We start from the raw sequence: 72,089 nt of genomic DNA, 5'->3' as shown, positions 1-72,089 counted from the left end.
CTTTTATGAAAATGTTCGAGAATCTAACTATGGTTACAAAGTTAGCATCGTATTCTCGGAAATATGAGAGCATACAAGGCAAATTATTCTTGTCATATTGTGTTTGGTTTCTGATAAAGGCTTGTTGCGAGGTGCGTTTGTCAGTAACAAACTCTGTTGACGACAATGTTAGGAAACAAATATCTCTGTTGACAATATTGTTAGGCGTTGCTCGAATATTGATTCCCTGGCCATGAATTCTAATGATGATAATCTTCTAGCGATCCTCCATACGCCAGAAATTCTGACGGGGAAATTCCAGGGATTCGAACGGGAATGTTTCAAGCATTCCAATGAAAATCTTCTAGAGATTTCGATTGGAATTCTCCAGGAATGCCGAGAGGAATGGTCCAGGAGTTTCGACGTGAATGTTCCAGAGATTTTGTTGGCAATGTTCTATGGATGTAGAAGCAAATCGTCGCAGGATTCCTAAGCAATTTGTCGAGGGATCCCGAAGCAAATCGTTAAGGGACTCCGAATCACTCCTCCAGGGATTCCGAAACCCGAGCAACACACAAGTTGCACATAGTTCACAATAACTTATATCTAACCAGGTTCAGTAACAATTAGGTTGCTGCAGCCAGTTTCACTTGTTTTGCTTTTGACTTGTGCTGCTTGGGAATGAATTCTCCAGTGATTCCGGAGGAGATCCTCCGGGCATGTTGAAACAAATCCTCCATGGATTATAAAAGGTCTCCTCCATTCCTCAACGATATCGAAGGGCTAAATTAATCTGCATTCCGGTTGGAATTCTTCGATGGTTCTTAAAGAAATTCTTCAGAGATTTTAATGAGAATTTTTCTTGGATGGGTGCCATTTTCGGATTCTGATGGGATTTTTTCTCAGAAATGAGAAACAAGCTCATTTGTCTTCCACTCACTTCATTATGATAGGATGAATATGGAAGAATACTCTTTTGTCTTCAAACTTTTTCAGTAATTCATTATGCTATATGTTTAACATTGATATCACTGCTAACTAAATTTTCAAATCATAGAAGCTAATTTACGTTATTACGTCTTCATTTACGCTGACGATATACTACTGGCTGTCGACACCCGGGCGCAATTCGCCATAAGCGCCGTCACCCGTTGATAGGACTTAGCATGACCGCCAGAAAACTCCTACGCAGTCATGTCTGTCGATGAAGGTATTAACTGTCAAGACTGTGCATCAGGTTGGGGGAACTCGGCGACTCCATCAACGGACAGTGGCCTCACTTTTCTGTCTCAGTACCACTCCGTTAAAGTCAACTGCCTTATCAAGGTCAATTTAACGCTTTCAAAACCTTACATGACCGGTAGCAGAAGTCGTCGTCGTGCAACCTCTTGTCCTGTCCTGTCCTGTCACCGATCTTCAACAACTCCGTTTGGGCCGTCTCCGGCCCTTACCTTCCACACCTGCTGAGTCTGCCCTCGTCGAGGCAGGGATCTTGCTCGTTGAAGAGTCTACAACACCTGAGTAGGGGACTATTGTGATCATACAAGGCGCAATGTGTCGGAATATAGAGTAGAGCTTGGTTGCGAAGCATACGACGTGGAGCGTGGAAATTCACTTGTTGTAGCAGTAGTACACAGTCAATTCTATTTGTCAAAAGATCAAAACAAAGCATTATCTGTAGAAGAACTCGTCTGGTGGTGTTCCGGAGCTAAAGAAGCCAAAGACGATTGTAGCTTTTCATTGTGGCATTGGTTCCGGATGTAGCTGCTGGTGGTGCTCCGACTGTTACGACTGTTAGAAATATGGAATTACCGCACTTGTACGAAACCTTAATACCGATGTGCTTTGCTACAGGTGTGGGCCAAATCCTAAAGTAGTATTTTGTTCAACAAAATTTCGTAGACTTGTCGTTTCACTCCACCCGCCCACTGTGGATGCCACTTTTTCGACTAATGGAGGATTAGAAGACTTTGGCCCACACATTTACTGAAGCACATAGCCTTAATACCGACCAATATCAATCAGATTGATTTGAAATAAAATTGACAAATCCCTTTAATTTAATAAATCTCATACTTAATTTTTTATCGGGAAATTTTAAGAATAATTAAGAGTAAAATATACCCATTTCGGCCAACCATCAATTTGAATAATTTTTTTTTGTCTTCGATAGTACAGAACAGACTACTAGATGAATGGAAACTTATAATTAAAACAATAGAATATAACAAAATTAACACAATATAGGGGAACGTTTTGGCACTTCATCCCATAGCTCCTATTTCCATCCCATCAAAAACAAAGCAATGAAAAGGAATTCGGTTTGTTTCTTATTTTTGTGATTTTTTTCAGCAGTAATGACGCGTGTTAGCAAAAGAAGCAACGGGATTGGTGCTGTATTTCTTTGTTTTGTGATGAGATGAATATATGTTCAGTGAGATGTAAAATGGAACAGTTCCCCTATGATCAATCAGAATAAACAAAAGCATTGCAGCAGAATAGCACGTTTGTTCAGCTTTCATTTGTTTAAATGTCCTATTCGGCCAAATGACCTATTCTGCCAATTGTCCTATTCGGTCGAAAGTCTTATTAGGCCAAATGTCCTAATCGAGCTAATGTCCTATACGGCCAAATGTCCTATTCGGCCAAATGTCCTATTCGGCCAAATGTCCTATTCGGCCAAATGTCCTATTCGGCCATATGTCCTATTCGGCCAAATGTCCTATTCGGTCAAATGTCTTATTCGGTCAAATGACCTATTCAGCCAAATATCCTATTCGGCCTAATGTCCTTTTTGGCCAAATGTCCTTTTCGGTCAAATGTCCTATTCGACCAAATGTTCTATTCGACCGAATGTCCTATTCGACCAAATGCCCTATTCAGCCAAATGTCCTATTCGGCCAAATGACGTATTCGGCCAAATGTCCTATTCGGCCAAATGTCCTATTCGGCCGAATGTCCTATTCGACCAAATGTCCTATTCGGCCATATGGTTGAATACAAATGTCCTATTCGGTCGAAAGTCTTATTCGGCCAAATGTCTTCCCAAGCAGCACAAATTGTTTCACTACTGAACATTTCACTGTGTTGCAACTATTCGGAAGAAAATAATCTTTGCGTATGTGCCATCAAATATAACTCTCTTGCAATCTAAAAAGTGCAAGAGGTGGTGCCTACGGAAACATCCTTCGATTGCAGTAAAATTGCAATAATGTTGTAAAATACTACAGCGGAAAAAAGTAAAATAAAAATATAAAACTGGATTCGATTTATGGATCTTGTGATTGATAGTCCTTCACTCTACCAGAGCACCATTCAACACTTCGAAGGGACTGCATGCTGACTCACCATGAAAACCATACGATTATGAAATTTTGTATTCGGGTTTCATGTTACTTGATTGCACAATCACAGGAAAAAATGTGAGTTGCCAAAACGTTGAACGATGCTAAATTGAACATGAAGACACATTCAACTTATCTGCAACTTAATTTAAACAAACAATTAAATTTTGAAAGACGCATTGAAGTTACGTGGTAAAAAATATGCAACTTAATGATTTTATTTCGTGTTTGCAACATGAAGTGCAGTATTCTTGGTTGAAACAGGTTCGTCTCATGTAGAAACTCCAATATTCGCTTCTCACTGTCGGCATCGTTCCGTAGTATAGCCCCAAGATTGGACTGGTCGATTCCATGTTTTGTCCGTGAATAAAAGTATGGGAAACAACAATGGTGCTGAAAAAGAAAAATAAAAGTGATGCAAACAATTAATGAAAAAGTGAACAAAGACTGAAAAAGTGCTACCTTGAGTGATAAAGGAAAGGACGAAATAATTCAAAGTGAACTTAAAAAAGAAACAACGTGAAGAAGAAATCGAGTAATAGTGTAACTAAAAACAGCGTTCAGGAGAAATACAACGAGAGCAGCCTATGGAGAAACAAGCGGAACCAATGATGCAACTAACAGATAAGCAATACCATACCCATATACATGTATAAATTATTTTTTTATGATAACATTTGCGTTTGACACGAATTCACTGTAATAGTGTAAAGTGTCTTAAATAAAATTTAAAAAAAAAAAAAGTATTCTTGGTTTGTTTGTTTCCAAATGTCAAACACGTACTGCACTGCAATTTTACATCTTGATGCAACTTTTTCGTGCTTTGATGTGTTTCCAATGCCTTTAATGAAACTGAATAGAAACAAGGTGCTTTTTGGAAGATGTTGCGAGTGCTACTTGGGTTATTCGGCCAAATGTCCTAATCGGGATAATGTCCTATTCGGCCAAATATTCTATTTGACCAAAATGTAATATTCGGCCAAATGTCCTATTTGGCCAGATGCACACTTAAATCGAGAATTTCAGCTCGGTAATATTTTTTACCGATTTCATACGGTAAAAAAAGATTTTTACTGAGTGCTCAGTTGATTTTGGTGAATTTACTGAGTTTTGCAATACTTCTTGCCGATCTCTCAGTAATTTAAAATTAAATACTGAGTTTCGGTAATATTTATTACCGATCAACTCAGTTGTAAGAAAATATTCGGTACTTGTCAAAAAATAAACCGATAACTCAGTAAAAATCAACGCGCTTTGCTGAATATCCGGTATAGTAGATACCGAGCACTCAGTTCCGAACCACGTGCCGCTTGACATGACGCCATATTTTTTTGCAAAAAGTTCTGCAGTCCGTTCTGCATACATGTGTTTTGTATTCAGTGCGTTATTAGTGCTACTGGTACGAATTTGGTTTCGGTTTCAGGCGGTTTCAGGTAAGTTCATAAAGCCTGTATGACCCATCAGGAAACTTTTACCCTTTTACCAGTTTGCAAATTTGGTTTGATATTAACTTATATTCATAAAGTTCCAGACAATGACCCGAATGACCAACAATCGTACCCACAGTTTTTGCAGACGCTGCTTCGATCGCTGGATTGAACCGTTCAAAACAATAAATTGTAATTGAATTAATATTGTGTATTCAATGGATGTATTAAATAATAAATAAAATCAAAAATTCTCAATGCGGGTTTTTTTTTAATTTACTAACTTACATTCTTTTTATTACTAATATTACCGAAGTCCGCATTACTTTTTGCAGAATCCCTCAGTATTTTTTTTTACCGAGCGCTCAGTTATTTTGTACAGAACAACTCGGTTATAATTGACATTTCACCACCGGGCATGCAGAACCGGGACCTCGGTAAGTCTTCAAACTTTTTACTGAGGTAACTGCCGAGAGCTCAGCTGTTGAGAAATCGGTAATTTGATAACCGAGCTCGGTAAATAGAATTAAGTGTGTGGGTTTCGGCCAAACGACCCTTCCTCCTGTATAGAGCATACACATATACGTTCTATGGATTGCAATGCCACTACGAAGTCGTGAAGCAAAGCTAATTGTGAGCGATTAAACGAGAGAATTGGTCGCTAAATTTTCAAGTCGTCCACGTACAGCACTTATCTGATTCGATCAGTTAACCCAAATCATTTATGAATAGCACAAACAGCAGAGGCCCGATGAGGAACCCCATATCATAGGGAATACTAAATTGCGCTGACTCATAGCCATGAACTTTACAAATGCAAACCGAGAAGTTGAGTATGGTCGCAGCCAGGCAATTATCCAGTCCTGAAGAGCCATTTTCCGCAGCTTCGCCAGCATGAGGTCAAGGTCATGTGGAACTTTATCGAAAACCGTTGCTTCCATAGTTCGATGAATTCTCCGCTAGACAAGGATCGGTGAAAAATAATTTACCGTCGTTCGTCATTGCCCCTGAAAAATATGCTTGGTGTCTACAAGCAAATCATCCTCCCTGTGATCGAATACGGCACGCCCCGGTCTGGAAAAGCTGCGCCAAAACTTATCATCTGAAACTCCAATGAGTACAAAACAAGTTCCTGAGGATGATCCTCAACACTCCTCCCAGGACATAAACTTTTAAGATTCAACGTCTGACTGGTTATCAAAACTACACGAGCGCTATACTGCCGCTAACCGCAAGTCGAGCACATCTGTATATGGAGGCCCATATACAGATGTGCTCGACTTGCAGTTAGCAGCAGTATAGTAATGATACGGTGCGCATTTTCAGAACAACCAGCGATTAGGGCACGCGTTCCAATCTAGGTTATGGTAGTTAGGTTATCAAATTTCAAAACTTAAACAAGCAAAAACAGATAAAGGGCCTAACACTTAAAATGTTAAAAAATACTATAAAAATACAATCAATTTGAATAAAAAAATTTAAGTCAAGTCAAGGAAACGTTAAACAAATCGTCGTAGTAGAATCAATAGTTGAAGCGCATTGTGTCGTGATTTAATTTGTACCCTATATACAAGCTCTATGATATTGAGATTAAATGAAAGATGACTTGTTTATGCGCCACTCAATGTTGGCTCGTTGGTACGTCAAGTGACGAACCCTTCCAATTTCCCAAAGCACTCACACCTAATTGCAGTATCTTTGTTTTAACTCTCCATAATCGCTTCCTTCTAACAACGAGGCATACTTCTCGCCCTAGCTAGGCTGCCCAACGAAAGTGATAGTTAATTTTATTTTCTTTGTTATTGCTGTGTAGACCGCCAGCAGCATGGCTTGGCGGTTGCGGTGCATCGACTCGACATGGTTCCACGACAAATATTGCCCTAGGTAAGTTACAATCACCTGTCCTCGATCAGTGTTTATTAGGCCCGGTAACAATCGGTCGGCGAATCGGATCGAATGCAGCTGTGGTTAATGAGATAAATGAGTAGGTGATGATCACGTTTTCAGTAGATTGAACTTTATTATCTGCACTTACCAATGGTCGTATACCGGTGTTACACAACTAATGAAGGACGAAATTTGAAAGCAGGTTTATACAAATACTGAATGGAATGATCATTGTAAAAAGTTTTAATAAGGTTTTATACATCAATATGGCATCAAAAACTATGTTGCAAGCATTTTGCATTATCAGGGTATGAATCCAAAGGAGAATGCAAAAATCACTCACTTTACATCACCAAATCATAAACTCCTATGAACCAATATAAACCATTTTTTTGTATATGCTTCTATATGCCTCCTATCAGTTATTGTTTGTAACCCGTTAAAGAGTATGCCCAAGCAACCAAAAGTTTGGATAACAGTACATTTCTGGCTTAATCAGCGAGAGATCCTGAATAGAATTCTATTCAGCCCACATTTTAAGTAATTAACCGAACTATCAAGTTCACATTAAGTTATTTTCAAGCTTCTAAAGTGGACATCAAAGTTCACAAAAAGTTCGGTGAGAGTCCTGTATAACATGCTATTCAGCTAGACAATGAACTTAAAGTGTACTTTACAAAATAAAATAAAAACCACAAGGCGATGTACTGTAAGAACTATTTTCATTTTTTTTTTCAATGATTGTTCGCTAGAACGTAGATGCTGTTCTTATTTAGGATGCGAGACTCCACGTGACGATGCGCCTACCACAAGTATTGAACTCCAGTCCTCCTCTTATAATCCGGGATGCGTACCACTGCTCCATATGACCGACATGTAAAGAGGCTAGTTTTTTTTATCTTTATTAAAGAGATTTTCAGCCCTAGGCTGGCTCATCTCTTATAAAAAGTTTATGTGGACCTGATTGGCGGCTTCGAGCAGTTTGACGTTTCATTTTGTTTTGTTTTTGTAGCAGTGTGCCTTTGCTCAAGTTCGTAAAGGTATTATTCGGAACTTTTTTGTACTTGTGAAGTGAAAAAGATATTTTGTGATTTTTTGTGCTAAGAAGTTGGGTTTGTGCTATCGAATAACTTGATATTATAAAAAACATGAACTTGATATTAGAAATTCGAAACAAGTTCCAAAGTATCGTGGTGTAAACTTTTTAGTTCTGAATAATATTGATTTTTCAAGCTGATTAGAAGTTCGGTTAGTACTTAAACCGAACTTCTTGTTAGAAGTTCAGAACAATAATTTAAGTTGCATGACGTGAATTTTAAAGTTCAGATGAAATGGAATAAGCAACTTTTTTTTAACTTTCAAGTTCATTAATAGTAATAATTGAGAATTAAGCTCGGTTTATGAACAATGGAACTATATTCGATCTAAATGTGAACTTCTTAGTTCAATCCTCAAGTCTAATCTGAACTTTTGGTTGCTTGGGTATTTAATTGTTCAAAAACACATCAGTTTTAACCCGAACTTCTGTATTGCGGGAACAGAGAAAAGTTCTATTTTTGCGGAGCAAAGAAGAAGAAGAAGACTTAGTGTCGGAAACTTCAAATGACATGCACTGTGCGAAAAATGTTGATGTTACTTGATATCAAGAATATTCGAGAAGTCTAAAATGTTTCAAAATCGCAAAAAACGTTCCGAAATGCCTTGGAAGTATCATAAAACTTATTTAAAAAGTATCATAAAACTTATTTAAAAGCGGCACGTAACACTCGTTTAAAATTATATACCTAGTTTCTTTGATTTCAATAATCATCACCGAAAAAACCAACCAGCATTAATTTTTCGTGCATCAAGTTTTTTTGATTTTTTTTGCTAATTATCTAATACATGCATTCATCTCTTAGACTAGGTGTTCCGTGTTTTCTTAACACTATCATCCTTATATGCTTTGTTACTTTTTAGTTATTACTAATACATTTCAATTACCTCTGGCTGTTAGGATTTTTCCTCTGGTTGAATTGAACCATGTAGGAATTACAATGTTTTTAACTTAAACTAAACCTAACCTAATTTATACTAAGGGTTCAAGGAGCTAATCGTTGCAATAGAAGATTATTGGAATAAATTGGATAAATTGGAAATTATTTTGTTGGACATTTGTTGCAATGTCTCAATATTAGAAATTCTATGAAGTTCATTGGTACTATATCACGGAGGCAACTTCAGAATCATTTTCAAAATTTTATTTCCAATTCTCTGAAGTGCCTTCTTTCTGGTATTGCAGCAACTAGCCCATATTGGCACAGCATTCAACATGGCTGGTCTAAAAATTTGTTTGTAAATCAAAAGTTTGTTCTTGAGACAAAGTTTTGATTTTCTGTTTATAAGTGAATATAGACATCTTCTTCTTCTTCTCTTATATATAAAAATCAATCTATGTATGTATGTTCGCTAACTACTTCTGAACCACTTGGCCGAATTCAACCAAATTTGGTACACACGTTCTCTATCCTCAGGGGAAGTTGACAAAGGGGGTGGGAGGGTCATTTAGAAAAGGGGGAGGGGTTTTGTTTAGAAAACGAACAATTATGTGTAACTTGCATCTCCTAGGACCGATTTCAATCAAATTTTGTACACATATTCAATATAAGGAGACAACCATATGAGAGTGTAATCTTTGAAAGGGGAGGGTCTGGAGGGAGGGGTATGGTTCAGAAAACGGGTAATTCAGAGTAAATTCTGAACCCCTGCAACCGATTTCAACCAAATTTGATACAAACATTCTCTACCCTAAACAAAAGATAACAAAGCGGTGGGGCGGTCATTGTAAAAAAAGGGAGGGTATGGGGGAGGGTTGTCTTTATAAAACGAGCAATTCAGTGTAACTCCCAACCCCAGTACCCATATCAACCAAATTTTGTACACATATTCACTAAGAGTAGTCGATCATATGGAAGTGTAATTTGGGAAAGAGGGGAGGGGCTGGGGGAGGGTATTGTTCAGAAAACAAGCAATTCAGTGTATCTTTTGAATCCCTGGACCGATTTCATCCAAATTTGGTACACATTCTCTATCCTAAGGAGAAAATAACAAAGGGTGGTATGATCATTGGGAAAAAGGGAGGGTAAGGGGAAGGGTTGTATTTAGAAAAGAGCAATTCAGTGTAACACCCTAACTCCCAGGACCGATTTCAACCAAAATTGGTGTACACATTTTCTATCCCAAGGAGAAGATAACAAAGGAGGTGGGAGGGTCATTGGGGAAAAAGGGAAGTTATGGGGAAGGTTGTCTTTAAAAAAATGAGCAATTCAGTGTAACTCCAGGATAAATTACAACCAGATTTGGTACACTTATTCTCTATTTTTGGAAGATGTTTATTGAAAAGGTAGAAGGGCCAAACAAATATATAAAAATAGATTGATACAAAGGAACAATTCTATGAGCGGTAGATCTACCTCTGTGGGTTTTGTGCTACAGCATTGGACATTTTAATTGAATAATTTACTTTTCAGTCCCTAGCAAAGCCGAATACATATAGCTATTAGCTATCTATATATCTCGGATACTTATTCAACGTATGTGACGTATGTGATTTTGTAAACAAAAATTTAAACGTTGATTTCTGCAATCTGATAGCACTCCCACGCAAACAATCGCCACATACAGGTAGGGGGAGGTTTCGGCTACATGTTCGTTGTGTTGGTTTGCGTAGGAGTGCCATCATATTTGACAAATCGACGTATGCATCTTTGTTTACAAAATCACATACGTCCTTTTGAATAAGTACCCGAGATATATAAAACTCAATGTTTGTATGTTTGTGTGTATGCTCCAGCCTAACTTCTGAACCCATTATTGTATTGTTTAGTTATCGATCAATTTAACCATTTATCGAAATTATGGTTGCCCAGTGACAAGCAATGATTAATGTGTTTCCTTCTGGATGGTGAATGTGATCCCTTCTTTAAAATAGACGTTTGCCCGGAATAAGGCATCGGTGGATGTTTTTCCTTCTTTAGAAATAAACGTTTGCCCGGAATATGGCGATTATGGGTTTGCTCCCTTCTTCAAAATCAGTCAATGTTTTCAAATGAAATCTGCCTTCTTCTGATCAAATGATGAAGTATCGATAAGAAAACGCAATTATCCTGTTGACCAATTGGTTTATTCATTTTCCGATTGTGAAAAAAAAGTCTGCGAATCAAACTGGCAATTCCGAGCAAGGCCGGGTACATAAAGCTAGTTTAATATATTTGTTACATTTGGCTTGAATATGCAGGCAGCAGGGACTATGTCCAAGGGCTTGACGATCCCTCCCCAGGCCATCTGCGAGTTGTGGGGCTTACCTAGGATGTGGTGGAGTTTGACAGTGGGCCCTGTTAAATTCCTATAAAAAGCTGCATGTATCCGCAAGTAGGCCCCACCAAAGCGACCGTGTGCCGCTCAAAGCGCACAAGCCCAAGTCCTGGTGTTAGGTGGGACGCTAAACAGCCCTGGCACGACGGCCCTCCGACGAGACAGGAGGTTTGCGCAGGCCCAATAAGCCGCCTGGAAAACCAATAATTACGAACAATATAAGAGGTAATTCGACTCGATATAATCAGCAAAGACCTAGGCGACGAATACAGGATCACGATTGGAAGCTTTGAACATGGAACTGCAAGTCGCTAGGTTTCGCAGGTTGCGACAGGATGATCTACGATGAACTACATCCCCGCTACTTCGACGTCGTGGCGCTGCAGGAGATTTGCTGGACATGAGCATGAGCAGAGCATGAGCAGGATAACCGTACAATTCGTAGTTGCTACTCCGTGATTGACTAGAACTTGCGAAATTGCACAGGGAACCAATTGAATGGAGCTTGGGTTTAGTTATCATTCTCAATGTGCAAATTTCGGAAATTCAATGCATTTTACTAAGTCAATTACGGCGCCGGCCACGTCCTTACGGTCATCAAGGGAAGGAAGGATTATTAGTTCAACTCTCGTTGCTACTAGAGACCGAGTATACCTCTGCATCTCCACGATAGTCTTAGGATAGGATATTGTGTTAGTATGAAGGGATATATTATCTGGATTCACTTTGGTAAGTGATGCGATCTATGGGATAGGAATATATGAATGAGAATTAGAAGTACTAGAGTAATGAGAAAGTATTAAAGTGAATTCTAATGGGATTCATTTTTTACAATTAGAATTTGAATGCTATTGGATTCTGATACCACGCACACGTCTACCACACCATCGCTACCCGCACATTAACCTCACACATTCTTACTTGTATGAGGCCTGCACGAGCATAAAGCGACCGTATATAGCATTCGTATGCGGTATAAATGAATACCAATCTATTTTTACATTTTATTTACTGCTACTAAGTAACAGGCAGCTTTTTATAACAATTCTATATTTAGAATCATACTTGCTAGCAATGAGAATTTGATTTGCAAAGAGATTGAGTTATATGATTAACGAAATTATCTAATAGGAAATTGGAAAGGGCCAGGGATCAAACCCTTAATCTCCTGCTTATGATGCAGAAGCAGTGATACAAGGCCACAAACCACCCTACTGCAGGAGATTTGCTGGACAGGACAGAAAGTGTGGAAAAGCGGGCATCGAGCGGCTACCTTCTACCAAAGCTGTGGCACCACCAACGAGCTGGGAACCGGCTTCATAGTGCTGGGTAAGATGCGCCAACGCGTGATTGGGTGGCAGCCAATCAACGCAAGGATGTGCAAGCTGAGGATTAAAGGCCGTTTCTTCAACTATAGCATCATCAACGTGCACTGCCCACACGAAGGGAGATCCGACGACGAGAAAGAGTTCTACGCACAGCTGGAGCAGGTATACGATGGATGCCCACTGCGGGATGTCAAAATCGTCATCGGTGACATGAACGCACAGGGAGGAAATGTATAGACCGGTCATCGGACCGGATAGTCTGCACACCGTATCGAATGACAACGGCCAACGATGCATAAACTTCGCAGCCTCCCGCGGAATGGTAGTCCGAAGCACCTTCTTTCCCCGCAGAAATATCCACAAGGCCACATGGAGATCACCTAACCAAGAAACGGAAAACCAAATCGACCACGTTTTAATCGACGGTAAATTCTTCTCCGACATCACGAACGTCCGCACTTACTGCAGTGCGAATATTGAATCCGACCACTACCTCGTTGCAGTATGCCTGCACTAAAAACTCTCGACGGTGTACAACACGTGTCGAGGTCGCGGCTTAACATTGGGCGGCTACAAGACGGTAGACTAGCTCAAGAATACGTGAGCAGCTGGAAGTGGCACTCCCAACGGAAGAGCAGTCTCTTGAAGATGGCTGGAGAGATTTTTGATCCGCCATTGGTAGCACCGCAACCGCTGCACTCGGCACGGTGCCCCCGGATCAGAGTAACGACTGGTTTGAAGGTGAATGTGAGCAGTTAGTAGAAGAGAAGAATGCAGCATGGACGAGATTTCTGCAACACCGCACGAGGGTGAACGAGGCACGATATTAACAGGCGCGGAACAGACAAAACTCGATTTTCCGGAGAAAAAAGCGTCAGCAGGAAGATCAAGACCGTGAAGAGACGAACCAACTGTATCGCGCTAATAACACACGAAAGTTCTATGAGAAGTTGAACCCTTCACGTAAGGGCCACGTGCCACAGCCTGATATGTGTAAGGACATAAACGGGAACCTTCTTACGAACGAGCGTGAGGTGATTCAAAGGTGGCGGCAGCACTACGAAGAGCACCTGAATGGCGATGTGGCAGACGAAGATGGCGGTATGGTGATGGACCTGGGGGCACGCACGCAGGACATAATTCTACTGGCTCCGGATCTCCAGGAAATCAAGGAGGAGATTGGCCGGCTGAAGAACAACAAAGCCCCTAAGGTTGACTAACTACCAGAAGAGCTAAATAGCTGGTGGTGAGGCACTGGCTAGAGCGCTGGATCATTACCAAGATTTGAGAGGAGGAAGTTTTGCCGCAGGAGTGGATGGAAGGTGTCGTGTGTCCCATCTACAAAAAGCGCGATAAGCTGGATTGTAGCAACTATCGCGCAATCACATTGCTGAACGCCGCCTACAAGGTACTCTCTCAAATTTTATGCCGTCGACTAGCACCAATTGCAAGGGAGTTCGTGGGGCAGTACCAGGCGGGTTTTATGGGCGAACGCTCCACCACGGACCAGGTGTTCGCCATTCGCCAAGTACTGCAGAAATGCCGCGAATACAACGTGCCCACACATCATCTATTCATTGATTTTAAAGCCGCATATGATACAATCGATCGGGACCAGCTATGGCAGCTAATGCACGAAAACGGATTTCCGGATAAACTGACACGGTTGATCAAAGCGACGATGGATCGGGTGATGTGCGTAGTTCGAGTTTCAGGGGCATTCTCGAGTCCCTTCGAAACCCGCAGAGGGTTACGGCAAGGTGATGGTCTTTCGTGTCTGCTATTCAACATCGCTTTGGAAGATTAAAATACGTAGAGCAGGGATTAACACGAGTGGTACAATTTTCAATAAGTCCGTCCAGCTATTTGGCTTCGCCGACGACATAGATATTATGGCACGTAACTTTGAGAAGATGGAGGAAGCCTACATCAGACTGAAGAGGGAAGCCAAGCCGATCAGATTAGTCATCAACACGTCGAAGACGAAGTACATGATAGGAAGAGGTTCAAGAGAAGACAATGTGAGCCACCCACCGCGAGTTTGCATCGGTGGTGACGAAATCGAGGTGGCTGAAGAATTCGTGTACTTGGGCTCACTGGTGACTGCCGAAAATGATACCAGCAGAGAAATTTTGAGACGCATAGTGGGTTGAAATCGTACATACTTTGGACTACATACTTTGGAGACGCTCCGATCGAATAGAGTTCGCCGCCGTACCAAACTGACTATATACTATATACGCTTATTAGACTGGTAGTTCTCTACGGACACGAGACTTGGACGATGCTCGTGGAGGACCAACGCGCACTCAGAGTTTTCGAAAGGAAAGTGTTGCGTACCATCTATGGTGGGGTGCAGATGGCGGACGGTACGTTGAGGAGGCGAATGAACCACGAGATGCATCAGCTGCTGGGAGAACTTTCCATCGTTTACACCGCGAAATTCTGACGACTGCGATGGGCCGGGCACGTAGCCAGAATGTCGGACAGTAACCCGGTGAAAATGGTTCTGGACAACGATCCGACGGGCACAAGAAGGCGAGGTGCGCAGCGGGCAAGGTGAAGCGATCAGGTGGAAGATGACTTGCGGACCCTCCGTAGACTGTGTGGTTGGCGACATGTAGCCATGGACCGAACCGAATGGAGAAGACTCTTATATACCGCACAGGACACTTCGGCCTTAGTATGAATAAATAATTATAATCGGTTCGAAGTATCTTCAGGAAAAAAAAATCTTCAGGAATGCGATGAATGGTGTGTTTAAACATCCTACGGGCGTTTTTTTTTTTCCAAGTTCGTTTATTTGGTAGGCTCAGGCGTGTATAACACTTTACGGAGCCATGGTTCTTTGTGATATATACAATCAATATCATTTTATTATACAGTTAATAAGAGAGGGGAAGGAGCCAGCGTACTCGTGGTGACTCGAGGTTAGTTAACAATGTTTAGGGATGGACGGGGCTTAGGATTTGGGATAAGGAAATTTCAGCTTCTCATCCGGGCATTTGGCGTCAGTGACGATGTGGCGTGTCGTCATGCTCGAGGAATGGTTCGACTGGGAGCATCTTCCGGATGGCAAGAGCTATGGAGCTCTACGGAACAAAAAGGCAGAGACTAAACAAAAAAAAACTTTGAAGAAAGAAGAAAAAAACAAAATATTAAATTTTGATGTCAGAAGCACAAAGAAAACTATAAATGGCCTGCATATAGACAACATCACGATCTCCCAAAACACCTCGAATCTTCCTGAAGGGTTGTTTACCTTAAGCCACGAGTATATTCAATAGTTGCCCTCTGGAGGCGTCATTTTCCGAGCAGGACCAAACTACGTGATCGATGTCATCATAACCGGCTCCGCACCTACATAAGTTGCTATCGACAAGGTTTATTCTGTACAGATGTGCGTTTAGTGAATAGTGATTAGACATAAGTCTCGACATCACGCGAATGAAGCCTCGACTTAAGTCCTCACCTCTGAACCACGCTCGCCCAGAAACTTTTGGAACTATAGAAAATAGCCACCGTCCAAGTTCGTTGTGTGTCCAATTTTTTTTGCCAACTTTGAAGAGTACTCTGACGGACTAATGGGAAAAACTCGTTGCTCGAGAATTGTCTATCATAAACCTCACCTTCCTGTGCGCCCACCTTTGCCAGCGAGTCTGCCTTCTCATTGCCGTAGATTGAGCAGTGAGATGGGACCCAAACAAAGGTAATCTTGAATGATCTTTCGACCAAAACACGCATCTGCTCTCTTATGTTTGAAAGAAAGTAAGATGCGTGCTTAACAGGTTTCATCGACCGGAGTGCCTCGATAGAACTAAGACTATCCGAGAAGATGAAATAATGGTCTACTGGCTGATTGGAAATTATCCCCAAAGCGAAGTTAATTGCTGCCAGCTCAGCAACATAAACCGAACACGGTTCCTGAAGTTTTTGGAAGGTGGTTGAAGTTACATTGAAAACACCGAAGCCAGTGGATCCGTTGATGCGAGAAACATCAGTGAAATATCTGTTGTTGCAATTGACATGTTCATATTTTTCAGAAAAAGTGAGGGAATAGATGTTTGTCGAAGATGATCTGGTATTCCTTGAATAGCATGTTTCATGGACAGATCGTATACAATTGAGGAACTGTCGTTGGTGAAGTGAACTCGAGGGGATTATAACACGGAAGACAAAGATCTGACGATATGTAGTTGAGATAAACTCTCAGGAATCTTGAACGACAAGTTAGTTCAAGCATATTATCGAAGTTATCTAGAACAAGTGTGTTACTTGTTCCACATTTGATGAGTATTCTAAGTGAGAGCTCCCAGTAACGGTGCTTTAAAGGAGTGACTCCAGCAAGCACCTCCAGGCTCATGTTATGCGTTGAATGCATACAGCCAAGGGCAATACGCAAACAACGATACTGAATTCGTTCCAATTTGATCAGGTGGCAATCAGCTGCTGAGAGGAAGCAGAAGGAGCCATACTCTAAAACAGAGAGAATAGTCGTTCTATAGAGTTTGATGAGGTCTTCCGGGTGAGCACCCCACCATGTTCCGGAGATAGAACGTAGAAAATGGATCCTTTTCCGGCATTTTTGTATCAAATACTCAATGTGGAGCTTCCAGGTACATTTGGAATCAAACACGACCCCAAGGTATTTGGAAGATAAAGATTGGTTGATGTCATCATTCAACAGCTTGAGTTTCAGTTGAGCAGGATACCGCTTCTTAGTAAACACAACCAATTGAGTTTTTTGCGGTGAAAACTCGATCCCTAAATGTCTGGCCCAAACAGTCAGATTATCTAGGGTACTTTGCAATGGTCCTTGCAAGACAGCTGCACATGGACCTCTTAGAGAGACCACGGCATCATCTGCAAGTTGTCTGAGCGTGCATTGTCCTTCCAAACAATTGTCAATATCTTTAACATAGAAATTATAAAGCAAGGGACTTAAACACGAACCTTGGGGAAGGCCCATGTAGCTATTTCTGGAAGTTGTCAGAGTGCCGAGTGTGAAGTTCATTTGTTTTTCTGACAACAAATTGTACAAGAAATTATTCAAAATAACGGGTAATCCACTACTGTGCAGATTGCCTGACAGTACTTCTATGGAAACTGAATCAAAAGCGCCCTTAATGTCCAAGAATACTGAAGCCAATTGCTCCTTGTGCGCAAAGGCCAGTTGTATATCTGAAGAAAGCAACGCTAGACAATCGTTTGTTCCTTTCCCTTTTCTAAATCCAAACTGAGTATTTGAAAGCAATGCATTTTCTTCGACCCAATGGTCGACTCTTGAAAGGATCATTTTCTCCAATAATTTTCTCATGCATGATAGCATGGCAACCGGTCGGTATGAATTGTGATTAGACGCTGGTTTCCCAGGCTTTTGAATAGCTATTACTTTGACCTGTCGCCATTCAGGTGGCACAATGTTGTACTCCATGAAACAGTTGTACAGGTCAAGTAATCGTCCTTTTGCGATATCTGGGAGGTTTTTAAGAAGATTGAATTTGATGTTATCGCATCCCGGAGCAGAGTTATTCGATGAAAGAAGAGACATAGAAAGTTCCAGCATTGAGAATGGTCCACCCAAAGAACCGGGATCAGTGACTGATTCTCGAAATAGCGGTTCTGCTGGTACGGAATCTGGACAGACCTTTTTTGCGAAGTTGAATATCCATCGATTGGAGTATTCTTCACTCTCGTTGGTGGAAATGCGGTTCCGCATGTTGCGGGCCGTTTTCCAAAGTGTTGTCATTGAGGTTTCTCGCGATAGTCCCTCGACAAAACGTCGCCAGTAGCTACGTTTTTTTGCCTTGAGAAGATTTTTGAGCTTTCTTTCGAGCCTCAAATACTCTTCAAAAAGCTCGGACCTTCCGTGTTTACGAAAGGCCTTGAAGGCATCAGATTTCTCAGAATACAACTTAGTACATTCATCATCCCATCCAGGAGTGGCTGGTCTTCTTATGACAGATGTACTTGGAACGCGTCGTTTCTGAGCTTCTAGTGCGCTTTTTTGAATCAACTCAGTAAGGAATCGATATTCATCCAAAGGTGGAAGAGTATCAGTTGATTCAATACCAATTTTACCGCCGATGCAAATTTTGGCCAGTCAATGTTTTCGTGAGGTCGAAAGGAACATTTACTGGCTCAGATTGTTGATAGCTACTTTTAATTGTGGTAACTATCGGCATATGATCACTACCATGGGGATCTTGAATTACCTTCCACGTGCAATCTAATGATAGTGAATTTGAACATAAAGACAGATCAATACGGCTTTGTTGACCATTTGGTCCTATTCGAGTTACTTCACCAGTGTTCAAAATATTCAAATTGAAATCGTCACACAAATCATAGAAAATAGGCGCTCTATAATCGTCATACGTTTCGCCCCATCCAATACCATGTGCGTTCATATCACCCAATATCAATACTGGAGATGATAGAAGGAGACTGCGCTCCAAAAATGTCGACGATTAATAGAGGCATTTGGAGGAATATACACTGAAGCTATGCAAAGGTCTTTATTCTTCACATTTACTTGGCATGCGACGATTTCTAAGCCGGGAACAGTCGGAATGGGAATTCTGTAGAAGGAGTAGCATTTTTGATCCCCAAAAGAACGCCACCATAATGATCATCCCGATCTTGGCGAATAATGTTAAAATCGTGGAAGTTGATTTCATCTTCAGAAGAAAGCCATGTTTCACAGAGTGCAAATATGTCGCAATCGGAATTGCGAATCAAAAACTGGAACACGTCTAATTTATTTTCAGACTGTGACAGTTCCACTGCAGCACAGTGATTGTATCTTCGGTGTTGGCCGTATTATCCATCGAAAGATACAATTTCTGCAAGAAGGGGCCATGAAACAGTCAATTGCTTCAGATAACTTTCAACTGTTGGAATAAAGAGGTCAATGATTGGCCTCAATGAATTCGGAATATTGAACAAGTTCAAAAACGGTCCACAAGGTCCTTAAAGGAGATCAATCCTCGCTTGGACGGAATACTTTTTCTAGAAGTGTGAATTGGTTTTTTCTTTCGTTGATTCTCCTAGCCGGGTGTTTCTTCGAAACATCGGATTTTAGCAATGGCGGAATGCCTTACTGCAACTAGGATCAAAAGAAGCAGTAGGGACAGGTTGCTTCGGGATTTTAAATAAACCCCATTACCTTCAGATTTTGCCAAGCTTTTATGGATGATTTTTGTTCTCTTGCGGCGCGATCCCGGGAAGACGGTTGCTTCCTCTTTTCGGGCACGTGTACCTCCGCAGGATCATCCATATCGGCTGCGTCAGAGTCCAATTCATCAATGGATATGGAATCATAATAATCACTCACACGAACGATGGCTGAAATAGCAGTCGATGCAGTGGCTGTGGCGGATGTGTCTTGCGACTTAACCATTTCCGCATACGACTGCTTGGAGCGCTGTACCAACGAGCGCTTCACTATTTTGGTGCACTTTTTATACACCAGGCATTCCTGCAAACCATGGGGAGGATTCAAACCACAATAAGCACATTTTGTTGCTTGTTGCTGGCAGAACTCCTCCCGATGTCTTTCTGAGCATTTGCCACAACGTGGTTTGTTGTCACAAAACTCGGCAGTGTGACCAAGTTGTTTGCAGTTGGTACAATTAAATACCCTTGGCACAAAAAGACGCACCGGAAACAACATATTTTCTATATCTACATACTTTGGAAGCATCGAACCGGCGAATGTCACCCGAAGCGAGCCCGACTTGGAATAAACCTTTTGCCATCTACCGTGGCTGCTGAATGCAATTCCTTGCAGTCCAGAATATCCACGGTAGATTGCAGTACGTTCTTTAGGCGACCTTTCCCTGCAAGCACATCCTTGCAAGTCAAGCTCGCTGCGTTGATTACGCCTTCTATCTCGACCTCCCGCGAGGGCACATAAACTAAATATTCAACATTGTACGCCCTGTCGCCAGCAATTTCATTCGCCACCTGGTATGTAGGTGCGGTGATGCGTAGTTTGTTCCTGTTGATTTGGCTGAATTCAAGCTTCGTAAAACGACGCGTCAAATCTCGTTTTATGCCCAGAAAATCTAGGCTCTTCACTTTCTGCCGAAAGTAAACAACCCAAGGCCCAGGCGAAGCCGCATGGTACAATCGTGTGCGCCCTGCATCTTTTGGAGGCCCATTGCCTTCCACAGTCTCTGTCTCCATTCTCACCCCGCAAGGTGGAAGGATGATTTTGCTTATGTTAACTTAAGACTAATAGCTAATCAGAAAAAAAACTTAAAAAAACTAATTTTATTTATTCTATCAGTCCCACTCCGAATCAAGCAGATGGGAGAACAATAAAAACGTTTCTACTTATCTGCCCCTGCTGCTGTAGGTAGCAGCAGTAACAATAGCCTGCTTCACTGGCGTCGCCAGAAGCAGCTACTTCACTCGCCGACAGCGATCGCCTTGGATCCGTAGGTAGGCACCACACAATAGACTCGCACTACCGAACACAATCCGCGATGAGACACAGCACACACGTCTGGCTCGTTCGAACTATCGGCACGGAATCATCCTACGGGCGTTAACATCGTTGGGTTTGCGGACAATGTAGTGGTCTCGATAGCGGGGAAATCACGAGAAGAAGTCAGAACCTCGAAGGCGATAGATACGGCAGAAATTGGATAGGGAAGAAAATGCTGGCGAAAGGCAATCACAAGACGGAGATGGTGCTGATCAACAACCGTAAGGCAGTTCACAAATGGAAAGACATCTGGGAATGTGGAATAAGATACCTGGAAGAGATAATTGATGACCAGCTGAACTTCAACAGGCACGTCGATTACACGTGTGGAAGGGTATTGTCGTAACTTTCCCTTGCTTAACCTGGGCGTCTTTACAAACTTATGCTACCGGTATCGCAGAAGATTTTAGCTTTTATCTAGAATCTTGCCAAACAACGATAAGCCAGAAGCACCGAAAGAGGCTGCTAAATGGTGTTTCTACTTTGATTCTAAGCTGCAGGACCCAGCGGGTAACGATAGGGAACTAGACACTTCTGAACAGTAACAGGTTGATGAGTTCGGCAGTTTCGAGTACGTTTCGGATCATTGGAGGACACATCAAATACGACTAAGAGGATCGAAAAAAAAGTATGGTGGAAGCCACTTCCACGTATCCGGAGTCCCACCAGACAACGGATGCATCTAGAAGTACCTGCACAGTTTTGGTAAAGTTAACCACAAACAAATCAAAATCACTTTTATTTTTTTCATGAAGTGATATGTATTCATTATAATAAAGAACATTTCAATTTCAGAATTTTATTTTTCGATTCGATCTCATATAAATAGTATTACAATGAGTAGTAGTATACATAAAAAGAGTGTATTCGATGCACACAGTCCTATCACTAGAATTATTATTCCATATATAATTCTGTTAGACGTCTAAAACTCTCATAAACTTTTTCGTTCAAATATTAACCTAACCTAACAATGGTTACATCAAATTTATAATGGCAATATCCAACTCTTGTCCGCGTGGCCATGATTTTGTGATTCGTGCCACAGACAAACCACACTACCCATTCCTCTAACATTTTCCAGTGCCGTACCCACTCTCACTATAGAACCTTTCTATAAATGCATTTCGCTCGCACGCTACCGTTCCATTTAAAACGTATATTAGAAAAGAAAACAGAAGTCTTTGGAAAATTTTCAGCGTTCGAAACTAATCTCGGGAAATAAATACTGCTTACGGTTGCCACGGATGGCGGCTGTGCTTGACGACAGACTCGGTTGGTGCCGATGCCGCGTAATCGTACGATTCGTTGGACTCCCCCGAGCTGTGATGATGATGTAGATGCTGTAGGTGTTTGGTGTTGTCGTCGTGGGAGCTCGTTGGTATGTAGTTGATGCTGCTAGGCGTTGCCGGTAGGTATGTGTTGGACGGCTTCGCTGGAAGGTAGGAGTTACTGGGGCTGGATGGTAAGGGGGGGAGGTAAGTTTTCGAGGGTTGTTCGAAAGTTACTTTATTCTGGGCTTTCGGTGGAAGGTACTGGAGACTGGGCGCAAGGTAGTTGTTGTGGATTGAAGTGGATGTTGGAGCTTGAGTATGGGAGTAATCTGGTGAGTCATTGGTAGATCCTAGGTAGGTTGATGGTTTGAACGGTTTCTGTGGCTGGACGGACGTGTGTAAGGGGGATAGCACTTGCACAGGAGTCTGAACGGTTAATGGTTTGATGGAGGAGATGTATTTGTTTCCGGAGTACAAATCAGGGATCGCCGAGTTGTACGATGAGGCGTAGTGTCGCAGTCCTTTGAGTCCAGCAGCATATGATGGTTCTGGTTGCTGGAGAGCTCCATAGCCGTGGGAGTAGTACGAGTTCACTGGAGCTGGCCCTAGTGGTGCTCCGAAGGAGTGCGATGGTATTTCATGAATCTTAATCATAGTCGGTTTATATTGAGAAAATGAGTCAAAACCATGAGATGTATCCCAGCCGTGACCAGACGGAATGGCTTTGATTGAGATAGCAGGAGTTGGCGAGTGTAAAGCCTTAAGTAGGTCCGAAAGTTCTTTCGATCCGATGCTATATTTCACTGAGTTTTCTGCAAACGAGTTGAATCCGTGATTCGCTGGAGAAAAGTAAGCCGGTTGGGTTGGGGGGAATTTGAATGGCGCCGTAAAGTATTTTTGGCCTGTGTATTGTGGAAGACTGAATGAAGGCTGCGCCACATTGTAGTTGAAGCCTGTATGACCAGAGTTGAAGTAGTCCGAGGGTCCATATCCAGCAGGTGCTTCACGTTTGCCATGAGGGATTTTCGATTGCGGTTTCGATGGCAATGACTGCGTACTTGATTTAGGTGATGTTTCTTTAGAAGCAAAAACTTCTACCGAAAGCAAAACGATGGTTGTTAGCTTTAAAAACTGTGAAATTGAAAGAAAGAAATATATGTAAAAAAAATATTCTAATGAAAATAAAGTACGCTAGAACAGGCAATATGAAATTTTCGTAAAAAAAAATATTAAACTACTCATTGATAATTGAACTGTTCTGGACATGTTAAGCATTATAGAATGCGAACATGTACTTGTGTATACTATAAATATTGAAGTATGTTTTGTCTAAAAAAGAAAAAAAAAATCTGCCAACTTATGTATATAGTTTCTAGAGGTATCGCCGTAAATTTGTATTGAGTTTTTTCGATAAAAAGGTTTTGCATGATCTGCGACCAAACATGGTATCTGTATTCTAGACTATTTAAAAAAAATCCCTTATGAATCTTCGATGAAAACAACTGTTAAACACAAAAATTAGCAAAATTGCTTATACGTCACACTAATGCGATATTAGACATACCTCGAGTTGATCTAGTCTAATGGGAGTAGATTTTTCTTTAGTATGATCTGCTGATGATGACCGAACGTATTAGTAGGTCGAAATGTCCGGTAGTTACTTAGTTTAATTAATGTTCTCCGAAAAAATCCGATGAAAATAATCTCACACCTCGAGTTGGCACCAAATGTATCATGTATAGAACGCTCATAAGACCGATAGTTCTCTACGAACATGAAACTTGGGCCGAAAAATGCTCGAAAAAGTTTTACAAGCACTCGGAGTATTTTAGAGACCGTCTTTGACGCTGTGCACGGTGTGTGGCGGCGAAGGATGAACCACAAGGTTTGTTGATGAACACCTGCAGTCATTGAGTGTTCTCCACTGATACATACCATGTTTCGCTAGCGTACAATTGCGCAGAATTCACGGTAGAATTAGAAATTGGGATTTTGGCAGGTTCAGGCAGCCCTTGCTTTCTTGATCCGTGTGCCTATGTCGATCTTAGGACCGCCGTCTGACGCCATTTGGCTTCCAAGATATTGAAATCCTTCAACATTCGCAACTGATTGCTCTGGAAGGGGTTGCCGTATTTACATCCAACGATTTGGTTTTGTTGACGTTCATGACTAAACCTGCCAAAGATGAGCCCTCGGCAAGGTCGTTGATCTACTCTGGATATCAGAGCGCCTTGAGCGAAGTGCAACGTCGCAATTTGAAGTCCTTTGGTGCTTATGGTTATGGGCTGCCATAGCAGCCATGGTTTGGTTGGGTCAATTACAGAATCTCGTCGATTACGATGAAGAACAGTGAGTGATAGAATACATCCTTGCCTCATACCAGCTACGACCAGGATAGGGTCCGACAAGACCCCATTGTGCAGTACTTTACACGTGAAGACCTCGTACTGTGCTTCGATGAGGCCGATGATTTTCTCAGGAATCCCCTTGCGTCTCAGGGCGCCTCACATATTCTCGTGATTGAGACGGTCGATGAGTACCAAGTTAAGGGACTCTTGGAATTCGTTGACCTGCTCCAGAATGATATGGAGCGTGACAATATGGTCCACACAGGATCTTCCGGCACAGAAACCGGCCTACTGTCGCCGAAGAGTCGCATGGATCTTCTTCTGAATCTGGGCTAGGATTACTTTGCATAGAACTTTGAGAACGATCAACAGCAACATAATGCCTCGTTAGTTACCGCATACAGTCAGGTTACTCTTTTTGGGCACCTTCACTAAGATACCAGTCGACCGAGAAAGTTGCGGTGTCCCAGATATTATAAAATAAACGATGCAGTAGTTGAGCGGATGTCATGGGGTCAACTTTGGAGATGGATAATTTGACCAAGCGTTTCGCTATCCACCCCGCAAGGGTAAAACATCATAGTAAACAAGCTAGGGGAATACTACAGGTTTGCTAACCTATCGGAAAAGGAAGAAAATCAAAATCAAGTGACCGGAATTTGGACCAGAAGGTAATCAATTTTAGAAAACGAAGCATTCTCATGCCGATTTGTGACTAGGAGAGAAATGCTTGGATAAATGTTGGAAGAGTCGATTCCACAGGGACATATCCGCTTCGCAGCTTAGTGTTCATTTTAGCACTTCAACAGTTATTAACTGTGAGGTTTCTAAGCCAAGTTACCATTTTTGCTTTTGTATATCATGAGGCATGCACGATGATACTTGTATGCCCAGGGAAGTCCAGACAATTTCCAACCCGAAAATGTCATAGACCGGACTGGGAATCGAGTCCAGCCACCTTCAGCATGGTCTTGATTTGTAGCCGCACACCTTACCGCACGGCTAAGGAAGGCTCCCCAAAAAAACTTCTACTTGTTAATGGAAAACTGTAATTGGAGACAAATTAGGCACCAGCATTCATTTTATTCAAAACGAAGACGTTGTGTAACTCTTGCTTGTCAAATATAATAACCATTGATTCGATGTAGGTAAAAGGATTCAACGAGAATTCGTTCGAGCTAATCATCAGAAAGCCAAAGATCAAGCTATATCTGGCAAAAGCACGAATGTCGCAAAATAGGATTCTCTTCAACGACTACCCCTCTTTCAAATAAAAGCGACAAGCAGAGGATTTCTGCACGGCTTATTACCTCAGAATGTAAGTTCTCATCGTTTTCCGTCGTTCTGAGATAATAAATAACTCAGAAATCCCCTGCTTGTCACTGATAATATCAACTTTTAACCCTTTTGAGACGGTCATACATGCCCAGCGTTTTAGGTTAGCTGTGTAAAATCACATAAGAGAGCTAGGTACCCACTTTTTTCAGCAAAATTGTTCATTAGGATGTTGGCTTTCCAGGAAAAATATCGGAGGTCAAGTTTGACAATAGACTGAAGACTCAGCTGTCCGAAACCTTTGCATGCAAATGAATCTCAAATATTTTTATCAATTAATCTGAACGTTGAGCCAGTTTACGAATAGGATTACCATATTTTGAAGATTGAAGATTGAGCGCGAACATAACGCACGCAAAAAAAGACCTAGAGTAGCTGAAAATCCCCTGATAAAGGCAACGGAGCATACAGCAGTTGACGCAAAGCAGACACCAAAGAGAGGAAGTTCACTTCCATCTGACCCAATTCCTGTCAGACCTGGGCTGCTTCCGGCAGTACCTCTGCAGGCTTGGGCACGCGGAGAGCCCCGTCTGCCCTGACTGCCCAGATGTTGATGAAACTGCAGAGCACATACTGTTCGTATGTCCTCGTTTCGGCATCGAAAGAAGAGCTATGCTAGACGATTGCGGTCGGGACACAACCCCGGATACCATTATCCAGAGTATATGCCAAGCGGTGGAGAAGTGGAACGCAGTTTCGCAACCGTAGTCGCCACCACGAAAAAAGGGAAGGGGGGTCGTTGCGTAGAACTGTTGGTACCTATCGACACCTCGAGGCATGGCAGAGGAGAGTAGAGTGAGCATCCAAGTCAGCCTCACGTAGTATGTTAAGGGTGAGCACCCAAGTCAGCCTCGCATGGTATGTCAAGGGCGAACACCCAAGTCAGCCTCGCATGACATGTCAGAAGTGAGAACCTAAGTAAGTCCAACATGGTGTGTCAGAGCGTGTGTCAGGAGGAGTCACAGGGTGTGCTAGAATGAGCACCCAAATAAGTCTCAAATCAGGTGGTAGGGTGAACATCCAAGTTAGTCCCAGTCAGACTCACAACCCCACTCCCTGAATGATAATTTCAGGTGACTGTTTGCAGATTTGCCTGCATCCTTCTTGAAAAAAATACACCAAAGAGTTTCTGAAATACTTGCACGGAAATATGAGACAGGAACTCGCCCGGGGAGCAGGAAGTCCAGAAGCAGCGGAACGTGCAAGATTGTGTCGGCGTGCAGGGCAGTGAAATGGTGAAGCAGACTGACAAACGCCAGTTGATATAATTTGATGGAGGCGCTATCAAAGCTGGAAATCATACTGGGCAACACGCTGTACGGAATGCGGATATCTGACTTCCTGTGTAGTTTCCTTAAGAGCTACTTTCAGAACCAGATTTTGGTTTACAATACAAATTCAGGGCAGATCAGCGTTACGGCCGGTGATCCACAAGGATCCATGGTAGGCCCAACGCTGTTGAACGTACAACGGGGTGCTACCGCTGAAGCTATCCAAAGGCGTAAAGATTTATGGATTTGCGAATGATGTTGTCCTCACGATAACCGGTGTGTCGATGGAAGTGGTGGACATGCTGGTGGTGGAGACGACCGACGCAGTTGAAATCTGGATGAACGGAGTCAAACTCCAGTTGGCTGACCACAGAACAGAAGTGGTGCTGGTCAGCTATTACAAAATGACCCAGCAGATCACCGTCGGAAAGGATGCAGCTTTCTCTCGGAAAGCATGACATACCGTCGCTGCAGACCCAAACACATCTAAAAGCGATGATCGATGGCCGGTTGAATTTCAACACCCATATTGACTATTCCTGTGAAAAGGAAGGTGGCCCCAATGTGTTGACGTGGGTAAAAAAGGAGTATGGAGAGGCGAAGTTCGCCTCACACAGTTCTTGTCCAGACACGGTTGTTTCTGCTAATATCTACACTGGTGTGGCCATGCTTTGTCGCCCTTCTGCCCTTCAAATATCAACGTATAGGAGACTCCATAGAACGTGGTGCTCGATTTTGTCCGAGGTCTGCGGAATTACGTGGAATAATGCTTGCCCTAAGGGCAGAGCGAATGTTCATGTGGGAGACACGTGAATTCGTAAAGAAAAGTCGTGATGCAAATACTGTCGGAGCTGTAGCGTAGATGGAGAAGGGATCAGCGAAAAAACGTCGATTTGGGGAGTATCCAGCCCAGTAAGCAGTGTTAGGCTTTTGGTCGTCAGGACGCCGGTGAACCGGAAGACTTATGCCAACCGGAATCGTCGGACAACCCGAAGATGAAGTTGGCGCAATGCGCGAAAGCATCCCTTGCGATAGCCGCTGGTAGTCAGTGCGGAAAATTCCTTCACCGGAACTGGTGGACCACCCTCAAAGCCGGAGGGAGTCAGGAGGATTCGAGTGAGGAAGCTTATTGTACGACCGCCGCAGTGTTGTTAAAAACTCAAAATCTCAAAACTCATGGATGATTCAAATCAAGCGTGAGTTGAAACGCACCCAACTCAGCACCTAAAAACTCATGGATGAGTTGAATCATCCATTTGTATCATCGCAGTGTTTCTTTTGTTCCCATTCGTTAAAAACAGTGAAATGACGCTTGTCGCATAAAATATTAGACACTCTTTTATGTATAAGCAATAAATTTCCCCAAATTGATTTCAAATGCGTTTTTGAGCCAAAATGATTTTTTAGCAAATGAGTGAAATGATGCGTCTTAGCATGAAAAATTCAAGCGTGATGCATTCCTTTAAAATCGCAGACGATTTCATTCGCACGGGAGCGCTCGTTGATTGAGATTTATGAGTGATTTTACCAACACTGCCGCCGATGGCCGAAGTTTTAGAAAAAGTGCATGTGTATAGCGGTTTTACCAAAACAGTCGAATTAGTGCAGGAAACGATACTCATGTCTAATGAGAAGTTAAAGTCGCTCGAAGTTTCTCCTATCCAGCTCGTTTCGTTGTCAACAAATGGAAACGAGCGGGTGGGAAATATGTAACTTCAAACGACTTCAAGCTGCTCATTAGGCACTCATTACATCACGGCACATATATTCTAAATCAAAAGACCTTATAGCGAGAAGAAATTTAAGGACCGAATAAAATATGCTTACGCATAGTCCTATCTTCCGCTTCAAGGGATTTGTTTACAATGTTGAAATCATTTTCAAGATACCTCAACTTTCTCCGACATTTGAGGTTTTTATAATCGAAGAATGTTCTTCTGAGTTCTCTTGTTCTGTGAGCAATTTTGCGCTTCATCACCGAACTCCATAGTTCTGTACTCTATGGGATTATTAAAAATATAAACAATCTTTTGAATTTGAATGTTTACCTCATTATCTATCAGATTTTCGGAATTTGTCTCTATGCCAAAGTTGTTTTAAATAAATAAAGTTTTTCTAGACGTCCAAAGTTTGTTATGATAAAAACAATCGAAACTGAAATATAATATTCTCTTCATAATCTCTGGTTTTGACATATTGCTAGGGCAATCATGGGAATGATATGTTTGGAGTTCTTGTGCAGCTCGGGTTCATTCTGGCCACATCGGTCATATTCCGTGGGGCCTCCAGAATGACAATTTCCTAAATGAAGTCAAATTAGGTTGTGTGACACCTCAAACTTTATTATTTCACAAAACAATGATGTGAATAATGTTTTAGGGGGTTCCTGGGCTATTTGGGTTCAAACTGGTCACATTGACCACAATCCAAAAGACACAGAGTCAAAGCACGTCTTGTAATACCTCAATCTTCATGATTTCACAATGCAATGCCGAGAAAAATATTTTTAGGGTTCCTGGGGTACTTGGGTTCAATCCGGTACAAAAGTGGTACAATCCGGACCGGACGGTTTGGCCATTTCCTAAATTGAGTCAAAACAGATCATGTCATATGATAATATTCTATGGGTTCCTGGGCCACTTGGGTTCAACCCGGTCACATCGGTCATCGGTTTTAATTTTTGAAAACCCTTAAAACAGACGGCAGGAAAGGTTAAAATTGAATCAAAATATGTTATGGAATGTAATATGTAATCTCAAACTTCATAATCTCAAAAAAAAAATCACTTATCGTAAGACGAGTTAGTACTATTCCTTCTAATTCCACCACTTGATTGTATCTTTACAGTTACGTATTTTGTCCTCAACAGTCAGGCAGTCTTCAGTGTCTCGTACTTGACTTGAGTCAAGTCAAGTATCAGACACTGGAGACGGCCTTACTGTTGTGATTGAAATCCGTTTTGTCAAGGTACAATCAAGTGGTGGAATTAAATGGATAGTATTATCTCGCCTTATGACAAGTGAAGACATTCCACTAAAAGCTCAAAATAATTTTCTTAACAAAAAATGTTGGAAAATATTCTTAGGCTCCCTGTGCCTTTTGGATCTTTTTTACAACATAATGTAGACTACATTAAAAAATTATAACTATGTACTATTGTAACTACTACCACATAACATATGTGTAACTCAGGTAGCAAAAGTTGTACCCTTATAACACTTTTTATTTGTTATACGGAACATCAGAAACGTCAGAAGATAGTATAACAGTATTTGATCTAACAAGGGTCACGCGACTTATATTGTATATCTGAATACGATTCGCGTTGGAATTATACAAAAGATTTTTCCTAGTGGCGTTGGGTGTTTAGGAGCTGAAATTGTTTTTTTATAATTAATTGGAGATTGGGGTAAACAATATTAAAGTAGAAAAGAAAGGAGTTTATTGTATGTAAATGATTTAATTATTGATATTGATTCGACAAACTCGAACAAAATCCATTCGTACGCCATACACGGGCTCTTAACCAGTAAACGATGAATTTGTTTGATGTTTGGTTGAAATATTATGCAAGGTTAAAATACTTCAAACTTCCATTTACTTCCGCTATATTCACTTCTAAATGGAAGTTTGGAAGAATGGAAGTTTGAAGTATTTTAACCTTGTAACATTTTCCCCTCAGACGCTCAATATTAATTATTTCATCAAATATTATGTTTTTATTCGAAAACCGTATCAAATGCTCATTCATTGCTATGAGCATATTTATTATCCGCATTTCTCAAACATTTCCCATGTGTGCCGTCTCTCCCAGTAGTGTGGCAGCGCACCCGAATTTGACTTTTTTCTAACATGTATGTAACCGACTTTTTGTCTTTCAAAAGTCTTCTACACTATGTTTCCTTAAACTATCAATAACAACAAGTAGAGTTTCATTTATCGGATTATTTTGAAGAAATATTGATTTTTAAAAAGGTGATGCCTCACCTGGATTTACCCTCAGTTAAATGTTCAATGCACAGTTTTGGTGTTTTCTGTTTCGTTTTTACATGTCGTTGAAATTGCTCTACTTTTTGTATAGAGTATTCGGAATACTATCAACCCAAAAGCAATGTTCTAATAATGAAAAAAATGCCATGAAAAGAGATGACATTAATATCGTACATCGTAATAACCTATTCAAATTACGTGCTTCATAGCATGATAAAGATAATTTGATTTCAATGTTGAATCATCACATTTTCATTTAATATGATATCCAAATTGGAATCACCTCACAGTTGCGATGCTCTCCTGCATTATGATAAGCGAGTTTGCTTTCGTACGATTGATAATTTATAATGTTGCTTCTAATCTATCTTTTGTGATTGTTACGCATCGTAGACAAACATCGGTGTATCCCTCGTCATCCTTTCGAAAAAACCGAAGACTGCGTATATAAAGATTCGTTCCCAATGTAGAACAGTTCTAAGGAATATACTTTTCAACACATGTTGAATAAAATCTAGATTTTTACCATGCTGACTCGAAAATATTATATCAATTTTAGAGGAATATTGTATTCGTATGATAAATAAGTTAAAATGGATAAAAGACGAACAATTCATCAAAAATCGCCTGAAAATAGAAGTTTACCCTACAAATAAATCAAATTAGATTTCATCAAATGTAAATTGGTTAGTTGTCATAGGAGAGACCTTCTTTTGGATGCAATCCGTCATTTTTAAAAACAATGTAGAAAATTGATGATAGAAAAATAAATATCATTATACTTTGGCTACAGATCTTGCTCTTTGTAGTCTTGGAAAAAGGTGATGTAATTTTCTGATCATATGGTATTTGTTTACACTTGAAAATGACAGAACGATGTTCCCGTTCCCAATTATAACAGTTTTGGCTCATCGAAAGGGGGTCAACTTTTTGATTGGATTTTGTTCGAAGATCCACTTATGTTATGTGCTACTACTCCTAAAATATTCTTAGGCTCATGCGAAACAAAATCATTCACAAATGAGATCATGGCAAAATCACGATGCTTTTTCATTGATTGGATATTTGATTGGAAGTCTGAATGTTGTCCACCCTTATTTGCGTAAGGCATATAGGAGAAATTGCTTTTGAATAGATTCTTTTCGATCCTCATGTGATTTCATATGCGGAGACCATACAATACTACAATATTCTAGAATTGATTAAATCCGGTCACTTCGGCCACCATCGTAGCGGATGCTACGGAATGGCCACTTGATCAATTAGACATGATTTTACAAACCATTATATTTTAGGTCTCCTGGGCAACTTGGGCTCAATCCAATCATATTGGCCACATTCCGAAGGATCTGTGGAATTCGGATTGATGTTTTCAGCGTTCTTGGGCCACTTGGGCAATCCAATCACATCGGTTTCAATCTACAGTATGGTTCTAAATTTAGTAAAAACGAACAGTGGGTAATGTCTGTGACATAACCGCTAAGTGGACGTAGGACTTGACTTGACCATGCCTTTAAGATACATAATATGTCCAAATTTCTCACATCTATTTTGGATAAATAATCGGCGTTGCATACCATTCCTTGGCAAAATCTTCTCATCAAACCGACACAAAAATCAAATCTACCTCGAACAAGAATCATCAAAAACAATTCAGGAAGTATCTGTCCGGTCACGGAATATTAGCCTCGACAGTGGCAACCTTCCCACTGAAGGACTGCCTGAAATAAGCCACAAGTTGGCCCAGCAGGGGATGTAGGGCCACCTAATCCGTGCGATAGCGACTGAATGAGAACATTATTTTTAACTCTTAGAGCCTTGAAAAAGGCTGTTTGCTTCGGCCAAGTCCGAAAAGTAAGAAAACGATCTTTTCAAATAACCGCGAATTTCTAGTGGTGGTATAAAAAAGACTAAATGCTCTGCGAGCGAATGCACTTTTCTTTTATACCTTATTTTGAATCTTCTCTGCTTCCCAATTGGTGGGCCAATCAGCCAGTGTCTTGTATCCCGCTTCTTTGTCAGCCAAAGCGTCATCATCATCAACGCGTTCGAGAAGGGCTTCTTCTTTTTTTACGCTTGTTGCTCGCTGCTGGCGTCTATTTCCTAACGGGACTTTTCGCTTGATACAGGCCAATAAGCCGGGCAAGCGAGCTTAGAATTGCAGTTCAGGTGGGAAGTATACGTGTTCTTTTCTGAGACAACATTGTTAGTAGTAGAAGGAAGGAAACACCCGGACATGGGATTTCGGGTGATAAGATTTAGAATTGGTAACATGGGACGATTATTCAGTCACGTTCGCTTTGTGTGCGGTCAGTATCAAACAATGTTTATCTAGATATTTCTTGATCAATGATGAAAAATCGATTGATAGTTTATTAATGTTTGAGCTGTTACCGGTGTTTTTTTTAAATCCAAATATCCAAATATTATGTGAGAGATTTGGACATCTTATGTTTTTTTAGGCATGGTCAAGCGAAGTTCTTCGTCCACTTCGCGGTTAAATCAGAAAAATTATCCACTGTTAGTTTTGACGCTATTTATGAAAATCACGCATAAAATTTTATCACTAGAATATTGGATTTGGCACCCAAGTACAATTGGCTCTCTGAAGAACCGTTTGTTTTTTCGACATACATGCTGCATCATGTGACTTTTCTTCAGCCTGTCTCGGCTCATCACCGATGCCGGCCGGTCTCGGCTCGACTCTGCTGCTGCTGCCGGTATCTGCTCAGCATTGCTGCTTTGTCGGGTCTGCAGGGTGGACTGCTGCTGTACTGGCTAGGTTTCGGCTGATGATGGTGGCTTCGATGGTGTCGAGCCGAAAAAGCGGTCGGTGCAGACTTCATTCCCTGCTAAAAAGTGTGAGTGCTGTTCAATCGATGATGCGGTTGCTTCGCTTGTCCCGGTCAGAATGAAAGGAAAAAATCGCGTTGCGCTATTTTATGGCTTCTCGGCAGACCCAGCGGCTGCTCATTCGCTGGTGTCTGCACCAATGAGAACGTGGTAATGGAATGATGCAAGAATTATGCGGTACCCATATTTATAGGTTCCCTTGATCTCAATGTTTTTCATTGAAAACAGTTTCATGCCTACTGAAACAAGTTTTTCGGGTCTTATCAAGCATGGACATGAAAGGCATACTTGAAATCTGTCGATTGAGGGGCTTACCGCAGAAATTCGTCCATTGAGACGAACGCTATTAACGTTTAAAATCTTTCAACACAGCGTAACGCGGTCGATTTGAATATTTTGGAGACACCCGGTATAGTAAAGAGAGACGTAAGTCCTTCGTCAAAACAGGTCGTGTGACAACACTTCCTGGTATTACAAAGCAATGCTTTGAATGCTTTTTTTGTCTTTATTTTAGAGGTTTTTAGCCCTGGGCTGGCTTTCCTCTTAAACTGCTGGGAATCCTATTTTTAGTATTCCTTCAGTATTCCTTCGGATAGCAGTCAATGTGACCAAATGGTCTAAGAGCCACTAAAATAGAATTTATTTCTTTGTTTCGTGAAATCATCAAGTATGAGGTGGCTTACGTCCTATTTTGTTTGAATTAAAAAAAAATCCCAGGTACCTTCAGAATATTATTTCCATGATTGTTTTATAAAACCATGATATTTGAGCTGTGACATGATCTGTTCTGATTCAGTTTAGGAAATGGCCGGTGTGTGACCGATGTGGCCGGATTGAGCACGATTGCTTTGTAAAATCTTGAAGTTTGAGGTGCTATACGACTTATTTAGAATCGATTTAGGAAATGGCCATTCCGGAGGTCCTTCGGATGATGGCCGATGTGGCTGGATTGAACCAGAGTGGCCCAGGAGCCCTGAAAATATTATCCAGATCATTGATTTATAAAATCATGAAGTTTTAGGTGACGCGCTACCTATTTTGAATCAATTTAGGAAATGGCCATTCCTGAGGTCGGGTTGAACCCATGTGGCCCAGATACACTAAAAATATCATTCCCAACATTGTTTTGTGGAATCATGAAGTTTGAGGTATCGCGCGACCTATTTTGACTCAAATTTGGTCGGGGATCAGCCAAATCGCACCAAGTGCCAATGAAAAATTACCCGTGTTCATGCACGAGTTTTCGAATAACAGATCCAATTTATCACAAATCGTATCGGATATCATTTCGCCCGATAACTGAGGACACCAACAACAAATGTATGAATGAATTATTGCGCATTATTTCCGTTTTCATTCCTCGAACAATATATCAGAAGTCATTTAAAAAGGCGCTTGGTGCGGTTTCGCTGAACCCCGACCATTTGTAAATGGTCACTTTTTCCGGGGACAACTGACTCCAACGTATTCTGGAACTGTATTGAGGATTGACTCAAATCCAGTTTGAATCAAATTGGGATCCATCTGGATCTAATGCAACTTGTTGGAATCGATCAAGGAATGTGGTTTTTACTGCATTTTTAATTTTTGCCTGCCCTTAAAAACAGACGTTATAAACGTAAAGGTTAACTAAAAACTAAGTTCTCTAACCAAGAATTCAAAAATACTTTCAAACAAAATTATCTGAATTTTCTCAAACCTCAGGATTCTTTTTGGAACTCAAATCATTTTTCGAGTATTAAACTGGGCTTCGGAAACTAAAAACTTTGTATTGATTCCATTTGTTTTCTGTATTAGAAATTCATTGGGTTTCATTATTTGTGATAGGTATAGGGTGGGTGTACCAATTGTCGCCATACATAAGAACAACTGTTTTTTTTAATAAGTAAAAGGCATGCGGGTCGACTTTATATATCAAGCGAAAGGTTTTACTTCCTGCTCCTTAGAACAGCTGTGAAAACCACAATAAAATTTGTTATAATCCTCAAAATTGATTATTCCATAATAAGAACGCATGCACCAGTTGTGGCTCTATTCTTAATTTTGTTGCCTTATTTGGCAAATCCTATTGTTTTCTTATGGGATTGGCCAAATAGGGACCACTAGTGCGACAACTGGTGCAAAGGACGTCAAAAATTAAGCAAAATCAATTTATACAATTATGCTTTGCTTGTTTTGGAGGAGATCAAAGGTGTTATCGCATCATATAAATTTGCTTTATCGATCGATCTGATCTGAACTTGTTTTGTGGTGATTTGATTGGCCATTTCGCATATAAAACACTAGTGCGACAACTGGTGCTATAGCCACGACTGGTACATCTAGCCTATGTACCTAACTTTATATAATACATGTTTTGAAACTCCAATCGAATTTTATTCAATTTCAAACACAGATATATGCGATTTCCCACCAAAACTGAGTTCTGACTAATATTTCAAATGAACTCGATGAAAGTTCAAGGTATTTTATATGACGGTTTTCTCCTGCGATTCCAGAACTATTCACAAATCCATTAAATTTGGTTTACTGAATTATTTTTAGATCCCTTCAATAAACTTATGAACTTCAGGATGTTTCTTTTAATCCTGAAATATTCAGAAAAAGGCATACAAAGCTGGACTATTTTCGTGATGACTCAACATGCCTCATTGAATAGCTGTATAATTCGTGTTTCTAAACCACTTTGATACTTTTCAATTTTCAGGATAATTATATAATTCCTTTTTCACTTTAAGTTTCATATAACAGAAAATTAACAGATTCAGTGTAGTATTGTAGCAACGTCCAACGAATTTTAATCTTCATATTTTCACATTGTTTTCCCATTTGATGTATTGTGTAGGAAAGTTTTAAAGTACGATAAATTATTCAAAGATTTAAGGTTCCTGGAATATTTGCCCACTAACAAAATATTTTATTTCTGTAAAATATTCAACTCAAAACACTTCTAGGTATATCGTTCTTCAAATTTTATCACTTTTTTATTTCAACATCTATGAAAAGTAGTCTTGTGTACATCAATGTTCCATTGAAACCATATGCTCTTTTCATATCACTCATTTAATTTAAATTTTCACACACTAACCATTATTACATTGGTCCCCATTCTGAAGAACGAAATATCAATCGGCAGAAAACACAATTTTCAAACGAACTTTAAAACCGCAAGCAGCATCCACCGAATCAGCCTTTTACGCCACCGTTCCAATAACGATCGAAGTCCTTCAACGCACTAAGCACGCGCCCGCGTTCAATGATGTCGCCTTCCGAAATTACGGTACAAGGTACCGATGCGTACCCTCCACAACCCGCAAAACGGACAAAAAAATCTAATCTGTTTCCACTTTCTCGAAACAAACCGAATCCAAGGCGCCGTTTTTCCACGCGCGAACGACAATAAAGGAATGCAACCGAGTTGCCAAAAATCACTTGTTTATATACAACAATCCACTTCTTGGTCCACGCTCATCAGCTCCGCTTTGTCAGGTCCGGTCCAGAAGAGGGCCTCATTATATTGTAGTGTAGAGCATTGTTGGAACACACTTTCGCGGGTGGTTTGTCTGGGCCGTCCCCGTCCGTCAGTATAGGTACCGCGCGGGTCAGTTATGCTCGGCTCGCTCTCCATCCCATTCTTCAGCGAGATCAAGTGGTGATCGTTCGTCAAGCGTCAAGTGTCGCGTGCTCGAGACTTGAGTGGGAAATTAGTTCCGGAGAATGATGCTAGGCACAGGCAATATTAGTCAAGTTAGGTGAACATTGGTGAAGTAATTGGGCTCAACTATATGGGATTGTTTTCTTCATCAGACTGTTTCAATGACACAAAAATGTAATAAAATATATAATATTGGATTTTTAATTTATAGTCAACTATAAAATTTACAAAATGTGATCATATATTGAAGCGATCTTGCATATATAAAAATACATATCCTAAAGCGACTGTGAGGATGTAGCCAACATCCTTATTGGTCTTGAATTAATAACACTGAGGTGGTGGTGTAATAAAACAAAATATCGGATTAACAAATGTGAATATCCTCAAAATTATCCGATTTTTATTATTATCCTCTAAATATTATTTTTGGACTAAAAATCCGATGAGGGGAGACATAACTGTTTTTAAATATTTGTATCGGCCTTATTTCATATAACAGTATTGAATCGATTTTGTCACTCTCCGATTTGTCTACCCACGATTTTATCATTGTTACTTAGCATCATCCGATTTGCTCGCAACAAGTTGCAATTGACGCGGAATGCGTTCTAGTTGTTCCTATTGAAATTTGCTTTATCGGTCATTGCGTTCCAGAGTTATTGTAAAAACATTTTTTGGTTGAAAAATAATCAAAACCGAACCTCTCTAATGTGTTTTTCTCAATTTTCTAATGCGCGAGAAAGACACCACCCACGCTAGGTGAATTAATCTGTTTTTTTGTTATGCAGTTTGATGTTAGTCGGTTAAGACCTTTAGATTCAATAAAACATTGAGTTGACCCTACGAAAAAGTCCTCATCTCAGAAACTGTTACGAATCTTGATGGAAACTTTAAATAGTTCAATAGAATAGTAAAAATCATGTATAAAAAATCACAAAACAAGTGTCAAGAACTAAATTTAATCGTACCATAATGCTTGGAACTTGAATTAGCCATTTGGCCGAATTAGTCATTTGGCTGAATGAAGTATTTGGCCGAATAGCCATTTGGCCAAAAAGGTCATTTGGCCGAAATCCATCTGGCCGAAAGCCATTTGGCCGAACGGGTTATCCGGCCGAATAGGTCATTTGGTCGAATATGCCATATGGCCGAAAAGGACATTTGGCCGAAAAGGTCATTTGGCTGAATCCAGCTTTCCACGCAAGCCATAATGGCGGCTGCCATGAATAAATTTGACATCAACTCTAGACCAACATTTGAAAAGGGCGTAACAGCCAAAATTTATTTCTTCTGATTCTTTGTCTACATATATAGCTAGATTCTCAAGAAATCCATTTGCAATGCTTCCTAATTGATCCGACGAGTATAGACGCATATTAGTTTTTGTCACTGAAAATCATTCTAGGAATCAGAATAAACAACTGAATGTAAATATCATGAGAACAATGAAAGAAACAGACATGAGTTGTTCTGTTCGTTGCGTTCTGTCGTATTGCGCATGGAGTTCTTCGCTGTGTCAAGAATTTGAAATGTTTCTTATAAAATCGTACAGTAATTCTGAAACACATTTCCATGGATGATCGCACCCAGTACAAACGACTAACTTCCCACCCTGTTTATTGTAGATACCTAACTCATGAGAAGTCTAGTTTCCAGCTTTTGCTTCAACACTAGTAATCATGTTTCCCACAAATCATTCATTTTGTCGAAATCATGAGGATCTAGGACTTAGTATCCTAAACATTGATATCTACAATAGATTTTATATGAAGATATCGAAGTAATTTTCGCATAAATATACAGAGTATACATCCAGTTCGGACGTGTTTTGCTTTTCGGTCGCGTGTTTTCCTAGTTTCGGCTGGTAGTCAGCCATTTAGTGGATTTTCGGCCAAAAGTTACCTGCCATTTTTAGCGTCCGGCGGGCGAGATTTGGCCAGTGCGTCAGGGACCAGGTTTCCGTACAGGACCGTACAGTGAAAACCGACCCGATTCGCCCGAGATTAGGAGATTTTTCCGGATCGGTGTTCAGTCGGCGGGTGACGCTATTATTTCTTTTTTTTTTCAGTGCGCGAAAAGTGGACTTCCCGTAGCGTTCGGTGCTTCTGGACAGTGCATCCAGGGTGGGGTCCCTTATCATGTTGCCAAAGAATCAGCCCGATCGGTCCAAGGTAACCGGAGATCCGGATGGTGACGTCATTCGGCTGACCGGACCCAGTACTTAGCAAGTGCGGTTAAAATTTTCCCAATTTGATTTGTTTTTGTTTACCGACTCTCGAGTTCGGTGTGTGGCCGTGCTGGGGCGCGGTTTCTTCACCGGCGTGGTACCATCACACCAGTGCGTTGGTGTTGTCGATTCGTCTTGCTTGGTTAGCTCGTTATCGTTTCGCGCGTTTCAAAATGAGGAGTATTCGGTTCATAAACATTTAAATAACAAACATACACAGAAAAAAATAATGAAAACTAATAAGCGCGTAAAAATAAAGACGTGGAAAATTACACTATTCTGGGCGTACATGGATCATTTCCAACAAGTTCGCCCTAAATGTATGCAATTTATGTAGCATTATGTCAATTTCTACTGCATGACCCATATCAAAAGTGGCATAATACTATAGAAATCGCATACATTCAGGCGAAAATCACGTTTAAATTTACGCTCTTTTTGGCATTCCCTTTATGTGCATTACTTTCGTGTAAATTTCAACAACTTTTTCTATCTGTGTATAAATAAAATAGATATTACTATATACTCTTTCGACAGCCGGCTGGCAAGAGTTTTATTTATTAACACATAAACAACAACATATGCAATGGGTCGAGTTGTCAGCTTGAGGCAAACGTCCATGACCTACCCAACCACAAACTCCGTAGATCTTATGAGGGCGTCGCCAAGTCGGGGGCCTCTCGCTAAGTAAGTTCAGCATCAACATTTCCTTCCCTATCCCTAGTTACGGTAAAGATGGGCGTGGCCGGGAGAAGTAATCCTCATGCTTTTTCCATTTTTATCTTAGATTGAAATCAAGGATTACTCCCCATCTTGATTTCTGATAGCAATCTGGATAAGGATTTCAAAAGAAACATGAGTATCACTGGTGTCCAATCTACCAAGTATACCGTAACAATGCTAACGCTAACGCTAAATATACAGAGTAATAACTGAGCAATTACCAGAGAAATTTCCACAAGAATTCCCCCAAAAACTGCCTGTAGAAACATCGCTGGAATTCCCAGAGGAATTTTCAAACGAATTTTCGTAGGTACCTATTTGGTGTTTTTAGAGGCGTTTCTGCTGGAACTCTCAAAGGAATTTCCGAAGCAACTTTTGAAAAAAAAATTCGCAGATATCTTAGAAAACTATCGAAGGAATTTTCAAGATATTTTTTCGGAAATCTATGCACAGTAATTCCAAAACACTGTGTCACAGGATTCACGAAATTTCAATGGAATTCTAGAAGGGATTGCCAAATAATCCCCTCAATAATATAAGCAACTCTTGAATAATCTCTTGCAGGAATTCAAGCCGATATTTTCGCAGTAATTGTTTCAGTTATTCTCGCAGAACTCCGAAAGGACCGCTGTACATAGGAAATGAATGCTCGTGGAAATTTCCAAAGGAATTCTCAGAGAAATGTCTGCAAGGATTTCTAGATACATGTTCGCAGGAATGACAGGAGGAGCTTTTGCACTTCCATGAGGAATTTCCTCAGGAACTCTATTTAAACTTCTTTAGCTTCTCTGAAAGAAAAACAGTGTTTTTAATGCCTGATTTCGATTTCATTTCGTTCTTATAACAATAATCAATAATCACTTTGCTTTTTTTACTTTACGCAGTGAGAAGTGATAAGTGAGAAATAAGGGGTGAGAAGTGAGACGTCTAACTTCTTACTGTAAAAAGTGCAAAGATCTTTTCAAGCCATGATTGTTTTTAAAATTGATTATATTGTCGTAGAGTTCTCTGCACTTTTCTTAAGTAGGTGTCCAACTAATCATCTTTTCTTTTCCAGCATTTGCAAGGACGTAGCCAGGACAGATATCAACTGTTGGAGAGTGCAAGATTTAGCGATTAGTCTTAAATCAACATCTGTGGTAACGTATGAAAGGGATGCTACTTTCATACAATAGTCTAGATTTGTAACATCTAGGGTAAGACGGTATAATATGCCCCCCCTAAGGCAACTCCTTGGTAACTTTTTACTTTTCAACGTAATTTATGCAAACTTTGCGTTATTTGGTAGTTCAACAAGTCGCAAATGCAACAAATGCAACAAGTCGCAAGTCCATTTAAGCAGGTGTCAATTACATTTCAATATTGTCCATATAATTTGGAAGCAACTACTGCAGGCTCGCTGCGCTTGTGTCCAGTTGGTAAGGGCATATCATCTTGCCTACACTGAGGCGTTTTGGCCAGTGAAACATGTTTTCGAAAATCGTTACATTTTTGAAGATGGAAGAAATTTTATATCATATTAACGACTGAGAAGCGTTATTTTGTTGCCCAACTGAGTGTTCCTGTGCAAGTTTTGCGGACAGTATGCTAGAGTCGCTCCAGAGTGTTGAGTAAACAAACATGAAAAGTTACATCAAAACTGTAACTTTTTGTATTTTGCTATTATTTTCATTGTGTAATAGAAAAATACTTCCACATTCACATAGTATGATGGTTTTACAAATATGTATAGGTTCCAACTGATTTTTACTCTTAGTTAGTTATAGTTTTCTAGAAATCAAAGGGGGGCGTTTTGGCCAGTTGGGGCGCATTATACCGTCTTACCCTACCAATCACTAATGTAAATTACCACAACTGTTGCCGAAATCGGCATTTCCTATTTGTCCTACCCATGCCTCGTAACGTAGATGCGCCTATATTTCTTTTCAGAACCAACATTCTATACAAGGGAAGGTTGAGCCTGGACGAATTTGGTTCAAAGTGCATATTATTCGCATGGCGACCGCAGAAAGTTGCAAAAAGCGCGCGTCGGAGAGAGATGCTGGAAAAAATATTCGCATGGATGACATCAGTAGCAGTGATGAGAAATTTTATCTCAAGACTGGAAAGGCGCTTTATGGAAAATAATTCGGTTCTTTCCAGAACCACAATTTTATAGAAGAGAAGGTTAAACCAAGTGCAAAGTTTCCATCGGAAGCAGAATCACGAGCGCGCGTCAAAGCGAGAGACTGCAAACATTTATACGCAAGCAGACATGTACTCCACTGTACTCCTATAGGTTGCTTGTTTCGCTACGATGGCGTCTGTTGCGGTCGTGGCAGCAGCACGGTGGAGTGCATTTTTGCAACGGTGGCAGCTGAAGTACCCTCGACTGGCAATCAGTGAAAGTAGCTCAAGCTACAATTTTATTGCAAATTCAAACTATTGAGTGGTTGCTGTTAGTGATTTGAAAGACGCATTATTGGATATTGATCAGTTCTCCTCAATGTGGTTGATAAGATCAGGTCTTGGTAAAATTATACTGCATTGTATTATTGGCAATCAGTTCCAATAAAAAATACTCTTGTAGTGTATTTCTCTCAAACGTTAACGAGTTACCTTAGATTGTAAGATATTTTAAATCCGTGTTGATGATCGTGTGAGAGAGAAATGAGGTTCAGATGCTGATTTTCGGGTCACGACAATGGCGCAGCCAGTAAAATTCGTTTCTACGGTCGCCTTCGTTGAGCAAAAATTGCTTCAGGAAAGGACATCAAGCCATGTAATGTCAATCGAAGTATTCCTACATAAACTCTATGGGTAATATCGCAAATAGGTATAGCCGGAATCAAGCAACATGAACAGCAACAGTATAATTTTACCGATACTTTATAGACCTTGTTACCGAACGGTAACTGTTTTGCAAATTGTGTGGGGTCGTAGGGAAAAATTATTATATTAGCTATTAACGGTCAATTTAAAAATCGTTCGTTTGGCTGTGGTGACGTGGGTTACCAAACACTGGAGACAAAGTGGAATAGTGGTAGCAGTTGGGCGGATGTAGCGAGAGTGAGAACCGGGTGAAGAATGGGTATCTCAAACAGCTAGTAGGGAGTAAAAAAATGGGAAGAGGAGTGTTCCTTAGCAGTATCGATAGAAAGGACGTGTTTTTTACAAAAAAAAATGGATTCTGTAAATCCACGCGAAAAAAAAACCTAAACTGGTTTCGGAGGCCTTGATTCGGGTGTCCCTGGGTGTCGCGGTTCATCGGGAAAGGTAGTGACGCCCCAACCAAAGCAACCACCGCGATTGTAGACCCTTCGAGCGGTTTTCTCGCCATCGGCGTCGCTCGGCATTCCGCCATTCCGCTGCCGCATAAGCTTTTGCCAGCCATCGCCGTTATCCGAATCGATCATCGAGCCGCCATTCCGCCGCGGCAAAGTAGATTCCCGCAAACCATCGTCGTTTTCCCAGAGCCGTGATTCCATCGAGCCGCGATTCCGCGGCTACAGAGCTGTCTCCCGCAAGCCATCGCCGTTCTTCGACAAGCCACCAGCCAACCGTCAACGTGCCGCCATTCAGCGGCTACCAAGCTCACTTCTGCCCGCCCACGCTACTTCTAGACCAACATGTGAAATGGGCATAACAGCCAAAATTTATTCTTTCTGATGCTTTGCCTGCATATAAAGCTATATATGTGGACAAAGCATCAGAAGGAATAAATTTTGGCTGTTACGCCCTTTTCAAATGTTGGTCTAGACTTCACGCCGTCATTATTCTTCGATCGGCCACCAATTGGCCGCCGTTCAACCGTCGTCAAGCCCGTTCTGGTGCGCCACTACCGATTTGCACTACGCCCTTCGATGTTTTCCCTCACCCTATCCGTATTACATAAAGACACCATCCAGATAAGGAAGACGCATTATTGAAAATAAATCGGTTCTTTTCAAGATTTATAGGGTAACCGTACCCTTAGTGGAGGTAGCACCAATAGTGGAGGTAGTGGGGTTTTAATGAGATTTATCATATTTATACACTTTACGATGGTTTCAGTTGATGCGTCGTGCTTTAAATATCCTGTTAAATGCAACTTATCGTAAGATTTCGCTTGAAAAACGATTGAAAACAATGTTTTTCCTTAACAAAATTGACTCTCTTGCACCTATAGTGGTGCAGCTGTACCAATAGTGGCGAGTCCCATAAGAAACTAATGGATAGCACCACTATGGGAACCAAAATTAATTTTTACCGCCAATAAAAGAACAGTGCGCCCATAGCGATGCAAGCAATATTTTTTTCCCAAGTTCGTTTATTTGGTAGGCTCAGGCGTGTATAACTCTTTACGGAGCCATGGTTCTTTGTGATATATACAATCAATATCATTTTATTATACAGTTAATAAGAGAGGGGAAGGAGCCAGCGTACTCGTGGTGACTCGAGGTTAGTTTACAATGTTTAAGGATGGACGGGGCTTAGGATTTGGGATCAGGAAATTTCAGCTTCTCATCCGGTAATTCGGCGTCAGGGACGATGTGGCGTGTCGTCGTGCTCGAGGAATGGTTCGACTGGGAGCATCTTCCGGATGGCCAGAGCTACGGAGCTCTACGGAACAGAAAAGCAGAGACTAAAAAAAAACAAAATATTAGATTTTGATGTCAGAAGCACAAAGAAAACTCTAAATGGCCTGCAAGGTTTATTCTGTACATATGTGCGTTTAGTGAATAGTGATTGGGCATAAGCCTCGACATCACGCGAATGAAGCCTCGACTTAAGTACTTACCTCTGAACCACGCTCGCCCAGAAACTTTTGGAACTATGGAAAATGGCCACCGTCCAAGTTCGTTATGTGTCCAATTTCTTTGTCAACTTTGAAGAGTACTCTGACGGACCACCTTTGCCAGCGAGTCTGCCTTCTCATTGCCGTAGACAAGCAATATTTGGTAATTGTTGATGTTAAATGACATCAATCTCATTTTTGTTAGCAAATTTATTAGTTTATCTATTGACTAAGATATTTAGGCAGTAAATTTCCCATAATTATTAATTTTTGAAAAATATTTTCTTTTGTGGATCTACTAATACCTCCAAATACCTCCACTATTGGTACCGTTACCCTACCAAAGAAAGCTGATCCGAAAGAAATCTCTTCAATGAACAAAACACAGTTGCTTAGTTATGGCAGAAACATCGTATCGATGTCCTTACGTTGTCCAACGCCTACCTTGCAGTCGTGTCTTGTCCACAACCCTTCTGATTTTTTTCAAATCTCAAAATCTAGACTGTTTATGCATCTGAAGCTACTAAACTTTTTGGGGCAAGTCTGGTAATTAAGAACCAAATTTTAGATTTTTGTTTTTTCTCACGCAATTTGACAGGCTTGTTTCTGGACGCAACTCGTGCAGTTTGGCAGAGGTATTTCCGAACGGATGTCTTTATGATTAAGGATTATAGCGCATGATTTCTTGACACTTTACAAAAAATCAGATCTCTAACTCTTACCAGTTCTTTTGAAGAAAAAAAAATAGATGTAAATGTAAATTATTGCACATATTATTTTCCACAGTAAGAAAAGGGTGCCTTTTTGAGGTTTCGCCACTTACGTTGGGAGTCCAATGTCTTGAAATTCATACATTCTACCTTCATATTCTCTTTATTATATTTATTTCATAAGAGTAGCACCACTATCTCTAGATGGATTTGTCTGGGGCGCCTCATATGGCTATCGAGATGACCTACCAATATGTTCCTATTTCCAATTATCCACGGAGCTGTGATTCGTTCACCTCCTTGCAGTACAGACATGCACTTTCATTACTGCATCTAATCGACTAATAATGCTTTTTATGCTTGCTAATGCGATCAGACAATTCTAGTAAGTCATGCAGGCGTTCATTATGTGATAAATCTTTTTATGACCAATGAACGAGGCAAGGAAAAAGGTGAATTATGCAAGTTGCTCGATTGAGGCAAGTGTTACTACGGAACCAAGCAATACTGTAGGGAATTTAGTGACAAGGTCTGTAATGACAACAAATTATGAAGCTATTAGTCCATCCTGACTGAACCCAAACAATAACAGAAGAGGCACCTTATGGCAAGGCACAAGTTAAAAGATGATCAATTGCGATAGTTAGCTAATGTTGTTTACGGTTCAAGACATATTACACACGTTGTCTCGCTCCCATTCAAAATCAGTGGCCCAATTTCAATTTTACGTTCGTTTGAATTTCGGTTTCTCCGATGAACAATTCTGTAGTGCGGTAATGAACCTTAAGTATCATACTGATGGTGTGCCTATTATCGACATCTGACTGCTTGGTAGTGATTCAGCTGAGCTCTACTGTTGTTACAATTAGTTGAATTCAATATGTTTATTGCTGGGACGATGTAACCCAGATAGAGTTCAGACTATTGTTTGTGCGAAATGAGCGTTGAAATTTTACGCAATTAAACGATACTGTGGTCTGCGACTGCGGCAACCCGTCAGTCACGTTTCGATGAGCCTATTTGTTTTTGCCGGCACTATTAGATTCGCACTACCAAACTATTGCAAAGGTTGTTGACCATTCGAATGTTTTTATTACATATACAATCAGCAAAAGAAAATTCCGGTAAACACATATGTAAACATTTTTTACAAGCTTCGACCTTATGGAAATTCTCTCATCGCTTCGGCCTTAACGTTCAATTACAGAATTTTCGGTGATTCGTGGTTGCTGTTGTAATGCTGATTTTTATAGGGTGCAGTTAATAATGTTACAATTATGCCCAATTAACGATTATTGCAGTTCTGAACGAAAGAGACGAGGAAGCAACACAAAAGTGCGTATATGAATATGAATGAAACTACGATAGAGTGGATCAAACCAGCTTAAACAAAAACGAAATTCACGCAGGGCCTTGATCACATTAGTCTCGATGTATCAAAGATTTGAAAAAGGTGTATTTCAATATCAGATTATTGAATGAATGGAGTCTAATCGGCCAGCATTCGAATGACTGAATGGTTCAGTATGTTTGAAGAGAACAACAAAAATGTAGTTTTAGTGTTGCAAAACCAGCCAGAAGACATTGAGAACATCTGAGAACAATAAAGATATTGATGAGTAAGATAGCATTGGTGCTTATCCAATCTTTTATTTTCTCCGGCTTGCCAGTCAAGTTGTATTAAAAACTGGCAACCAAAAATAAAAATAAAGTTTTTTCTTCTTGATTCTATTTTCATATCGTAAGAAGTGGATTTAAGGTTTTTCAATCAAAATTCAAACTGTTGTGGTGATCGCATTTAAGTAAAATAACATTATCAGAAATGCAACATTAGAATCAGCAGATTATGGACGTAACCAATAGAATGATGCAACTAATGATAAACAATCAACTGGTCCCTTTCGTTTCTCTAGAGTTTAGTTAGCTACAATCAACAGACCTTTCCGGATCCTAACAAAACGTTTTCCCTTTCACAACAATTACCGCTCGTGAACGCTTTTCCAATTTCGAAACAGCTTTTCAAATTATTGTATCGTTCAGTTACAAGTTTCCTTCGTTTATAATAATCACGGTACAATGCAAAATCAGTTCAATCAAGCTGTTCGTTTTAACAACCCAGTTCAGTGAGGTAGACTGGGCCCAAATCAACTGTTGCACGCAGTATCAGCGCGTGACATTATAAAGGTAACAATCTAAAGCAGTAATATTGCAGTCGCTGTTGTCCGAACATTTTCCTGTTGAGGTGTTCAGATGGTTCAATAACAAACGCCCAAATTACAATCACCTGAATTGCTCAAAATGCATTCACCAAAAGTTGGTAAAAATACAGATGAACCGAGATACATCTTGTATTGCCAAACAAACTGTTTCTCCAAATGAGAACGGCGTCACGGATAAAGTCAAGCGGTATGTTAATGGTTCTGGTTAGAGTGAATCAAATTTTGACTCTTCTGCTCCCCTATGCATAAACGATTGCAAGTGCCATTTTACAAATCCTCTTGAAATTTAGCCGATTTGGCTGTTGTCCCTGAGGTTGTCCCTGAGAGTCGGAACGTATAGTACATCTTTCGCGTGCATCAGTACGCCATAATTGCTCATTCCACGGATGACACCTGCTTCCTAAGCCACTAGGGATTCGCCATTCTCATTGTGCACGTGTAATTTAAAGCTTGTATGGAAACTTATGTGAAAGATCGTTGCTTGAGGTGAGGAAAGATTTTATCAATATTATATTGATTATGGTACGTAGACCGTGAGCCTCATTGATTAAGGTCGAGGAAATTGTTTTACCATAAGGCCGTTACAAATATTTAATTAACATTCTGCCCTACTGGTCTCCGAAAGGTCAAGGGGGGGGGGGGGCGGCAATAAAAAATAAACATTAAAATGAAAAAAAATAAAAAAAAACTCCTTGGATTTGTTATGTTTTGAAAATCCTCAAAATTATCCGAATTTGGTTTGTTGCCCCCTCAAAATATAGTTTTTTTGCAAACAAAATCCGAGACAAAGTGTATTTAAATATTTGTATGGCCAAATATGTATTCCTGCATAACATTATTTACCGTACTTCGTACAGTGACAAATATACGTGGACATAGTTGATATCGTTACCCATTAACACTAAGTTGATCGAACAATATATTTATGGTAAAACAATTACCTTGACCTTAATCAATGAGGTCTACGGTCCATAATCAATATAATATTTATAAAATGTTTCCTCTAAAAATTTATGAAGCAAATCGATTTTAGTACGGTCAACATTCTTAATAACCCGTTGCTTATTCTGTCCGGTCTTCGAAAGCCGTAGTCACTATTGTAAAAATGTTATCAGACTACAGTATGATTATGGTTCAAAACCATTATTATCCCAATAATAGTTCGGCCATCGTTTTGATTTATGCGGGTTGTTGGAAGAACATAGTGTTAATTGGTAACGATATCAACTATGTCCATGTTATATTTGTCACTGTACCCGAGTAGACGAAAAAAGCTCAATAATATCAAACTTTGATAAGATAGCAAAATGAGATATGGACATGATTGATATAAGAGATAAAAAAAAAGACGACAATATCAATATTTTAAACTCAAATATCATGAGGATATCAAGATATGTTATTTGTAATAAGTGATCGATATCAAGTGCCATTAGTTTGTTCTTATCCATAGCATATCTTGATATTTAAATGATATTTCGGAGCAAATTTTTGATAGTGTTGCCTGTTCATTTATCTCTTATATCAATCAAGCCAAATCATGTTTTGTTATTCTGTTCATGGCTTCTACCCGGGTAAGAAGAACGGTCCTCCTTAGCCGTACGATAAGACGCGCGGCTACAAAGCAAGACCATGATGAGGGTGGCTGGGTTCGATTCCCGGCGCCGGTCTAGGCAATTTTCGGATTGGAAATTGTCTCGACTTCCCTGGGCATAAATGTATCATCGTGTTAGCCTCATGATATGTGAATGCAAAAATGGTAACCTAGCTTAGAAACCTCGCAGTTATTAACTGTGGAAGTGCTTAATGAACATTAAGCTGCGAGGCGGCTCTGTCCCAGTGTAGGGATGTAATACCAATAAGAAGAAGAAGAACGGTAAATAATTTTGCGGGAAGCGATATGCGGGAGCAATGTTATAAAACAAAAATGCTCATTATTGATGTTGATTTTATTATTTTATCATTTAAAATGATTCAACACGATTAATGATTATGTAATTTTCGTTCGATCGTTAAAAACTGTAACAGATGTCGTAGATTTAGGCAAATCATTTATCCAGGCTACGAAAAGGCATGTTGACATCTAGGAAGGGGCAACACGGGAAGGGCCGTTTGACCGAATACCGTTCAGCCGAGTGCCATTTGGCCGAGTGCCATTTGGCCGAAGGCCAATAGGCCTAAAGATGTTTGGTGGAAAGGGTCATATAATCGAATAGGTCATTTGGCCGAATAGGTTATTGGGCCGAATAGACCATTTGGCTGAAAAGATCAGAAAAATATATTAAGCTCTTTTAGTGGAATGTATTAAACCGTCTAAGACGAATTAAGTACTGTCCATTTAATTCCACTAGGAATTAAATGGACAGTACTTAATTCGTCTTAGACGGTTTGAAAAGATCATTTGGCGAAAAAGTCATTTGGCCGAAACGGTCATTCTGCCGAATAGGTTATTTCGATTGAATAACATTTCACCGAAAACTATTTCGAAGAATTCATTTTCGCGGTTGAATATTACGCGGAATAACATTTGGCGGGCTGTAAATTTTCGCGGTACAACATTTGGCGGATTTTACCTTTTCGCCGAATGATTTTTGGCGGATTGTGCTATTTCGCGGAATGCACCATTTCGCGGAATATTAATAATAATAGCTTAGTGTTCATTCAGCACTTCCACAATTATTACCTAAGAGGATTCTAAGCCTAGTTACCTTTTTTTGAATTCGTAAACCACGAGACTAAGACGTTCCGCAGAGACTTTTATGTCTAAAAAGTCGACAAGTTTTTACCGATAAATTTCCTAGACCGTTGAACTCAGAAGTTTAACCCAGCCTCCTAGTCTATGCTGAGTCTTGCTTGGCAGCATCTTCCCGCACGGCTAAAGAAGGCCTCCCAGAACATGTAGAAGTATTTTTTTAAATTTCAATTGCCCCTTACAAATCCTTCATTATATCTGGCAGACGGACTCCTCTCTTTACTTTGTTACGGATAGGCGTTTTTATGAATAATCCTTTATTTCTTCCTTTTGCCTTATATCGAGAAAACGTATTTATTTGAGCAAGGAATTATATCCTCTCCTCGCTTTGTACCAGGCAGAGCCATCATTTATAGAAGCATTACCCCTTCTTTCGCCTACCTTGCAGAGGCAGATGCATCCTTTCGCCTTATACCGGACAGACGCATTCGTTCAAAGAAGGCATTACCCCTCTCTTCGCCTTATGTAGAGCAGACGCGTTATTTTAAAGAACGCTTTATCTCCTCCTTTCACCTTCTACTGGGCAGACGCTTCCATTTAAAGAAGGCATTACGCTTCCCTTTACCTTATACCGGCCAGACGCGTTCTTTTAAAGAAGGCATTATCAACTCCTTTCGCCTTATACCGGGCAGATGTATTCATTTAAAGAAGGCATTATCATCTCATTTCGCCTTATACCGGGCAGATGCATCCATTTAAAGAAGGCGTTACTCATCCCTTCGCTTTATACCGGGCAGACGCGTTCTTTTAAAGAGGACATTATCAACTCCCTTCGCCTTATACCGGTCAGACGCATCCATTCAAAGTAGACATTATCTTTTCCCTTTGCTTTTTACCGGGCAGACGCGTTAATTCATAGAAGAGACTACCTTCTTTCTTTTCTTTATACCAAGCCATCGTGTCCATTTCAAGAAGGCATTTTTCCCTGACTTTACGGTATAACGATCGCATGCGGTCATTCAAAGAAATTATTACCTTCTTTCATTGCTGTGATTGTGATTCAAATCCAAAAGAGTTTAGCCCGGATTGCATGTAATTAAGCAGAAATCGGTAAATATTTCAATAATAATTATTCTAACTGAATTCCACCAAATGGCATTCCGCGGAATGACTTTCGGTGAAAAGGTACATTCCATGAAATGTCTTTCAGAAAAAAGGTGCATTCCGCAAAATGTGTTTCGGAGATTTGGTACATTCCGTGGAATGTCGTACCGCGGAAAAAAAATTCCGCGTTATGTTTGTCGGTGAAATACAATCGGTTGTTTCGCCGAATACGTTTTATGACCAAAAAGGTTATTTGGCCGAATAGGTCATTTGGCCAGATAAGTCATTTGGCCGAATACGTCATTTGGCCGAATATGTTATTTGGCCAAATACGTTTTATGGCCGAATATGTTATTCCTCCAAATGTGTCATTTGACGTCTCACAAATGAGAATAAGAAGTTAGAAGTGATGAATAAAAAGAGAGGCGTCTCCCTTTACGCAGTGAGAAGTGATAAGTGAGAAGTGAGACGGCTCACTTCTCACTTCTCATCTCATACTTCTCACTGTGAAAAGACGTCCAACTTCACACTTTACACAACTCACTTTTTACAGTAAGAAGAGAGAAATGAGGAGTGAGAAGCTAGACGTTTCACTTCTCACTTCTAGTTTCTCACTTATCGCTGTAAAAAAGTGAGTAGTGCGAATTGAGAAGCGAGATGTATCACTACTCACTTCTCACTTTTCACAGTGAGGAGTAAGAAGTGAGACATCTCACTACCCACTTCTCACTGGAAAAAGTGAGTAGTGAGACGACTCACTTCACACTTCGCACTACTTATTTTTCACATTGAGAAATGAGAAGTGAGAAGTGAGACGTTTCACTTCTCACTCCTAAGTTCTTACTTCTAACTGTGAAAAGTGTGTATTGCGAAGTGGATAGTAAGACATCCCACCTTTTACTTCGCACTTCCTAATTTTCACACCTCATTTCTCATTTTTGAAATGAGCTATTCGGCCAAATAACCTGTTCGGCCAAATGGCATATTCGGTCAAATGTCAGCCTATTCAGCCAAATAACCTGTTCGGCCAAATAACCTATTCGGCCAAATATCTTGTCCGATCCAATCCGGATCCTAGCTGATGTGAAGCAAGGGTTTTTTTTTCTATTTTTGATGTTTTAACCGCATGGGTCATTCACGTCATGTGAAGCAAGGATATATTTTATCATCGTAACTGTTCCTCATAGTAAGTGACGAGGGCTTTGGGACAGTTCGTCGAAAGACATTTCGTCGAATGACGTTTAGTCGAATAACATTTAGTCGAAAGGACAATTGGTCGAAGGGACATTAAGTCGAATGGACATTTAGTGGAATAGAAATTTTGTTAAATGGACATTTCTCACTTAACTTTTCAAAAGGACCTAAGTAACATTTTTTTCATGAATTGATTTGAATACTGCAATCAAAAGCTTTCATGATGTTCTGATGATTGCGCTATTCAAATTAATTCATGAAAAAAAAGTTACTTAGATCCTTTTGAAAAGTTAAGCGAGATTTTGTCGAATGTCGAAAGTGTTTCGTCGATAATAGGTAATTAGTTAAATGGATAGTTAGTCAATAGATTTTTGGTTAAATTTGAATAAAGAATCCACAAGATACATGGATAAACTGATTAGAGGAATTCAGTTGTCGTAAGGAAGTTTTCTCCTGAGCTAATACTTCATCGTAGTCGGTTTTGGAACATTTCGTTGTATTCATCGTACTCGGTTAGAGAGGTTCGCCAAAGTCAATATCTAGTCGAGAATATTCATGGAATATTAACCGTTTTCGTATTTTTTATTCTTTTTATGATCCCATCATTCTTTGGACAATATTGGAGCAATACTTATGTGACTTTTAAAAACACTGCAATTTTTTTAACTTTCTTGTTATAAGACAAGTTCATACAATTCCATTTAATTCCACCACTTTATTGTACCTCTGACAAATATGAATTTCGACCTCAACAGAAAGGCTGTATTCAGTGACTCGTACTTGACTCGACTTGAAGAAAATGATAGCAACTTATACTATTTATACTAGGCGTAGGTACTATCTAGTCTATTACGTAACGTTTTTTTTATTGTTATTGACTAAAGTTCCTTTCTTCTAAATATCCATTCGACGGAACGTCTTTAGAGTAAATGTACCAAGATTATCAATTCGAAAATCCGCTTTCGACGAAATGTCCTTTCGACCAAACCTCATTCGACCAAATGTACGAAGATTCTTCATTCCAAAATCTGATTTCGACTAAATATCCATTCGACCAAATGTCCTACGTCTCTAGTGGATTGAAAATTAATTTTCGACTAAATGTCCCTAAAGTAAATGTAAATGTCCTAAACTAAATGTCGAGTCAAGTACAAGACACTGAAGACGACCACACAGTTGTGGTCGAAATACGTATCTGCAAAGATTACGAAAATTAACTAGTGGAATTAAATGGACAGTACTTAATTCGTCTTAGACGGTTTAATACATTCCACTAAAAGAGCTTAATATATTTTTCTGCTAATGTGATTGCATAAAAATTGATCTAGTGTATGGCGTCGCAATCAACTCACTAATTGACGTATCGTCTCGAACATTTGGTGGCCTCGTTCTTAAAAAAAACCACACAAATCATGTGAACTGTCGAATAAAAAGTGCTATCGAGTCGAGATGCGCAACGAGGCCCCAGGTTTTCCATTGTACTTCCAGACTCGTTTACTTTCTACTTCGTTTATCAATCTATGCTCTGTTTATTTTACATTTCTAACTAACAACATCTCTATGGGCTATTAGAGAACACATGTTTCCAGTTCTTTGGGCTTTCAGAGAATACATATGTACATGTTTCCATCTAAGAAGTAGTGATTAGTCCCCAGGCATTAGATGGCTATGACTATGGCGGCAAGTGCAACTACTTCCATGCAATAGTCTTGACTTGTACAACCTACGGAATAACGGTAATTGCTTAATTTTTGTTTCCCTGTTTGCTTAATGACATAATGCTATTTTTTAAATTCCCCGTTTCTATAAACTTACTGATTTCAGCTTTTGCTTATATTGCGCGAAACCGACAATATATTCAATTCCCACCAGTTTCAACAACAACTCAATTTGTTCGATTTTATAGGCATTAAATTTCATTCTCACTATCACTACCATCGCATCATGAAAAATCGCTCCAATTCGGCAAAAAATCAACCAAGCATAGAAAGTTGGAAAAAATATTTCATAATAATTCACGCCTTTGATCTAACTAGTGGCACTTTGGCGCATACCGAAACTGAGGCAAGAGATAGCATGCAAAGTGGCCGAGAAAGAAGTACTGACCGCTATTAGCTTTGTTTAGTACATTTTTAACGCCCTCATCGACTCCTCAGAGGCCGAAATAAGTTTCAGCAAAAAATAAACCAATCGTTTACAGCGGAATGAAGAAAAACGCATTTACATTATTGCTCGATTGAATGAAACCGGACAAATACAGTCGCTACCAAACCGGTCATTATGGAAAATGAAATGCATGATAAATCTGTAGACCAGAATAATCAACACTAACGAATCGGAATCACCGGTGTTGCTGATATGATCGTGGACCCGGATCAACGCGGCGCGATTGGGTAGAAAGGCGGCGACCGAGCGTCTTGTGCAGAGTCGCGAAAAGCATGATAGCGGTTACCGAATCTTGTGTATTAAATCCATGTTTCAGCGAGGCGAGAGCGATTGCGGTCGAAAGAAACAATAAAACGAGGAAATGCCAAATTATGCATTTTTATTGGTATAACTGACAACGATCAGCTATGCAATCGGTGCAGCTCAAGGACAACGTTGTTGGAGAGACGAAAAAATGGTTACCACTAATGCCTATTTGTTCTACGGCTCTCGAGAAGAGAAAAGTTCAATACAGCCAACAAGACATCGAGCATACCCGTTTTCCGCAACATGTTCGACAAGACTAATTCTTTTTGGTAACTATTACATAGAATTTAGCCGGTAAAGAGAAATTTGCGAAATAGTCGTGTATTTTTGAGCATCTTGTCTAATTTGGAGCAGTGCGCAAATCTTTACCGTTAGGACTCGAAATAAGCCAATTCAGAAATACATATTTAAAAGCTGAAAGGAAGAGTAACGTGATAAGACCAACGAAGGCCATTTTTAAGTCGCCAGCAGCAGCGTCTAATAGTGCAGTCGCGTGTGTTGCCGATTCGTAAGCGACATGCAGCCCGGTCTCGATCCCGTTTTCGTCCATCCCGTCCGGAGGTCGACGGCAAGACAATTCTTTGCAGAAGGCGGTGAGCCCTACTAATTGTTTTTAAAAAATACTTCATTGAAGAGATTTGAAAAAAAAATATTACTGTTACTATTGAATTGCTTCTAGATTTTTTTTAGAAAAGTTTCAAACTTTTCTCCGTATGGTTTCCCGTGCGAATATTTTCAGCTTCTTCTTCAGCTTTCAGCTTCATCTTCTTCATGCAACATCAAAGCGCCAATTGAAAATGAAAAACTAGTTGAATGCTCTTTATGTTGCACCAGGTTGCACGTATACTGTAAACGTATGGTATAAAAATCTCCCTCCTGTAAAAATAAGCTTGAGCAACTATGAGCTGTTGTTACTAAATAGGCTTGCTTTGGGCTGCTAGAGGACCGCTCTGCAATGTTCATAGCTTTGAAAAGTGCGAGCATCATGCTCATTAAAACTGTGACCAATTATTGGCCAATTTTCATTAGTATCCCAAAACTTTTTCGTACATAATGAAGGTATTGTCACTGGTAGGAAATTAAATGAAACTTTATAGGCTTGATCTTGTTTATAACAGTCTGCAAAAAGTTCACCTAACATATGTGTAACATAAGCTGCTCAAGAATATCTGATTTAGTAACATTTTCGTTTTGGATAAACAGATCAAGACTCCCAATAAACGGCTAAGTTCCGTTACTGAACGGTCTTGATTCCTTCGCGCTCGTTGAGACCTTGCACAAACATACAATTTTACTGCAAATGCATCAATTTGTTATAATTGCAATTGAGCGGCTCAAAACGTTATTGCCGACAATCAAAACTGTTTGACCCTCGCGAACATTACCACCAATATGATCGAGCGAAACGAGAGGTCATTAATTAATTGATTAAAGCGGTAGCTTTTGAAGGGATTGTAAAAAGGTAATTATCATTATTCACTTTAGGGAAAAAAATGAAAAAAAAGTAACTAAGTGAAAAGAAAATCTCCATGATTTCCAAGCATATTGATTGGAAGAGTATGGCCTCATACTATTACGAAGGTCAAGTATTTTAAGTTGATGCTGACAAGCTAAGCAAACTCAACATCTTGAGAATGTCATTGGCATGGGAAAAATGCTACGCGGATGTAAAAATATGAAGACAATGAATGTTGGGGCAGGGCATTCATTTAATCTGTGCTTTACACAACTTACGAACTTGACTTGATCTGCGGTGGTTCCGCTTCGTTATGGTTGGCTCGGTAGAGAATTTCCTCTTTGTTACAGCTGGGGAGTCTGGTCTTGATCATAGAATCAGACAGGTTATTGTTGGGGAGCCCTAGGCTGGCTCGTCTCCATAAGGGAAATCCTCATCAGCAAATCTTATTGTATGCACACTGGCGGAAACCCGGACAAAACCTCAAAAAAATTCGTTTCTCAAAACTCGTTTTTTTTTATTTCACACATATACTAAATGAACTGATTCCACAATTTGATGATTGTAACTTTAATTTTTGGTGACTTGTTGAAGTTAATGCTTTACATAACAAATTTTTGTCTAAACTTTTTTCGGAAAAGATTCGTAACGATCTGGTATCATGTATTGAAATCTATTTTTGCCTTTCTCGTACACTAAGTGCAACGAAAGGCTATATGTTTGCTCCAAAACCAAACTTTTTATAAAAAGGCCCGGAGACCCATAGTGTTATATACCAATCGACGAATTGAGGTGATGTCTGTGTGTGTAAGTTTTTTTTTCTTCCTAAGCAATGGAGGGGGAATCTGCTCAACAGACATCCTGGGTTGGACGTCCAGGAAGTGCGGGGTTAGGGACGAAGGAGGCAGGACTACATCCCCGACCCACTAAATTGTTCACATTGCTGCCAAGCCCATCATCCCTTCGGTACAACCAGAAAGTAATGCTTCAAAGGGGGGCCAGTGCACAACGCACCCTCGAGGTTAGCTGCGTGTCCTTGCAGCACCGAACATCGTGACTCGCTTTTTTGGAAGAACACCATAGTATCGTGCCAGCGCATTGTCGGCTTCCCAGGTGGCCTTACCACTCTTTATGTCCTCGGAAGGCGGGAAGGGTCGACTTCGCGCCTGCTTCTTTCTGCACGGCTGGTATCAAGAATGATGATGCCGTATGCACCCCAAATTGACCTCTCTGCGATAGGGCCAATTCGCCAACACACAGAGGGACTTGCCGTAGCGGTGCCTAAGCCTGCCCCAGCCTTGACGAGGACCCCTTTCCGTTCTCGGGCTTGGAACCCGCCCGGCTGAACGACGCCGCGAAAGCGACGATACCATGTTGTTCTTCGCGCGGCCACTTGTTAGATAAAAGAATCGAGTTCGACCACAGGGTACCGGTATGACCCATGAAGCCGACACCGAACCCTTGGACCACCTCTTATTTGCGCCTGAACTAGCCATTCCTTGAGTACATGCGCCCCCTTCTGTGTAGCTTCGAGTCGATTTGGACGATAGCCGATAAAACGGCGTTCCAGCCAACGTCATCTTTACACATCCTCCGGACTAGGTTGTCCGGGGTATTACCCAAGTAGCACTTGCAACATCGATTGAAATAGAAAAATTAAAAACTTGTTGTATGTCGATTATAAATAGGTTACTTTGAAACTTTAAATCATTAGTATGTTACGTAAATGTTTCATTAGTTTCAAAATCAAGTCACTGATTATTACGATACGATAGTCAAATGTCAGTTATTTTGCCTGAAAGTCATCATACATCTGATTTATTTACAATTCTGATTTCCATGGGTAGAGTGAAGATGTCCTCTAGATGTTTGATTCAACTTACCGATTTGAGGTACGTCAAGGGAAATGTAGTTGGAAAGGTATGTCAAGAGAAAAGTAGATAGGAAATTATGGAAGAAAATTGAATAAAATGTCCTCTTTGCAAACAAAAAATTCTTTCGTTATCTACTATCAAGCCAACTCGTCAATCGTACGCGAAAAATTAAACCCAAGATATTTTGAAAGGTTTAGCACAAAATGGTCCAGCTTCAACCATCGTATATGGAAACCCCACATCAACCAAATATGTACAGAATGATCCGGATGAGCGGAAAATATATAAAGATCTGAAGATGATTGCGGAGATTCAAAATTCCAAAAATAATGCCTTTTTGTAATAATATTTCCGTGATAATATTAAACTTGAGACACTTGGGATGGACTGCGCTTCCGTATTGATTATTGCTGGTTTGTGTTAGACAGCTCCTTTGACTTCTTCGTAGTCCTAACACTGTTTCAGAAACTTCAAATTGTTGTTGCATTTGCAGCTTTTTATACATCGTTTTTTTCTAGGTCTTGAAACATAAATAATAACACTATTTAAATGTTACCAGTTCGCAGTCACAAACCAAACAGTGACGCTCAAAATTATTATTCCATGTTCATCATTATTTAATTTGAAAAACATCAAACACTGATATAATGTAGGGGAACTGTTCCGATCTCCATCTCACTGAACATATATTCATCTCATCGCGAACAAAAAATACGGCGCCAATTTCGTCACTTATTTTTGTCAACATATATCTAATACCTTTTTATTGCTTTGTTTTTGATGGGATGAATATCGGAGCCATGCGATGAAATCCAGGAGCAATTTTGACTACATAAATAGACATTTTGCATGAAACATGTTTGTATTTAATTCAATTTTAATTAGGCCTTATTCAACCTTGTTTAGAATACGTATGCACGAGGTGAGCCGGCCCAGGGCCGAAAGCCTCATTAATGAGGACACAAAAAAAATACGTATGCATAATCATGAAAAGACAATTACGGACAGAGTGGGAAAAAAGTAAAGAAGTTAAAGGATTTTCGTGAGCATATTTCAAATCCAAAATAACTTCATTTGTTGTTAAAAAAATATACAAAGTTTTTTGGAGATATCTACTATCCTATTAGTTCTTTCATCCGAATTTCAATTAATAAGAGGCAGATTGAAGAAGGAAGGAAAAATTAAGTTTACCATTCTAATTTCTGTAGGATCTTGGAAAATATTTATACTATATACAATAACCATGTTTGTCTGTCCGCGGGGAAATTCTCACAAAAAATAAAATATTTGACACTTCAATTCTTTTTTACTATCAGATGCAGAAAACAAAAACCAGTGACAACCTTAGACAACCAGATACAGCATTTAATAAAAAAAATCGCAGACAACAGACGTTGAAAATTTTGATTTTTTTAATGCATGAATTAATATTATATAAAAATTATAAAAAATATAATTTTATATAAAATTTATATAAAAAAACACTTGCCACGGGCGCTACTGCGTCGACAAATAAAATAGTAAGGATACATTCTATAGGTATCATAATATCAAATTGATCGAGTCAATTTATTTAAAAGTGTAAAGAACATCCTACTGTTCTTCAATCTATACATCCTCCATCAAGAGATATGATGTAAGTAATGAAATACAATTAATTATGACTCCTAAATTTACCAAATAACTGGCCTATGGTATTTGTTACCCACAATCGTCAATTCGATTTTAAAATTTTAAATATTCTATTATTGATTTTTTGATAATTTATAATTATTGATAATTTATCGGAACAAGTAACAAATCTTCTGAACATCACTGTATTGTTTTTCTCTATGAAAAATGGCAGAAGATTTTAATTTTTTGATGAAAATTTCCAAATGTATGTGTGATCCGGGCTGATTTTCAAACTACTTATCAATAAAACAGTATTAATAAACTGTGTAATCGTACCGATTCATATTCTTTGTACTGTTACAGGTAAAATCAACAAATTATTTTGTTTTACTCTTCTCAACTTTTTCTTTAATTTCATGAAATCTAACAGCGCGTTTAAATTTTGGAGGCAGGATACGCATGTTTACCATAAATATTGAATGGCACATTAATTCAGGGCCTTATATTGATATTACCTTTGATTATTAGTTGCATTTTATATTTCATATTTTGATTCGTATCTTTATTTTCATCTGTCAATGAGTTTGTTCATTTTTTATGCAGCGCCAGCGTCAAATCTGTTTACCTATTTATAACAATGCTCATATTTCCAAGTTACAGGTAAAAGTTACATATTGGTTGTGAAGATGCTGGGTTAACCGAAGCACAAGTGCAAAAGATTTGTTTTATATTGGCTACATCTCTTGCGCTTTTATCGTCGTAATTGTGTTGTATATAGCAGCTAATGGCTATTATCGGGAAATAAAAGTAGTCGTTAATCAGTTTCAACAACTTATTTAAAATTATTATTGCTACTTGGGGAGCCTCTTGAAAGGAGGCTTCCGAGCCTCTTGAAAGGAGGCTTCCGAGCCTCTTGAAAGGAGGCTTGAGCCTCTTGAAAGGAGGCTTGAGCCTCTTGAAAGGAGGCTTCTGAGCCTCTTGAAAGGAGGCTTCTGAGCCTCTTGAAAGGAGGCCTGAGCCTCTAGAAAGGAGGCTTCCGGGCCTCTAGAAAGGAGGCTTCTGAGCCTCTTGAAAGGATGCTTCGAGCCTCTTGAAAGGAGGCTGAGCCTCTTGAAAGGAGGCTTCTGAGCCTCTTGAAAGGAGGCTTCCGAGCCTCTTGAAAGGAGGCTTCTGAGCCTCTTGAAAGGAGGCTTCTGAGCCTCTTGAAGGAGGCTTCTGAGCCTCTTGAAAGGAGGCTTCTGAGCCTCTTGAAAGGAGGCTTTGAGGCCTCTTGAAAGGAGGCTTCTGAGCCTCTTGAAAGGAGGCTTCTGAGCCTCTTAAAGGAGGCTGGGCCTCTTGAAAGGAGGCTTCCGGGCCTCTTGAAAGGAGGCTTGAGCCTCTTGAAAGGAGGCTTCTGAGCCTCTTGAAAGGAGGCCTGAGCCTCTTGAAAGGAGGCTTCTGAGCCTCTTGAAAGGAGGCTTCTGAGCCTCGTGAAAGGAGGCTTGAGCCTCTTGAAAGGAGGCCTGAGCCTCTTGAAAGGAGGCTTCTGAGCCTCTTGAAAGGAGGCTTCTGAGCCTCTTGAAAGGAGGCTTCCTGAGCCTATTGAAAGGAGGCTTGGGCCTCTTGAAAGGAGGCCTGGGCCTCTTGAAAGGAGGCTTGGGCCTCTTGAAAGGAGGCTTCCGGGCCTCTTGAAAGGAGGCTTCCGGGCCTCTTGAAAGGAGGCTTCCGGGCCTCTTGAAAGGAGGCTTCCGGGCCTCTTGAAAGGAGGCTTCCGGGCCTCTTGAAAGGAGGCTGGGCCTCTTGAAAGGAGGCTTCCGGGCCTCTTGAAAGGAGGCCTGGGCCTCTTGAAAGGAGGCTTCCGGGCCTCTTGAAAGGAGGCTTCGGGCCTCTTGAAAGGAGGCTTCCGGGCCTCTTGAAAGGAGGCTTCCGGGCCTCTTGAAAGGAGGCTTCCGGGCCTCTTGAAAGGAGGCTTCCGGGCGTCTTCAAAGGAGGCCTGGGCCTCTTGAAAGGAGGCTTCCGGGCCTCTTGAAAGGAGGCTTCGGGCCTCTTGAATGGAGGCCTCCGGTCCTCATGAGAGGAAGATGCCGGGCTTCTTGAGAGGAGGCTTCCGGGCCTCTTGAAAGGAGGCGTCCGGGCCTCTTGAAAGGAGGCTTCCGGGCCTCTTGAAAGGAGGCTTCCGGGCCTCTTGAAAGGAGGCTTCCGGGCCTCTTGAAAGGAGGCCTGGGCCTCTTGAAAGGAGGCTTCTGGGCCTCTTGAAAGGAGGCCTGGGCCTCTTGAAAGGAGGCTTCTGGCCTCTTGAAAGGAGGCTTCCAGGGCCTCTTGAAAGGAGGCTTCCGGGCCTCTTGAAAGGAGGCTTGGGCCTCTTGAAAGGAGGCTTCCGGGCCTCTTGAAAGGAGGCCTGGGCCTCTTGAAAGGAGGCCTGGGCCTCTTGAAAGGAGGCTTCCGGGCCTCTTGAAAGGAGGCTTCCGGGCCTCTTGAAGGAGGCTTCGGGCCTCTTGAAAGGAGGCTTCGGGCCTCTTGAAAGGAGGCTGGGGCCTCTTGAAAGGAGGCCTGGGCCTCTTGAAAGGAGGCTTCCGGGCCTCTTGAAAGGAGGCTTCCGGGCCTCTTGAAAGGAGGCTTCGGGCCTCTTGAAAGGAGGCCTGGGCCTCTTGAAAGGAGGCTTCGGGCCTCTTGAAAGGAGGCTTCGGGCCTCTTGAAAGGAGGCCTGGGCCTCTTGAAAGGAGGCTTCCGGGCCTCTTGAAAGGAGGCTTGGGCCTCTTGAAAGGAGGCTTCCGGGCCTCTTGAAAGGAGGCTTGGGCCTCTTGAAAGGAGGCTTCCGGGCCTCTTGAAAGGAGGCTTCTGGGCCTCTTGAAAGGAGGCTTCCGGGCCTCTTGAAAGGAGGCTTCCGGGCCTCTTGAAAGGAGGCTTCTGGCCTCTTGAAAGGAGGCTTCGGGCCTCTTGAAAGGAGGCTTCCGGGCCTCTTGAAAGGAGGCTTCCGGGCCTCTTGAAAGGAGGCTTCTGGGCCTCTTGAAAGGAGGCTTCTGGGCCTCTTGAAAGGAGGCTTCGTGGCCTCTTGAAAGGAGGCTTCTGGGCCTCTTGAAAGGAGGCTTCTGGGCCTCTTGAAAGGAGGCTTCTGGGCCTCTTGAATGGTGGCTTCCGGGCCTCTTGAAAGGAGACTTCCGGGCCTTTTGAAAGGAGACTTCCAGGCCTCTTGAAAGGAGGCTTCTGGGCCTCTTGAAAGGAGGCTTCTGGGCCTCTTGAAAGGAGGCTTCTGGGCCTCTTGAAAGGAGGCTTCTGGGCCTCTTGAAAGGAGGCTTCTGGGCCTCTTGAAAGGAGGCTTCCGGGCCTCTTGAAAGGAGGCTTCTGGGCCTCTTGAAAGGAGGCTTCCGGGCCTCTTGAAAGGAGGCTTCTGGGCCTCTTGAAAGGAGGCTTCCGGGCCTCTTGAAAGGAGGCTTCCGGGCCTCTTGAAAGGAGGCTTCCGGGCCTCTTGAAAGGAGGCCTGGGCCTCTTGAAAGGAGGCTTCGGGCCTCTTGAAAGGAGGCTTCTGGCCTCTTGAAAGGAGGCCTGGGCCTCTTGAAAGGAGGCTTCCGGGCCTCTTGAAAGGAGGCTTCCGGGCCTCTTGAAAGGAGGCTTGCGTGCATCTTGAAAGGAGGCTTCGGGCCTCTTGAAAGGAGGCTTCCGGGCCTCTTGAAAGGAGGCTTCCTGGCCTCTTGAAAGGAGGCTTCCGGGCCTCTAGAAAGGAGGCTTCCGGGCCTCTTGAAAGTAGGCTTCAGGGCCTCTTGAAAGGAGGCTTCCTGGGCTTCTGAAAGGGGGCTTCCGGGCCTCTTGAAAAGAGGCTTCCATGCCTCTTGAAAGAAGGCTTTCGGGCATCTTGAAAAAAGGCTTCTGGGTTTCTTGAAAGGAGGCTTCCGGGCCTTTTGAAAGGAGGCTTGAAATGAGGCTTCTGGGCCTCTTGAAAGGAGGCTTATGAGCCTCTTGAAAGCAGGCTTCTAAGCTTCTTGAAAGGAGGTTTCTGAGCCTGTTGAAAGGAGGCTTCTAAGCTTCTTGAAAGGAGGCTTCTGAGCCTCTTTAAAGGAGGCTTCTGAGACTCTTGAAAGGAGGTTTCTGAGCCTTTTGAAAGGAGGCTTCTGAGCCTCTTGGGAGGAGGTTTCTGAGCCTCTTGAAAGGAGGCTTCCGAGCCTCTTGAAAGGAGGCTTCCGAGCCTCGTGAAAGGAGGCTTCCGAGCCTCTTGCAAGGAGGCTTCCGAGCCTATTGAAAGGAGGCTTCCGAGCCTATTGAAAGGAGGCTTCCGGGCCTCTTTAAAGGAGGCTTCAAGGTCTCTCGAAAGGAAGTTTTCGAACCACTTGGAAAGAGGTTTCCGAAACACTCAAAAAAAGTTTCCGAGCTTATACAAAGAAGGCTTCCCAGCCTCTTGGAAGAAGGTTTCCGAGGCTTTTAAAAAAAAGGCTATCGGGATTCTGAAAAGGGGGCTCCCGGGCCTCTTAAAAGGGGGCCTCTGAACCTCTTGAAAGTAGGTTTTCGAACCTTTTGAAAGGATGCTTCAAAGCTTCTTGAAAAGAGTCCCCCGATCCTTTTGAAAGGAGTCCTCCGAGCTGCTTTTAATGAGGTTTTTGAGAAGCGTAGAAGGACGCTTCCAATCCTCTTGCAACGAAGCAACTGAGCTTTTCGAAAAAAAAAAAACCTTCATGTCTCTCGAATTGATGCTTCCGAAAGTGTAGACTCTAAATTTTAGTTCAGAAGCATATCCTTAACATATCATTTAACATTTTGTGTCCATCAGGTAGATTGCATAAAATATTTTTAAATTTTTTTTATTCGTTGTTCTGTCCTTTTGATTTTTTATCCCACAGCACTTCATCCATTTTTGGTGGTTGTGGAGAGCAGGATTCTCTAGTTACTAATCGCCATGCATATTATGTGCAAAGTTTTGAAAAAAAATATACATATGTTAAAGCTTTATCAATAAGTTTTAATTAAAACTGATTAAAATCCGCCATTATGCATTTTTGTACGAGGTACCTTCTGGGCGTGGTGAAGGTACCCCCAGGGGTACATGTACCCCAGGTTGAGAACCGCTGTTGTAGAAGATTATTAAATGAAGCACATTGATCTTGCGTTAGATTGATTTGAAACACAGTTTTCGTCTTCTTGTTTTCAAAATAGCTTCGTTTACAATAAATATTTTGTCGCTTACCAAGGGATTTCACATGAATTACCTTCTCAACTAACCAACGATTCCTTTCCCGTAGCGCTCACGCAGATGCAGAGCATTCCTTGGTCTCTTATAACAATGAGTTGAACTAATTTTCCTCTCCTAATCCTAAATTGACTATAAGCACGTGACCAGCATCGTTATTGGTCATGAATTGGAAACTCCGAAGCAAGTATACAACAAGATTTTTTTTTGTATCCCAAGAATTTTATTTAATTGGTGAGCTGTGCATATTTGTTGTTTCTCGATCAATCATGATTAGCAACTACGATGTGTACAGTTAATCAAGCTAATAAGCTCTTCCTCGACTTTTTGCACAATATGTAAGGAACATTGCAGATTTGTGGGCAAATTCAATCTGAAATACATATCTTTGTGCATTTTAGAAAGGTGCACAGGATTCTTCTAGTGAGCAAAGGTATTTTTTTTTTTACCATTTCATTTATTTGGAAGGCTCAATCGTGTGTGACACTTTGCGGAGCCGCAATTCTTAAGTATGATATGTTTATAATTTGTATCATCTTATCATTAACAGTTAGTAGGGAAGGGACATAGACCATAATACTCGTGGTGACCAGTGAGCAAAGGTATCCTATATATATAGACGAAGAATAAGAAGGATTGCATTTTGGCTGATACGCACTTTTCAAATGTTGGTCTAGTAATATCAATTATCTGTCTGCGTATACGCCTGGCAGATGTGTATCATAATTGAATATTCCACTAATAAAAAAACAAATCTAAGCATTCATTTACTAATTTTGACCAAGTCAATACTGTAAAACCACGCTGACAAAAAAAATATGAAGTATGCTTCAGCATAATTACATAATTCTTAAGGAGATTATATAATGAAGCCCGTGGTGAATTTCAAATTCACCACACGTTTATCTACATACATTTTCAAAAGCTCAAATCTGGCGTAATAGTTTTCGTACAGTGCCGAAACTCAAATTATGATTGTTCAGCATAACTAAGCAAACGATCTACCATTATTTCAGCCCCATACGCGTTATGGTTCATTCATCTCGTGCTCTTGAAAAAAAAATATTGGAAAAGCACGTGGTTTACAAAATGGCCGATTTCTGGCTTTATTGTATAATCACCTTAAATGAACTAAAATTTCAAACGAAATTTGAATCCGTATATGAAAAATCCCACAATTTCTTTATTTTTATATACTTACTGATGTAAAACTGAAATAAAATTGATCAGATTCGGGAGCACACGCTCCTCGGTGAATTCCTTTGAAAGCGGCAAAAATGCTGGGATGTTGTCTTATCGTCAATGGTATATGCGGCGAGAATGTGGCGATTTATCACAGATTGCCTCTTCTGTTATTATAACTCTTTTGGTCGCAAAACATTTTTTTTTTTTTTTATTTTTTATTTGAGTGATAGGTCGCAAAACAGTTATTCGACTTGAAATCAGAATTGCGTACATAATGTAAAACCAATAACAAAAAATTCCGCGGAAAGAAATTAAAATTTCGTTTCGTTTCGAAAAATTTAGAATTAAACGAACCTTGATTTCGTATCGTTTCGAAGTTTCGAAAGAAATCTATATTTCGTTTCGTTTCGATTCGAATCAACATAGACATTTTAAATTTCGTTTCGTTTCGTTAGGGAAAAGTGTGTTATCGCATACCCTTAATGCAGACTATCCGGTCTATACATTTCCTCCCTTCCTACCTGAGCGTTCATGTCACCGATGACGATTTTGACGTCCCCCAGTGGGCTTCCATCGTACATATGTCTGCTCCACGCTTCTTTCTCATCGTCAGGTCTCCCTTCGTGTGGGCAGTGCACGTTGATGACGCTATAGTTGAAGAAACGGCCTTTTATCCTCTGCTTGCTCATCCTTGTGTTGATTGGCTGCTACACAATCACGCGTTGGCGCATCTTGCCTAGCATTATGAAGCCGATTCCCAGCTCGTTGGTGGTGCCACAGCTTTGGTAGAAGGTAGCCGCTCGATGCATTTCCACACTTTCTGTCCTGTCCATCAAATTTCCTGTAGCGCTACGACGTCGAAGTTGCGGGGATGTAATTCACCGTATCCTGTCGCAACCTGCGAAGCCTAGCGACTTTCAGTTCCATGGTCCAAGCTTTCAATCGTGATCCTTTCTTCGTCGCCTAGGTCGTTGCCGATTGTATCGAGTCGTATTATCTTCTATGTCGTTCGCTATGGTTGACTTGAAAGGCGGCTTATTGGGCCTATGCAAACCTCCTATCTTGTCGGAGGGCCGTCGTGTCAGGTCTGTTTAGCGTCCCACCTAACACTAGGACTTGGGCTTGTGCGCTTTTAGCGGCACACGGTCGCTTTGGGGGAGCCTACTTGCGGATACCTGCAGCTTTTTATAGAGGTTTAACAAAGCCCACTGTCAAACCCCACCACATCCTAGGCAGGCACCACAACTCGAATGTGTGTACCAAATTTGATTTAAATCGGTCAAGCAGCTCAGAAGTTACACTGAATTGTCTATTTTCTGAACAATACCCCTCCCTCCACAAGTTTTCACAAGACTCACAAGTTTTTAATGCGGATTGTCTGCTGTGGTTTTGGGGATTTACACGGTACCCATCCCACGCGAAAAAAACGACTAGCGTGTATTAGCATAAGTAGTCTTCCCTGTGCCGTACGGTAAGACGCGCGGCTACAAAGCAAGACCATGCTGAGGGTGGCTGAGTTCGATTCCCGATGCCGGTCTAGGCAATTTTCGGATTGGAAATTGTCTCGACTTTCCCGGGCATAAAAGTATCATCGTGTTAGCCTCATGATATACGAAACCTCGCGGTTAATAACTGTGGAAGTGCTTAATGAACACTAAGCTGTGAGGCGGCTCTGTCCCCCAGTGTGGGGATGTAATGCCAATAAGAAGAAGAAGTCTTCCCTGTGAAGTTCAGCAACAATCTCTCTCTCCCGGTATGCATAAAAACAACAGTTGATAAGCAGAATTATGGAAGGAAATGAATTTGCGACAAAAATAAAAACACATTTCAAGAAATTCAAAATGTTTAACCCTTATGCGGCCGACGGGGTACCCGTGTTCCTTTTTCAAATTCAAGTGGTGATATTTCAATGAATTTTTATAGCTGAAAGCTGAAACTCGGTGACATCTAAGAACTCCATAAAATGTAGCATCTGTGAGAAAATCACGTTGATACAGTGAGGAGGGACGTGGGGAGGGGCATCTGATTTTTTTTACCACGTGGATGGCCGACAGGGTACCCGTGTTCCACTAAATTGATATTCTCATAACTTTAACAATTTTCAACCGATTTAGATAATTTTGACAGTTTTGGAAACAGAAACTCATATACTTTTGCCCATAGTCAAGGTTTACAGCTTTTGTCCATGGTTATACAAGAAATCTTTGAAGTAAGGCTTGAGAGTCTACACACGTAACCGAAGGACTATCAACCAGTTTCGAATATATTACATGCTCATTGCGCTTCTTAGAATAGTCGGTGTTCACAGTATATATTCTGGGTCTCCAAAAACCCCTGGAGTAAGGCCTAAGTCATCCAAAAAATCTCTGGAATAAGATCTTATGGTCTGCTAACGTAAACAAAGGTCTATCGTGTAAATTCAAAAACGAATTCACAGTATATGTTCTGGGTCATCCAATGACCTTTTCTTAAAACATGTTTGCATTCCAAGTAGTTCTTGTTGCTGTCATTGATTCCAAGTAGTCTACAAACTCCATACAGCCAAGGTCTTCGGATCAATCTCCATAATGGAGGCAGTTAACGAAGAATAAACCAGTTGCGTGACCCCTTTTTGGTATATGTTTGTATTCAAAGTAGTTCTTGTTGTTGTCGTGGGATCCAGGTAGTCTACGAACTCCATAGAGTCAAGATCTGTGGATCAACCTCAGTAACGGAGGCAGTTATTGAAGAATAAACAAGCTGTGTGACCCCTTCTTGATATATATATATATATATACGTTATGACGGAACCCGCCACCAGCATAGAGACACATTCGGCCGATGCAACCAATTCCAATTATTGATGACCTACGCACATGGACGACACTCGCAACGTAGCCAACCTATCGGACCCGTGAACCCAACAGAGGACGATCAACCCAGTTGAAGGAATTGCTGACGCTACAGAAGTGATTATATAAAACTAGTTGTGCAAGAGAAAATCAGTCAGTCTGAAGTGTGGATTTAAGTTGAATGTAATTAATTTTATTTGGTTAGAAATAAATTATTTTTTTCGTAATTCGAGCGATTAGCTCTTTACTGGCGCAGTCTTGTAGTGAAAAGTGGTGAAACGAAGGACTAAGTGTTTGAGTGTACATCAATACAGAAGAAATTCGGAGAAGTGATTCTAAGTCTACTAGTGACTGGCTGTTACCCGGGAAACCATCCCTGCACGTATACCAGCGGATTTGCGGTACCAGAAAGATTCATCATCTTCACACCACCGGACCAACCAACGAACAATCCCACATCATAGGCTCCAGGATAAGATGAGGACCATCATCCTGTTAATGTGAGTAACATTTTTATACATTACTTATCAACGCAGTTAAAGTGATAGTGTTATCCCAAGTGATCGTTGCATAGGGAAACTCAGAAAAATCACAATTATCAACACAATACGTGAAAACAATTTAAAAAAATTAACTACCTACTATAGTAACACTTTTAGGGCATATAACAGTGTGAAATAGTGTATGAAAAGAGGGAAATTATTCGATAAGAATCGCAACATGTCGATCCCCGAAGTTAACGTGCAAGAGCTTCTTGACCAGGTCAGAAGCCTAACACAGAATCAAGCAATGTTAGTGCAAACCATTAACACAATGCGGGACCGATCAAACGATCCGTTCCTAAATTTCTCGATTCCGGACCCCATTAGGAATATTCCGGTGTTCAATGGGAATCGAAAAGAGGTTTTAGCATGGGTAGAAGACGCAGAAGAAACACTCAACGCGTACGATAGCTACAAAAATGATCCGATTTACAGTCAAATCGAGCGGGCGGTTAAAATTAAAATCACAGGTGAAGCAAAAGAAGTGCTAATAGCAGCAGGGAACCCCAAACATTGGAACGAAATTAAAGATGTCTTATTAAATGCGTACGGTGATCGGCGTGACATAACAAGTCATATCCAATCACTTTTTATATTAGACAAGGAAAAAACAATCTATCAGATTATTATAACAAAATTAGGCAAATTGACACGGCAATAAAATCATCTGCCGCTAGCATGGAAGATTACAAATCACATGCCAAAGTTATTAATTCATTCGTGAGCCTAATTACACTCACCAGATTTGTGGATGGATTAAGCGAGGAAATTTCGATGCACGTTAGAAGTTGTCGACCAGACAGTTTAGAGCACGCGTACGAGATAACTATGCAATACTCCAACGCGGCGTATAGACACAGAATGGATAGAAGAACTCAATTAGCATCGCAAACAAAACACAGTGGGCAACCAACGTATAGCAAACCAGGACCATCAAATCACCCTAACCCAAATAGACCACCATCAGGAAAATTCATAAATAAAAACAATATCGACGAGGATGTTTCCATGAGATCGCATAGATCGAACAGGGCCATAAATAATCACTCTCAAAACAAGGAAGTCAATTTGGACGTGGAAGAAGAGGACGATGCCAGGAACAAAACACACGACGACGAGTTAGATTCAGAAGATGACGATTACTTTAAAGGCGACGAAATAAATTTTCACATGGCAACAGGAAACAAACAAAGAAAATAACGAAGAATAACGACTTTTTGCCATACGTTTCCATTCAGACCTCGAAAGGTGAATTGAAATTTTTAATCGATACAGGCGCGAACAAAAATTATATTTCTCCAGCGCATGTCAAAGTAGAAAATTGTCAATCAGAGGGAATATGCAAAGTCAGGAACATCAATGGAGTGCACGAAATTAGGAAATTTATCTCATTTGACCTACTCGGAATAAAAAAGAAACTCAAATTTCATGTCTTCAGTTTCCATAAGTTTTTCGACGGTTTAATAGGTTACGAATCACTACGCGATTTGAAAGCAAAATTAAACATAGTAGAAAACTCGCTGAAAATCGGAAGAAAGGAAATTAAGATGAAAAAGTGGTTTCGAAACCCACAAAAGGAATTTGACTGAACATGAAACCCAATTCAAAAAAATTCCAACCAACGCGAACGGGACATTTTGATTGAGGAAGAGAAACATTTCAAAAACTGTAAGATACTTCCAGGACTATACAAAAGCGAGAATGGGGTAGCCATAGTTGAAATTCAGAATGAAACGGAAAATAGGGAAATAGAAATCGACATGAATGAATTCGAAATAAATGTTAATGAACTAG

At 40.7% G+C, this 72,089-nt stretch overlaps 1 protein-coding gene across 2 annotated transcripts; it reads right to left on the bottom strand.

Moving 5' to 3' along the window:
- Positions 1 to 21,595: 21,595 nt before the first annotated feature.
- On the bottom strand, positions 21,596 to 37,303 carry LOC134227202 (uncharacterized). 2 transcript variants are annotated; one of them, XM_062708547.1, is made up of 2 exons: positions 36,972 to 37,303; positions 21,596 to 23,208 (listed from the first exon to the last, which is right to left on the bottom strand). In XM_062708547.1, exons 1-2 carry the CDS (start codon positions 36,990 to 36,992, stop codon positions 22,045 to 22,047), a joined length of 1,185 nt encoding a protein of 394 aa, XP_062564531.1. In that variant the 5' UTR covers positions 36,993 to 37,303; the 3' UTR covers positions 21,596 to 22,044. The 2 variants fall into 2 exon arrangements, with proteins under 2 accessions (XP_062564531.1, XP_062564529.1); XM_062708545.1 differs by having other exon boundaries at positions 21,596 to 23,217; positions 36,972 to 37,302.
- Positions 37,304 to 72,089: the final 34,786 nt, after the last annotated feature.

Source organism: Armigeres subalbatus, chromosome 3 (genome assembly GCF_024139115.2).
Source record: "Armigeres subalbatus isolate Guangzhou_Male chromosome 3, GZ_Asu_2, whole genome shotgun sequence".
NCBI lineage: Eukaryota > Metazoa > Arthropoda > Insecta > Diptera > Culicidae > Armigeres > Armigeres subalbatus.
The sequence above is the reverse complement of the archived record's forward strand: the minus strand, read 5'-3'. Positions and strand labels throughout refer to the sequence as shown.

Coding starts and splice junctions, on each gene's coding strand:
- LOC134227202 (XM_062708545.1), bottom strand. CDS start 36,992: ATGGGGACCAATGTAATAATG. Junction 23,218..36,971: donor TGGGGACCAATGTAATAATG/GTTAGTGTGTGA, acceptor TCAATTTCACAG/TTTTTAAAGCTAACAACCAT.